Source organism: Lutzomyia longipalpis, chromosome 4 (assembly GCF_024334085.1).
Source record: "Lutzomyia longipalpis isolate SR_M1_2022 chromosome 4, ASM2433408v1".
NCBI lineage: Eukaryota > Metazoa > Arthropoda > Insecta > Diptera > Psychodidae > Lutzomyia > Lutzomyia longipalpis.
The window spans coordinates 15,582,722-15,651,035 of NC_074710.1; the positions used below are offsets into that span (position 1 = coordinate 15,582,722).

General features: G+C 35.7%; 6 protein-coding genes across 8 annotated transcripts in view; 3 read left to right on the forward strand and 3 right to left on the reverse strand.

Annotated features, from left to right (window-relative positions):
- Positions 1–878, forward strand: part of LOC129795186 (structural maintenance of chromosomes protein 5-like) — an 8,578-nt gene extending 7,700 nt beyond the window's left edge. Inside the window, exons 5-6 of the mRNA XM_055836267.1 lie at positions 280–555; positions 639–878. Of these exons, the coding sequence (XP_055692242.1) occupies positions 280–555; positions 639–764 (402 nt within the window). The 3' untranslated portion in view covers positions 765–878. The remainder of the gene's footprint in view (positions 1–279; positions 556–638) is intronic.
- Positions 879–2,944: 2,066 nt separating this feature from the next.
- LOC129794548 (trypsin II-P29-like) lies at positions 2,945–3,821 on the reverse strand. Its single transcript, XM_055835303.1, has 2 exons — positions 3,756–3,821; positions 2,945–3,688 (listed from the first exon to the last, which is right to left on the reverse strand). Exons 1-2 carry the CDS (start codon positions 3,819–3,821, stop codon positions 2,945–2,947), a joined length of 810 nt encoding a protein of 269 aa, XP_055691278.1.
- Positions 3,822–12,646: 8,825 nt separating this feature from the next.
- Positions 12,647–19,953, forward strand: LOC129795200 (MAPK regulated corepressor interacting protein 2). Its single transcript, XM_055836287.1, has 5 exons — positions 12,647–12,762; positions 13,000–13,084; positions 17,122–17,240; positions 17,822–17,881; positions 18,496–19,953. Exons 1-5 carry the CDS (start codon positions 12,711–12,713, stop codon positions 18,660–18,662), a joined length of 483 nt encoding a protein of 160 aa, XP_055692262.1. The 5' UTR covers positions 12,647–12,710; the 3' UTR covers positions 18,663–19,953.
- A 922-nt stretch (positions 19,954–20,875) lies between these two features.
- On the forward strand, positions 20,876–23,178 carry LOC129795189 (uncharacterized). The gene is made up of 3 exons (XM_055836270.1): positions 20,876–21,745; positions 21,821–22,880; positions 22,958–23,178. Exons 1-3 carry the CDS (start codon positions 20,921–20,923, stop codon positions 23,101–23,103), a joined length of 2,031 nt encoding a protein of 676 aa, XP_055692245.1. The 5' UTR covers positions 20,876–20,920; the 3' UTR covers positions 23,104–23,178.
- Positions 23,179–23,950: 772 nt separating this feature from the next.
- LOC129795199 (mpv17-like protein) lies at positions 23,951–27,535 on the reverse strand. 2 transcript variants are annotated; one of them, XM_055836285.1, is made up of 3 exons: positions 27,415–27,535; positions 24,954–25,137; positions 23,951–24,883 (listed from the first exon to the last, which is right to left on the reverse strand). In XM_055836285.1, exons 2-3 carry the CDS (start codon positions 25,080–25,082, stop codon positions 24,437–24,439), a joined length of 576 nt encoding a protein of 191 aa, XP_055692260.1. In that variant the 5' UTR covers positions 25,083–25,137; positions 27,415–27,535; the 3' UTR covers positions 23,951–24,436. The 2 variants fall into 2 exon arrangements, with proteins under 2 accessions (XP_055692260.1, XP_055692261.1); XM_055836286.1 differs by having other exon boundaries at positions 27,313–27,532.
- A 12,322-nt stretch (positions 27,536–39,857) lies between these two features.
- On the reverse strand, positions 39,858–43,046 carry LOC129795188 (uncharacterized). Of its 2 annotated transcripts, none has more exons than XM_055836268.1 (6): positions 42,977–43,046; positions 42,785–42,904; positions 41,998–42,113; positions 40,253–41,919; positions 40,129–40,186; positions 39,858–40,058 (listed from the first exon to the last, which is right to left on the reverse strand). In XM_055836268.1, exons 1-6 carry the CDS (start codon positions 43,014–43,016, stop codon positions 39,924–39,926), a joined length of 2,136 nt encoding a protein of 711 aa, XP_055692243.1. In that variant the 5' UTR covers positions 43,017–43,046; the 3' UTR covers positions 39,858–39,923. The 2 variants fall into 2 exon arrangements, with proteins under 2 accessions (XP_055692243.1, XP_055692244.1); XM_055836269.1 differs by having other exon boundaries at positions 42,785–42,901; positions 42,977–43,045.
- Between the last annotated feature and the right edge of the window lie 25,268 nt (positions 43,047–68,314).

Consider the following 68,314-nt stretch of genomic DNA (forward strand, 5'->3'; position numbering starts at 1 on the left):
TGTTATGGATAAAAATTCACAAAGATCTGAAAACTTTTGGATAATTTATCGAATATCCAAAAGTTTATGGATAAATTCACAAAGATTCAAAAGAATCTGGATAAAAATTCACAAAGCTTCGAACCAATCTGGATAAATTCCCAAAAGATCCGTAAAGTCCTGGATAAGCTCACAATAAATCTGAATATTTTGGATAAACTCACATAAATCTGGAAATTTTCTTTTTATTCCGAATATTATTTGATCTAATGATGGGAATTCTTTTGAATTATTCTTCAGCACACATACTCAAGCTATGGGATCACAATAAAGGTTGTCTATCGCAACAATGAATCCCTGCAGCAGTTGAATAGCTTCCTCCAGTCAGGTGGGGAGCGCACGGTGGCCATTGCAACGTACACGCTGGCCCTGCAGCAGCTCAGTCAGGTGCCCTTTAGGTGCGTTGATGAGATCAATCAGGGAATGGATCCGAAGAATGAACGCAAAATCTTCAATATGCTCGTTGAGGAGACTTCCCGACCAGGCATGTCGCAGTACTTCTTCATCACCCCAAAGGTTTGTTCTTCCTTCCGGAAAACGTCAAAAATTTGAATTTTTTGGCATTTTAACGGATTTTTTTCTTCGAAATTTCTCTGCAGATTATTCCGAATTTGAACAGCAACGAGCACATGGTCTTCCATTGCGTCTTCAATGGGCCCCACATTCAGAGTTCTGTTGTCTTTCTGGATGGAACTGATAGCAATAGTTTCCTCACTCAAGCCTAAAAAGAGTTTTTCAGTTTAATTGTTTTTCTTTCATTCTTTTCATTCATTTTTTTTCATTTTCTTTGTAAATATCTTTGTGAAAAAATTGTCAAATAAAATTATATGTAAGTAAAATAATTTGTTTTATTTTGAGATGAGAAAACAATCCTGGGAATGAATTATGTAAGAGTGAAAAACTCCCGTGATAAACTCCTGAAGACTTTCGCGCTTTAAAAGAAACGTAAAAACCGGGAAAATCTTACGGGAGTTTATCACGGATGCAATATTTTTCTTATAGGATCAAGCTCACGTGAAGTTTTCCTCACTTTTTTCCTTGTAAAAAGCCTTCGAGAGTTTATCACGAGAGTTTTTCACTCTAAGAGAATACAGCACCTGATGAGGATCAAGAAGTCAAATGCTTTTCAAGGGAAATATTAGTTTCAGCTGTAATGGGATTATAAGGTCAAGTTTTAAGGGTAATTTTAAGGCTTGTAAGGTCAGTTTTAGCGAGAGGTGCTGTGCAATTAAATCCTGCTGTGAGGGTTAAAAAAAAATGGCCTGAACTAATTTTAAGAATTTTATCTTCTTCGTTTGTTGAGAGAATTTTACTACGGCTGAATATTCCTTCAGGATAGGACATTATGCACGCTAAACTTTAGCTAACTAAATTAAAACCGTTTTGGATCGTTGAAAAATTCAAATTTTCTTCAAATATTCGCCTTTGTGCGCCTCTCGCTTTATGAGAATTTGTTTTCATCACACAATTTCATTGATTTTGCGTTTTCTAACAAAATTTACGGCAAAATCTATTCTTTCCACACTTTCAAAGTAATTTAAAGAGCAAAAGACAATTGTTTTGAAGGTGAAAGACATTTGAGAAGAAATTAACCAATTTTTGCAGTGAAGACAAAAAAAGTGAGGTTAGCGTCCTTTCATTGAGTGTTGTGTTGTGTACTGAGTTTTCACCAAAAAATAAAATGGAAAAGCGGGGAAATCACGATGAGAATGAATATGAAACAGATCCGCAGCAGATTAGGCGGAATTTTGACGACTACATGATAATGGTGCGGCGCAGATTGACGAATGGTTTGACCCCCACAGAACGTGCAATGCCGCGCATTTTGGGCTTGTTTGACATGTGCCATCTTGAGGGGGAATTTGCAAAAGTCTGTCCGGATTATTTGATAAAACTCTCCAGTCTCGAAGAAGATCAAACTGCGAAAACTTTTGCATTTGACATTCTCTTCAATTTGAACTTGACATCCTCGTGGGCTCCACAGAAAACCCTTCGGCTTTCCAATCGGGATCCCATAAATGGGGATAGGAAGGATAATCACATTGTTTTGTACTGTCATCGTTATGAACGTCCTCCGGGAATTACTTTGCGCCCCAAAGTCATCAATGGGACGCTTCATTTGACAATTAAACAAGCATGCCTGTTGGCACTGAAGAAGTTCGAGGAAGTCGTCGAATTGTCAGCTGCAAGGGGAGACTACCTGCTGACAAAACACGTTGCTGATGTCTTCAACGGTTCCCTGGTGGAGCTCTACAACGATCTGAGGCGTGCAGGGGTAACGTACGACATGGTGCACCTTGTGAAGCTTCTCAATGAAAGTGCCTACGATGGTGGACAGAATTTGGAGTTTAGCGATTTGCACGCTGCTGTTGTTCGCACAATTGCAGGAACAACTCATCTCAGAGATCATTCCGCTGCAAAGGATATTGTTGCTAAAAAAGTTTGGTTGTACTTGAAGGCAGGGAAGAAGGTGGACATGAAGGTGTTGGAAGTTTTTGCCAAACACGCCAGACGTGGAGTTTTGGTGATAAACCATAAGGGCAGAAATATGCTTCTTGAGTGGGTCAGCAGTCTTCCTTCATCACCTTCATTGCCCGCTGAAGGAGGAAAGGAAGAAGCAGCAGGAAGGGAACTGGTTGGGTCTGCAGTGCCAAAAAGCGCAAAAGATGGAGCAAAAGACCATCAGGAAGCTAAATCTGCCGACAGTTGTGAGGAAGCGTCTTCTTCTGACAACAGTGATGATGAGTTCATAACGGCTGATGAGAACAGCGATGAAGAAGTTTGAGAACAGCCAACTTTACCATAGTGGCAGCCATGATGAAAATGAAGTCTGTTTATTGTTGCATTAAAATGTTGAAGTTTGAAAAATAACGAAGAATTTAACGGAAATAAAAATAAAAATCTTTTATTGAGCATTTTCATTAATCCAATCAATGAATCCTTGAAGGAGGAGGAAGGCAGCAGGACCACGGGCACAGTCATTGGGTGGTGGAAGTCCATGCGTGGCCATGGCGTAGATGTAAAATTTAGGAGGCGTGTTGGTATCGTAAGAAATGAGTCCTGCTCCAAAGTCTTGTTCACAAACTGATGTTTTTGTCACATCCGTTGATGCAACGCAGACTTCATTGGATCTAACAGCTAAACCAGCATCAGTGCACTGCTTGTCACTGCGTGGGATGAAGACGCTGCATGTTGGTTCATCTGTTGGCCTATTGAGGGTTGTATAGGGATTCCTGTAGCCACAAACTGTGAGAGATTTCCCCAAGAAGGCATCTTTGCCCCAGTTAGCCTGTCCAAGAGCAACAGGAAAGAAGTTCCCATCACTTGGAAAGGGTTGTTGCACCTTCCCCAAACCAATGTTGTTGGCTGTGCTCGTTGCCGCATAGCTCGGATGCAGGATTGTCTGAATAATTGTACTCTCGTACAATTCTCCCTTTACACCCGTAATACGAACTCCAATATCACGATGATTGAGGCACGAAGCAAGGGACAGGATCCAACTCTGAGCTACAAGGCTACCAGAACACGTAACAATCTGTCCATCTTGGATGTACTGAAGGCGTGACGTAAAGCCCTGTTTCTGGGCACTGTTCAGTGGGATGAGGTAACCGCCGTAGACACGATCATTTGAAGCATTTCCACTCTCAACCTGTGCAGGAAAAATTTCACTGTGATTTAGATTTTTTAAAGAGAATTTTCACAGCAAAGACACTCACTGGTGGTTTTATAGCACCCAAGGCAGGAGCAATAAGGATTAATAAAGCACAACAACAGATCTTCATGATTCTCCTCAAACCTTCTTTGACTTCTACACACCAACTGAGCTTCTTCGTTGCTGTTGAAGCTGTTTTATACCAAAACTTAATTCCCAAGAGGCATTAAGCTGGATAGAAATTATGTTAAATATTCTGCAATGCTATAAAATGAACTGAATTTTAAAGAAAAATTTATTATAAAGAATATTAAATAAATTTTAAAAAAAATAGAATAAATGTTGGATAATTTTTTTTTGTAATGAAATATTAATTAGGTACCTATTTTAAATGGAGAGATCATTGGGCAACAATTGAGCTAGATATTTCTTATTTAATTCATTTTTTTTTAAATTTTTATTTATAAACATAAGAATTTATTTAAAGATCTTATTTGAATAAAATAAAAACATCTTGAAACTTAAATAAAAAATGATTAAGATAGTTCACCATATTTTTCAGTCAATATTTGATCAATTTTTGATTGATATTTGATAACTTTTGCTCTTAATTTATTTTTAGCAAAAATAGTGATTATCAGTGAATAAAAAAATCTATTTGAGGCGCATAAGATTGTCCATAAACTCAATTAAAATTCGTACCTTAAAACAGCTAATGTCGTATAAGATTTATGTTAGATGTATATTTTTTTTAATAAGGATTGATTCCTTATTTTCGTTTTACATATTTTAGTTTCTTGTATTTTTTTTTAAATAGGTATAGGTTCCTAAATAAAATAAACTTAATAACTAATTTTTAAATCTAGTACGATATTTGCTTATGCAAGTGACAAATTATTGCTCAATTTTGGATCAATTTTCACGCAATTGTAAATTTAAATGAAATAGAACTAGATTTTCATAATAAAAATTCAGATTAAATAGAAAATTTTTTAGCTGTGATTCTTTCTTAAAAGAAGTTAGCTGTGATTCTTTCTTAAAAGAAGCACAGCTTCTGTGTACACTCTAAAATGCAAAGTCGTCAGATCGGGCTCAAACTTGGGATCAGCACGAATTAGGGTCCCTACATTCCAAAAAACGGTGGCGCCAAAAATCTTTCCGGCCGGCCGTCCGTCCGGCCTTCCGTCCGGTCGTCCGGCCGGAATGTAACGCTATATTGCAAGAGAACGGTAATAAATAGAGACTTGCGGTCAACGGCAAAGTTCATATATTGGGTGGAAGACATCCGATTATGAGGTCAAATCCACCCCCCCACCCCCCCGTGCGCCATTTTGAATATCCCCCAAATTTTGTTTTCGCTATAAATCAGCTTATATTACAGCTAGAGATCTGAAATTTTGATATGTTGTAGGGACCATCAAGACCTTTCCAACGATACCTCATTTTCGAAAATCGGTCAAGCCGTTTGGTCAATATGGCCGTCACAATTTTTCATCGAAAATCGGCCATAACTCGAGAACGGCTTGACCGATTTTGATCAACTCGGGCTCAAATGAAAGATATTAATGAGCCCTACAACTACTCGGAACATTGCAAGTTCAAAAAATGACCGCAAGTGGCGCTAAAATCGAAAACAAAATTTTCGATGAGTTTTCGATGAATATCTCGAGCACCGCTTTATAGAATTGCTTCATATTTTGATATGTTATAGTTGGCTATAATATCTTATATCATGCTAAAAATGAAGAAAATCTATGTAGCCGTTCCGGAGATATCGCGTTTTAAAGTTAACATGTCATATCTTGAGTTTCAGTCCAACGCCCCGCGAAGCGGGGCGTTTTATATATATCCATATAAAAGTAAAGTGAAATATATAAATGCATAGATATATACATATATAAACTGTAAAGATAATAATTAAATATAGCATGGATGGAACAGTATAAAGCGAAAGAACGGTAAGTAAAACTTACGGGCTGTGATTCTTTCTTTGTCAGTGAAATGTGAAATTGACGGAAAATTGAGGATGGGCAAATTTTGAGGAAGGCTTTCTCGCACACCGAATCACAGCCAACGCCCACGATTAAGACTTTTCACAAAATATCTGCGCGTTGGCTGTGATTCGGTGTGCGAGAAAGCCTTCCTCAAAATTTGCCCATCCTCAATTTTCCGTCAATTTCACATTTCACTGACAAAGAAAGAATCACAGCCCGTAAGTTTTACTTACCGTTCTTTCGCTTTATACTGTTCCATCCATGCTATATTTAATTATTATCTTTACAGTTTTGTTTGTAAGGAATTTATGAAATAAAATTTTCTTTTTATTAATATTTTTCACGACAACTGTGTCAGGCAAGTGTCACATTCCGAAATCTTGAGCTCCTAAATAAAAAGGCAAGAAAACTAATTTCCCTTTTGCTTGAGTCCACGGACACTCGTATTTTAGGTGACTGGGACCACGGAATTGGTCAGAGCAAACTATTGGCAATTTTTATCCGTGGTTTCTGGAAACCAAAGAAAGCTATATAACCTTTCCCCAAGTCACCTATACCCTGGTGGCGTGTCGGACTGGCTTTTGGTAGTCCTGACAGCCCCAACATGGGTTCTGATGGTGAGGATGACGAAGAGATGCTTCTGGACCCTGATCCCCTGACTACTGTAGCTCCTGATGGTTCGAATCCTCCCCGAATCAATGCTTCTCCAGGCATACAACCTGGTACTCCATGCGGTCAACCTGGTTCTGAATCTTCCCCTGCTATCACGGGGGCTGAGGTGTACAAAAACTTCGTGGCGTTGAAAAGGAAAAGAAGTCCTCCGAAGAAAATTAACGAGCATTTCCAGGTGCTGAAGAAAACTCCTGCTCCAGTCTCAACAAGAAATCGCTTCGATGCTCTCGATAACCCTATTCCGGGAACATCCAATCAAAACAATGCCTCCTCAAATGTAAATACTCAGGAGAAGCCGCCTCCTATGTATGTTCGGGGTCTTGGCCACATCACCTCCCTGCGCAAACAGATGGAGAAGTACGAGATAAAAAGCTTTGATATTAAAATCCTCAAAAAGGGGCAGGAAGCGAAGCTTCAACTTACAAACGTCGCAGACTACCGGAAGGTGCAGCGTGGCTTCACGGACAGTGGCATTCCGTTTTTCACTTTCCAGCTGAAAAGCGAAAGAGCTTTTAGAGTAGCACTTAAGGGTCTCCACCCTGATACCAACCTTGATGAGATTTCTCGTGAACTTTCCGGACTCAAGTTTAACCCACGAAGAGTAATAGACCTGAAGGATCGCCATGGAAAAAAAACTGGAATTTTCCTCATTGACTTGGATAGGAGCCAAACGAGTCAGGGTCCACATCCCATATACCAACTCACGAGATTTATGCATTACGTCGTTGTCGTGGAAGAATTCCGGAAGAGCAAGGGACCAATTCGGTGCTACAATTGTCAGGAATTTGGGCACACCAAAAACCGCTGTCACCTGGCTACTATTTGTGCCATATGCTCAGAAAAACATTCCACGGATGGATGCACTAAAGACAAAAGTGATATCTCGGCGAGAAAATGCAATAATTGCGGCGGCAATCACACGACTAGCTGGAAGGGATGTGACGTGTATAGAGGTTTCCTGGAGAGAGCTAACCCACGCCAAAGACGAGATCTGCGAAGAGAGAGAAACAGTGGTAATGAGACGGAAAATGCACAGGAACCCGCCCCTGAGGCCCCTGGAGTGGTTTTAAACCCTAATATTGAAGGTTCTTACGCTGATATTGTTGCTGGCAGAAGCCAAATACAAAACAATAACACTCTTGCGGGTGGTTTTTCGAGAGCTGCTGCTCCTCCGATGGACGGGAATGAGATTATCAAACTTATGATTCTTATGCAAACAAACATAAGTGCGTTGCAGGGGAGTATTAGTGAACTTATTAGGAAACAAACCGCAATGGAAGAGAGTGTTTTAGCACTAACCAAACAAATGTCTCTTTTGCTACAAAAAAACTAAGTTATGCCTTGACCATACGGAAACGCACCAAAAATGACTGACTTAAAAATTGCTGTATGGAATTCTAATGGACTCGCTAATCACAAATATGAACTGCAAAAATTCCTCACTGACCAAAGCATCGATCTCATGGCAATATCTGAGACTCATTTTACATCTCTAAATTTTTTCACTATACGCGGCTACATTGTCTATGTCACTAATCATCCTGACGGGCGTGCTCACGGGGGCACTGCGGTCCTCGTACGTAGAGGAATAAAACACTACGAGATGGAAAAGTGGACTAGCAGGGACTTACAGGCAACAAATGTAGAGATATGCACAGATGCTGGCTCTTTCACTCTGTCAGCTGTTTATTTCCCGCCTCGATTTACTGTGAGCGAGGAAAAATTCTCGAAATTCTTCTTGTCCCTTGGCACAAATTTTATAGCGGCAGGTGATTACAATGCCAAGCACACATTTTGGGGTTCCAGAATAATTAATCCAAAGGGGCGACAACTATTGCTTTCGATCAACAAAAATAATTTTCACTGTCTCTCCACCGGGCAGCCAACTTACTGGCCTAGTGACTTGGCTAAAAGACCCGATTTGATTGATTTTGCTGTCATCAAGGGTTTCAATATGAAATGTGTCTCCGCTACTCCCCTCTATGATTTGACTTCTGACCACTCACCTTTTTTGATCACATTAGCAAGAAAACCAATAGCAATTGAAGTTCTCTGGCAACTCACCAACAGAGCAACAAATTGGAAAGCATACAGGAATGATTTAGAAAAAAAATGCAACCTAAAAGTGCCTCTGAAAACGGCAACGGAAATTGAAAGCGCTGTAGCTGCTTTTTCCCAGATGTTAGCTGATGCTGCTAAATCTTCAACCCCCACTCTAGTACCTGCGCCCAAACGTCCTGGTGTATCAAAAGAGATTGGAGACCTTTTAAGGGAGAAAAGATTATTGCGCAAAAAATACCAGGATTCGAGATCCCCCTTTGCAAAAATGGCCTATAATAGAATATGCAAAACCCTGAAGTTCGAAATCAAGAAGGAAAACCAAAGAAGTTTCCAGCACTACCTTGAAGATCTATCCCCCTTTGCTGACTCAAACTATTCTTTATGGAAAGCCGTTAAGGGCTCTAGAAAACCGAAGGAGACGCAGCCTCCACTAAGGAAACCAGACAATTCTTGGGCTAGGCGTCCCGATGAGAAGGCGAGCCTCTTTGCTGACCACCTCAGCAAAGTTTTTACTCCTTACCCTGCGAATAATCCTGTCAGTCTCTCAACTGGGCCCTCAAACGCAGATTTTTCAATTGTGAAGCCTATCAAACCCAAAGAAGTAGCAACCGTGATTAAAGCCATCAAACCAAAGAAATCTCCGGGGTGGGACATGATTAGTGGAAGGATGATCAAAGAAATGCCGAGATGCTGTATTTTACTCCTGACTTTCATTATCAACGCGGTTCTGAGGGTCGGCCATTTCCCCCAGCAATGGAAGCTTTCAGTTATCAAGATGATCCCCAAGCCTGGAAAGGATGAAAATCTAGTGGAATCTTATCGACCCATAAGTCTACTTCCCATTTTATCTAAAATCTGCGAAAAGCTTATTTTGCTGAGGTTGGCACCTGTCTTGGTCGAAAGAGGAGCCATTCCTGATCACCAATTTGGTTGCAGAAAGAGCCATGCCACAGTGGAACAAGTCCACAGAATTGTTGCTGAGGTCCAATCTGCTCTGGATAGTGGAAAATTTTGTTCAGCTGTCTTCCTAGACGTGGCACAAGCGTTTGACAAAGTGTGGCATGTGGGTTTGCTTTTCAAAATCAACCAGATAGTTCCTCTTCAATTGTACCTTGTTCTGGAGTCTTACCTGGCTGGCAGAAAATTCAAAGTCAGGTACGAATCATCTCTGTCGGATCTGCGGAATATTGAATCAGGAGTCCCTCAGGGGAGTGTGCTTGGCCCCGTGCTATACCAAATCTTCACTGCAGACTTACCCACGTCCCCATATGTTATGACGGCCACCTTTGTAGATGATACTGCGGTGTTATGCTCACACGTCAACCCTAATACTGCGTCCAGGGAGCTCCAGGAGAACATCTCTGCCATCCAGGAGTGGCTTCACACTTGGAGAATGAGGGTCAACGAGACGAAATCCTCGCATGTCTCCTTCACGCTGAAGAGGAGAAGATGCCCTCCAGTCTTCCTCAATGGCACAAAAATTCCTCAGCACGACCATGTGAAATACCTGGGAATTCACATCGATAAAAAATTGTCCTGGAAGCAGCACATTGAAGCCAAGGCCTCTCAGTTGAAGCTACGCCTTTCCAAGCTAAATTGGCTCCTTGGTAGGCATGCCAAATTGTCTCTCTACTCTAAAACTCTGATCTACAAGACGGTTATTAAACCAATATGGACGTACGGCGTTCAAATTTGGGGCTCATGCAGTAAGTCCAACCTCAGCATATTGCAGCGTTTTCAAAGTAAACTCCTTAGGAGAATTTCTGGTGCTCCCTGGTACATCAGAAATGAAGCTATTGAGAGGGATCTAGAAGTTCCTTCAGTGTACGAGGAAATCACAAATGCTAGTGTTCGTTACAAATCAAGAATCCTGACTCATCCAAACAATCTGGCCACTCGGCTGCTTACTGGGCCTAGGTACAAAAGGCTCAAAAGATTTGACCCTCTTGATCTCCCGTCTCGATGGGAGCCCGTTCCCTGAGTGTTGCCCACAGGAGTCATGTTGATTGGGGTTAGGACGCAGTGGCAGTTCTTACCAGTGTAATAGTGTTGTTTCGAAATTATTGTTGACTGTATTTATTGTCTTTACTTATGTATTAGACAGATAGTGCAAATATAAGCCCATCGGCAGTGTAAAAAAAAAAAAAAAAAAAATTAATATTTTTCAATCATCTTTTATTAAAATAAAAATATTTTGCTTTAACAGATTTTTCAGAATTAAATAAACAGATTATTGCATTTATTCGGAATATTGTACTTTTAGACATAAATTCTCTTCCAGAAATTCCCTCTTCTGACCTCAAATTCTTATAAATTCATTCCCAATTCACAAAAAAATAAATTAGACTGTTAAATCATATTTTTTTCTTGCCCACCCACACCTCAACAGTTCACTTACCTTTCTACATTATAGAACTTACCTTTAACACCAAAATCTTCTGCTTCTGTGGCTTCTGTTCTTGATTTGCGTGGGAGTTCCTTAAAAAAATTAACTGGAGCCCCAAACACTTTCAGTTTTATTAAAAATCTCAGCGAAGAAAATCAGAAAATCTTTCTTTTTTTATTAGAAAATATTCTTTTTTATTTCAAAACTTTCTTTACAATTTTGCACAAAATTTCTCATGCATTTCCAACTAAGCCCTTCTATTGCACTTAAAATCTCATAATGATGAAAAATTCACGAAAATGTTCACATCCTGATACTTTTGCGTGCTGAGGCGACTTTTTCGTCCTTTTTGGGTCCAAAATCCAAAATTTCTCCTTCACTCGTTGACTCCATCCACTCAATCTTCTCCACGAGCTTCACATCCTGTTGCTCCTGCCCGTTGATCTTCAGTGATTTGAGCTGCATTTCAATTTCTTGAGCATCCCCACTGGAGGATTTTAACGGCTTTTCCTCGTTGTCCTGCTGTAGCAAATGCTGATTCTTGATGTCCTCAAAGCTCTGGGAGAGATTCCTTCGGGCATTTGTACGTAGCCTAACGAGGGGATTCCGCGTTGGGGTCTGCTTAATGGGGCTCCACGTGGCAGAGTGGAAGGATAAATCCGAAAGAGATGAATCGTCCATCCTCAGTGCTCTCACGTCCTTTACAAACTGATCATGAACCTATTTTTTGTACCTCCCAAAGGTCCCTAAAAGGATCCACGCATGGTGCGTGCTCTCAATTCTCAACAAAGTAGAGCAGGTATAAGCTCCGAAGATGCGACAATTTTTGCAAAAGAAGTTTTTCAAAGAAAAAATTCTCACGAAAAACTCATAAAAATTAAATTCACCTTAAAGGGATTATGAAGGAGCTAAATTTTTATTGCTCCTGTAAATCATAATCAGGTCATTAAGGGATGAGATTTTACCTTAAGATGCATTTTTGGGATGTCTTTGAGAAAGATATTTCTGTTTGTTGCAAAAGCAGCAGATTTTATCAGATTTTTAGCAAAAGAAAAGCATTTTTATGCCGAAAAATCTCAAGAAGTTTCCTTATTTAACCCCAATGTGCTCAGGATTTTTTCTGTGTACAAATTAGGATTAAAAATGCTTAAAAAATAAAATCTTAAACGGATTTCTTGCAATTTCACAAAAGAAGTTCAAAAATTCGCATTCTTTAACCCTTTCGCGTCCGCATGAGACATTTGATTTTTTCATCATAATATTTTATTCTCTGGACGATTTTAGAGAATATTTCTCTCTCAGAATTTTTTCTTTGGTCTAATTTATGTAAATTCAACGCTTTAGAAAATTAATTAATTTCATTAAAATTATAGAAAATAGAATGTAGCACGTTTCGGTCAAAGAACGCGAAAGGGTTAAATTGAAACTAATATATTTTTTGTGATATAAAGTCTTCTTGAACAAGAAAATAAATAAAATTCGTCCTTTCCTAATTTAATATTTTAATTAGGCTGGTCTTTCCGACAATATATTAATTTTTCTGCAACATATGCTGCAACTATTTCATTATTCCCGCCACACTATCGTACCTATGCTTCTGCTGCACCACGAAGCACATGTTGCTGTGTAGTAAATTCCGCGAAACTCCGCCATCCCATCGTCATGCCTTCGCTGAATGAGATGGCAATCGCGGAAAATTCCCATTTAACCCTATGAGCGGGAAGAAGACAGCTTGAGTCCATTCACTTTTGTTTTCTCTCATGCTGCAACGAAATTTTTATGTGTGTTCATCGCGAGTGCCGTGAAGCAAGAATTCCTCCGTTTTCTTCTTGCTATTTGTGTGGATTTTCTTTTTTAAGGGATTTTTTTGTGTTTAAATTCTGCGTGGGTGGTGTTGTAAAGGGCAATGTATACCGTGTCAAAGGGACCAAGTAAATTGGTAGCCAAAACACGGAGAGGTGAGAACAAAATAATTCCACACGCGATCTCCGTCACTCTCTTACATAATTCCGCCAATTTATTTTGTGGGGCCCCCCTCACAAATGGGTGCCAAAGTGTTTTTCAACAACAAGAAAAGCCAACCCTTTACCCTGGGCATGACCTTTTCATGCCCCTTCCCCCCACGAATGATTTTCCCTTCAGTGTTTCATCTTTTTCTTTTGTCAACTCTCCTACAAAAAAAAAATAACTTTCAGGTATTCCGCAGAATTATGAGAAGTTTGAAACACACCGAGATATGTACAGGAAAACAACGGAAACGGATAGTTCGGAAATTATCAGGTGAGTTTGTGGGATGAATTTCGTGTATTCTTAAGTTCTAGAATTCTTTTAGTTAGAACATTCCATGTGTGGGTTGAATTGGGATGGTTCTGCAGTGCAACGTGTTTCAGGATTACGCAATCCTGAAACATATTTCACCGGCAACCGTTTGTCAACTATATGGAAAGTTTTTGCACTTTCGCGCGGAATTTACATCAACAGAAAACACGTTACACCACTTTTCTGTTAATTTTCCATTAAGTTTAATAAAGTTTTTCATTAAATTACAATGTTATTAATCTTAATAAATCAGTTAGTTTTCGTTAAAAGTCGTTATTTCAAACAATTTTAATAATTTCAAGAATATCTTAAGTTTAAAATTTTAGCGTCCTTTGAAGTTCAAGAAGGAAACAGTTTGAATTGAATTCTTAAAGTTCTTTTTTCTTCTCGGCAAAATCAGCAAAATCCCAAATAATCCAACGTCTTTTCGCGTGGTGTCATTCATAAACATTCCACTGATAAGACCACAGAGCTACTTTTTTTATTCTCTCCTCATTTTCGTCATCTCAAACCACTCAAAAATGGAATCAATTGAAAGGAGGAAGTTATTAAAGTGAATTGCATGATCTTTTGACTCTTGCGGGCTTTATTTTCATGTTTTAAATGAATTTTTGAGCTTGAAAAAAACAAATTAGTTTTGCACGAAATGGAAAATTTGTGAGAGAATTCACAAAACACCTGATGAAATAGTTTTGTTTTGTATGAAATGAAGGTAATCAAATAGGTTTCTTTTCTCTTTTTTTTGTAAATTATTATACTTAACGCTTTCGCGTTCTTTGGGTCGTTCGTAGATCAAAATGTGAAACGTTGTATTTTTCGAAATTCCGAATCATGTTTTAATGTTTCTCATGGACGCGAAAGAGTTAATTTACTTAAATAATATTATAAAAAAACTCTGAGCGCAAACTTTGTATTAAATTAAACTTAAATTTCACGTTGGATTGACTTAAAGGATTGATTATGCTCATGAGCAAAACAACATAAGTTATGTGAAGTTACAGAAAATTTTTCAAAGAATTGGATTAAAAATATTTAAATTCTGAATAATGGATCGTATTCAGCAGCCAAGAAATCCTTGAAATACACAAAATTTTAGAAGAAATTTTGTAATATTTCAAGGATTTCTTGGTCGTTGAATACGACTTAGGTACCTTCAGAAAGCTCATGAAATTCTCCTTAAACTATTGAGAAATAAGTGTAAGAGTAAAACCCAAGAAAAGATTCGAAATTTTCCCAGACCAAAAAATGAAAGTAAGTAGAGTTTTCGCAAGACCAACATGGATTAGCGAGCATTAAAAAAATACTCAAAGTTTTATTTTTCAGTTGATAAATTAAGACGCTTTGTTCTTCCGGTACCTTCAAACATTCATCAGTTCTAAAGCTGCTTTACGTTTCGTTTAACAGCTTCCGGAAGGACAAAGCGTCTTAATTCCCTCAACTTATATTCCTTTCCTGGAAAATGGTAAAACAGATTTATTTTCAGAGATAAAAAAATTAAAATGAATTTTGAATTCAATGAAAACACAAAATTTTCTTGTGCACAAAGGGGAATAAGTGATCTACCCTTTTTGAGGAAAAGAAATGTCGATAAAACTAGAATTTTTTTTATCTAATATAAACTAAAAAAAATCTAAAACAAATTTTATCTAATCTACCAGAGACGTCTCAAAAATATACAACCCAATGAAACGTTGCATTTTCTTCTTCCTAATCTCAACTAGACTTAAATTTAAAAATACGATACCTTCGCCTTATCTCTCGCCTCATCCCGCGACGTGTGTGTCAAAAAACTCCTAAAGTATCTTCTCAAATAAATTTAGAACTTTCCACGATGGAAGCGAGAAAGAAAAGAGAATGAAAATTCCTCAGCAGAGTGATAAAAAAGTAAATTTCATGGTTCAACCGTTGAGTTCAGCCGCAGAGATTTCATTGACTCGAATTAATTTGTCACGATTTATTCCTCAATTGTGCTGTATGGCACTCAATTGAGCCCAACACATGAATGGCTTCTTCTGGACAATCCGTCTGTGTGCTTTATTTATTTTTATCTCTTACCCAAAGGAGAGATAAAGAAGCAAATGTTGCGGACAATGACAAAAAACGCGACGCAACTGATCTTATTTTTTTGCTTAAGCATGTTTCGGTATTTAGTTTCGCGGGGGCTAAACTGCGCCATTTGGTTGGAAAAAAAATTAAAGATAATAATCGGTAATTGATAATCAACTTATCTTGTTTGCCTGATAATGCACTAAAACTTCCAATAAAACTTCAATAAATCTCTTAAAGTAGTTGTCCTTAAACTTACCAACAATCTTGATTAGTTCTATTGATTGGCCACTGATTTCTAGATTCTTTTCAATTACTCGAAGGTCGATTGATTTAAAGTTTTACTGATAAGCGTGAAATGTTTGAGAGAAGTTTCTTAGCTTGAAAATTTAGAAGTTTTTGAGGAATATGTTAGATCTTAAAACTCTCAAGATATTCTAGAGATTAAATGATTTTCCTGACGAGGCCACAATATTCAAATTAACTGAAATCTTGATTAGAATTTATTCTGAAATAAAGACTGATCTCTGTTGAAATTCTTTTGATCGTTTTCTTCATCTTCCATGGTTCAAAGTAAAAATTTTGCTTTCAAATTTATTTTGATTAATTGTAGATTTTGAAACTTTTTTTTTCAATTGCTCCCATTTCATTTGCAATTTAATGCCAATCATCACAATCATGGCTTTCATATCAAAATAAAACCATTTTCATTGTTGAAAGAAGATTAATTTGAATGACATATCAAGCAACATAAAACTGAATTTAATCTGACAAATCATTCTAATGCAAAATGTAGATAAAGTAAATGTGTCAATGGGTTGATTTTTAAGACATATTTATTTTTGATTGACAGTGAAGAAATTAATTAAGACAAAAAAACTGCAATTTACGAAGAGTCTATTATTTATTCCTCCTTCATCCTTTTAAATTTCGCTTCCTGCCGCCAAATAAATTCTCTACTTAAGTCATTGGAGTTCAGGTGCTCCATAATTTCCCTCTTAGCTGTTTTAATGTACGCAAAGTCTATTACTTTTTTGCTAAAAATTGTTTTACTTTGAATTTTTCTAAGTTGGTTGATATCATTGAATTTAAAATTCATCTATTTTCGATTTTTTTATCTCTATATTATTTTGAAAATACAATTATTTTATTGTGGCCTAATGATGATGATTTATGTTGAGAAAATTAAGACGCTTTGTCCTTTCGGAGCTTCAAACATTAATCGGTTTTGACGCTGCTTTGTGTCTATTTTTAGCAGCTCCTGGAAGAACAAAGCGTCTTAATTTTCTCAAATTAAAAAATAATAAACTTTAAGTATTTTTATTAAATACTCGTTAAACCATGTTGGATCTACGAAAACTCTACTTTACATTGCAGTGGTTGTTAGTCTTCTTTGGGCCTTCTACAGACCTGAGACTTAAAACTCAAAATAATATAATGATTTGAGACTTAAATCCCAGGTCTGTGGAAGGTATTAAACTAAGAAAATTAATTCTGAAAAACCTTATTTCCTTTTATCGTGATTTTCCAGATGTCTGAAGAAGAACTTTTAGAGAATTTAGATTTTTTTTGTTTTTCCTAATCTTTGAAAGATTTTTGCAAAATTTCCTTTTTTTTGGGTTATTCTTTTTATATGGTGGAATTATTCTTCCTTTAAAAATATCGGATTATCATGAATATTTTAAAATTCTATCGGCGTAAACGATTATTTATTTCTAATTTTCCTAATTTTAAGAATGAATTGTAACGTATTTCCGTTTTATCCAGATTTATCATGTGAAAGAAAATCACCTTGGATAATCCGGATAAACCGTTTAAAATCAATGCAAGGCCCTAAATATCTTCCTAGAATATTTTAAATTAAATAAATAACAAAAATATTAAGACAATTTATTTTTAAAAAATTATATTAATGAAAATTTCGTTCTTTTTGGTGAAAATTTTGTTTGCAGTGTACCTAAACCCATCTTCCAGTCCACGAAGAAATTCTCCAATCACATGAAGAATGGCCATCAAATTGAGGAGACACTCAGTCCGCAGCATGAAGAAATTGTCAAATACATCCACGAGAGTGAGTTTATCAGCCTTTTTTTTCACTTCTTTCATCATAAAGTTATATCACAAACCTCTCAAGCTCATGGGTGAAGTTCAGGGTTCTTTTCGTTTCGTTTTGTTCAGCAAAATTAATTTGTGAATTTGCTGTTTCGTTTATTGTTTTCAATTAAAATTGTGCTGAGCCGAGGCATTTCCCCTCACACACACAGCACGTGTTAAAGGAAAAGCTTCAAGAAAAGACGAGAAAATTCTTTGAGGAATATGTGTGTCTGTGTGGGGAAAAATCAGCTGAAAGTGTCACGAGTTTTTCACTCTTTGAGAGTTATTTTTGATCACATTAAAGAAAAAAAAAGAAAAAATAGAAGAAAAAGCCAAAACTTTTCATCAAGATCTGTTTAGTTCGTCACGCGATCAATTCGTCTTTTTATTTTGTTATTTATAAATAGGTACTTTAAAGATGTTTCTAATTGAAAACAATGCTTTTGAGGGTCATTTTATCATTTTCTTTTCATTCATTTTGCAAAAGAATTTCCTCGGAATTTTAATTGATTTTCCTTTGAATTTTCTTTCATAAAAAAAATTTGATGGAACTCCCAGCGTGGAATATGGTGATTGCACAGAATCCATATGATCCACCCTCATCACCGGAAAGTACAAGTGAGTTACTTTCTGCTCTATTGAATATTTTTATTAGGTTAATTTTGATTTTTTGAGAGATTTGGAGACCTTTTTTGCATAATTACACTACAATCAAAAAGTTTCCGTATGTGCAACAAAAAGAGTATTTTTTAATAGCCATATCTCCAGTTCAGGTCAACCGATTTTCAAAATCTTGACAGTTTTGGAAAGATAATTTTCTCACCTTTCTGAAACGGGTAGATTTTTAAAAATCGGTTGAGCCGTTAATATTCTAGAGCCAATTTGATAAACCTAGTCAGAAGATACTTTTTTAAATATTTCACAAATTTTTAATTCAACCTCATTTTAATTGCCCAATAGTGGACCGATTTTGATAAATGGATTATCGTTGAAAAAAGGAATAAAATTAGCTTTCTAACGATTTGCTGCAAACTCGGAAACTTTTTGAGGGTAGTGTATTTTTTAAATTCTTTTGAGTTTCTTTCCTTAATTTTTTTTTAAAATATTTTTTTATTAAATCCTTCCTTTCCTCTTCTTTCCTTTCGCTTTTAACGCTTCCTCCGATTTTTTCTTAAACTTCTAAGTGAAAGAATAATTTAAAAAAAAATCTTTTTCAATTTTCTGCCGCGTAGCTTCATCCCCGTCATCGTCATCGGTGTCCTCAACACCGCCCACCACTGCATCCCCATCGGTGTACTATACAGACGCCCCTAGCCCTGTTTTAAGGGACTTCAAGCCATTCGACCTGGAGTCATGGTGGGGTCGTCGGCTGTACTACAACATCACGAAAAGTCTGTGAGATTTCTCTCAGTGTTTAGGGGGGGTGGCAGCTCTGCGTGGGCACGCGGTATCGTTAAAAAAAGAATTAAAAAATCTACCACAAGCCTGAGTTTAGTGATATTTTGAGACAAAGTTAATTATTTTGTTACAAACAAAGAAAAAAAAAGAAGCAAAAATGGCTTAAAGAGAGGAAAAGAAATTTCTTGAAAATTGATGCAGAAATTTTCATTTTTTTACATCATTTTTACATTAAGAGAAAAATTGAAAATTTAATCTGCAACCATGAGAATTTGCCTGAAGAAAAACCAAAAAAAACTCATAAAAATTGTACAGATTCTTCCGGAGAAAATTGCATGCTAAAAAGCCTTGAGAAAGAATGTTTAAGGATTAAGAAAATGTTGCAAAAATAATTCCTTCGAAGAAATAATAAGGAATAAAATTGCTGATTTGCAGAAAAAAGAAGAGAAAAATTTTGTTATTAAAATAATGTTCTCGCCTTAAAAGTCCTTTAATTTGTAATCCTCCCACAATGATACCAAATTAATCAGCAAATGTCCCTGCAATGCTGTTGTTGTCATTGCGCGCAAAAATAAATAGAAAAATGAGCAAAATAAGCGATTCTGTGGAAAATATTTTCTTTTTTTTATAGCAGATTCAGATTCAGATTTGTTTGGGGTGGCCGCGACTGAGATCGCTTCCAATCCACTGCAGCTAAAGCAAGCTTATTGTGGGTTTTTTTTTATAGCAAGAAATGTGTCTTGGCTAATTTCGAATTTTACCTCCTTTTTTTTTTACACAAAATGCTCCTAAAATCTCATTAGAATTTCACGAATGGAAAGATAAAGGAAATATTTCTTTCACAAAATATCAAAACTTTTGCTTTTATAGGACAAATATGTGTCCTGACTATCAATGGTCTAAAATTGTACTAAATTTTATACCTACTTAAAAAAACGAACTAAAATTCACAAATTTTCAAAGAAAAGAAAAGATTTTCCACAGAATTCGCTGCAAAGTTTAACTCTTTTAGCTAATAAGGAACGACAATGCAATACTTTTAAAGCTAAAGCAAAGAAAAAAATCCTCCTTTTTGCAATTTTTTTTAGTGAGTCAATGCATTAATTTAGTCAGAAAGATAAATAGAAAAAAAGTCATAATAAGTAGGAAATATTAATGTAGTCAGTATATAGAGAGGCCGAATGTGGAGAATGAGGTAGAAATTTATTATTTGAAGCAAGACAGAGGATGAAACGTACTGAGGATGATGAGAAAACTTTGATAATAAAATAATTAGTATAAATCTAATAAAAGATTTTTTACTTTTTTGCTTTGGAATTTAAGGCTAAGGGTTAAAGGTTTCTGTCATTAAGCAAAGGATTAAGGAACTTAAAGGGTTTAAAGAACAGTCTATACTGTCCTTAAAATGAAATGATCAAGAACAAAGAAAGGAAATATCCTTCAAGAAACTTTTCTAAAGGAGTCTATTCATTTTTTTTTATTGTTTCTCGGGAAGAAATGATTTTTTAAAGAAATTTTTAGAAGCTTTCAAAATGAATCCTTTTACAACATTGTGCTTAAACTTTTCTTTTGATTGTGTAAGCAACGATCTAAATACGTTAAGGTCGCTCTAAATACGTTAAGTAGGCCCTTAATACGATAAGAATGCTCTAAATAAACTTGAGAATATTTTAAACACTCTAAGAATGCTTTGAATCAGTTTGGAACTTTCTAAATTCGTAAAGAATGTTCTAAAACGTTAAAAACGTTTCATATATGTCAAAAGCTTCCGGAATATGTTAAGAATGCTTTGAATATGTTTGGAATGCTTTAAATACGAAAAATACGTTAAGAACATCCTGAATAGACTGATTTTTCATAAACTGAACGAGTACTAAATTCAAACAAATTAAAAAGAATTTTCCTTTAAAAAAATTCCTTAATTTCTTCAAAACATCCTTGAGAATTTTACTCATTAGGAAATAAAGAATCCATCAAAGCCACACAAAAAAAAATCATAGAAAAAATATTTCTTAATTTTGAAATTGATTTTTAGTTATTTACTTTGACCCTTTGTAGCCGTATTGTGGGTTCAAGGCTATACGTGTGGGTCGCATAACAGTTGTGCAACTTTCTTCGAAACACAAATCTTTTCCAACCAATTAGACGCAATTGTCTGCAGTTCTAAGACTTCCAAAAGAATCTCAATAAAACCACCTGCTTGCGATGAATTCCGCCACAGTTTATCGAAGAATTTTACAAGAAGTGTAGAACAAAAAAATGTGGTTTGATCTTCAAAATAGGAGTAGTTGGATAAATTTTGCAAATGAAACCTTTAGTAGGGAATCCGTGAGAAATATTCAGGATCATTTCTTCAAATCAACTGCTTCGACGTTTTTTCCATCGCAAATTGGGCTTCTCTGTGGAATTCTCATTGCTGTTCTTGTGAATGTGAAGACAAATAAGCAGCTGCAGAAGCAACTTTTGAAACTGAAGAACATCAATGATTTGTCCTTGATTAGGATTTCAATTTGTGCTTTAGTGATTCTTCCACTTTTCCTCGCATACCTCGCAATCTTCCTCATTTATCGGAGTTTTGTAAGAATAATTCTTCAGATTAAATTTAGAAGTAAATTTCGGGGATTTCTCAGTGCAAATGATACAGTTTGGACGGTTGAACATCAAAAATGGAAGAGCGTTATTAATATTTTGGCTCTTCTTGAAGAAAAGCATCCAGAAAACTTTGAAAGTTCATTAAAAAGCTCCGAAGAAAATGTCAGAGAAATCCTAGAGATGATCAGGAGTAAATTTGAAGCTCTTAAAAGTTCTAAAATGAGATCAGATCGATCAGAAGCTGCTCAGAAGATTTTCTATTGCCTCCATCGTGAGCTTGGCTACAGCTTTTGGACTACAGCTGAATGTAAAATTGAGGATTATGTCAAATTCATTGATATCCCTTCGTCCTCGAGCTTTCTCACATCAACTTTGGTCAAAAAGTGGTTAGGGAAAGCTTCTAATGATTTTCTACCTAGAAATCATTCCCTTCTCTGGGAAATTCTCGTTTGCACTAAGCCTATTATTGAAAATGGATCCATTAAGTATCCTGTAAGTGTTTATTATTAATTTTTAATTCATTAAAGTTGAAGGAGAGTCCTTAGAAAAAAGTGACTGTCTTTTTAGATCATTTGTCGTGTGCATCATTCCATAGGAGATGGAGTTGCTCTCTTGAGATTTTTTTTGGAAACAATAGCAGATCAGGAGAAGAAGCCTTCAGGGGTTGTCTTGGAGGCTCTGCGGAAAAAGTACAGGAGCAATGAAACCTGTATTGGAACCCGCAGTGAAGCCTGTAATAAAGTCTGTAATGAAGCCTGCAGTGAAGCCTGTAATAAGGCCTGCAGTGAAGCCTGTAATAAAGCCTGCAGTGAAGCCTGTAATAAGGCCTGCAATAAAGCCTGTAAGAAAGTCTGCATTGAAGCCTGTAAAGTCTGTATTGAAGCCTACAGTGAAGCCTGTAATAAGGCCTGTAATAGACCTGCTTCAAAACCGTTCAAACCCAACATAAGAGGATGCATCAATAGCGCCTTAATGTGGATAAATTTGATCACATCAATCCCATTCTACGTGCTTCAGCACTTATCAAGTGAACCTGATAGAAGTTGCCTTCATGGCCTTAGTCTATCGGGAAGGAAAAGATTTTCATGGCTATACGAATCGAATGATTCCCATCTCCTACTTCAACTACGAAAACTCAAAAGGACACTACCTGCTGTTAGACTATCAGACTTGATCTTGGCTGCTCTATCGGGTAGTCTTTACAGGCACTACAAACGCATTAAAACAGTCACTCCACAGTTTATCCAAATTGTCGTTCCAGCTCGTATTGAACCTCCAACAAAAGAACTGAAACTTGAAAATAAATTCTCAGTTGCAATACAGAAGCTTCCCATCCTGCCTCCGCTCTGCAGGAACTCCAGCTTTCATGATTTATCAGAAAGGGTTAAGGTTGTGAAGGAAGAGACAGATTGGGTACGATCTAGGCCAGATTATCTCATTAACTACGCCATCATGACGATTTTTGGCTACTTGCTTCCATATCAAGTCCTTTCTCGGACCTTTGACAGTAAACTAGCAACAATGGTCTTTAGCAATCTCCCAGGACCTACGGAGGAAGCCACCATGAGGAATTTCAAAATTACAAATTTATCCTTTTCCGTTCCCCATCGGGATTCAACAGGAATAGGTTTGAAGTTTTTTTTCGAAGAATAATTCTTCAAGCTTCAATGAATGTTAGATCAATTGAAATTCCTTTTTTTGCAGGTTTAACGCTCTTGACGTACTCTGGGAGAATGCAGTTTTCCCTATATGCTGATACAGCTTTGATTCCTGCTGACGATGATGCTCAGAGGATTCTTCAAGATTTGGAAAATGAGCTCAGACTTTATGTTGAGATTTCAGGAAGTTAAAAAAATGTAAAAAGGTTTTTTTGCAAGGAAAATAAAAGAATTTAGCGAATCACCCGGCGCCCCAACTGTTCTTTATGTGATTTCTTTTAATTAATATTGGGACGCCTGGTCATTATAAGGCTGTTCTATATTTAAAAAAAACGAAAAATTCTTAACTTAAAGAAAATATAAAGAAATAAGGGGTGTTTATCCGTAGAATATTTCGATCTTTATTACCAAATCATCCAAATCTTGCTGAATTATCCGAATCTCGAGGAATAATTCGAATCTGAAAAAAAAATCTGAATTTTGACGAATATTCCAAATAATTTGAATCTTGACGAATAATTTGAATGTTGAAGGGCTTTGTGGATGTCGAAATGACGTCCGGTCCGGAAAAAAATTAAAAAGAAGGAGGATCTTGAAGACTAATCAGACTGTTGACAAATAATTCGAATCATGACAAAGATTTCGAATAGGTACTCTTAAAGAAAAATCAGTATTTTGACAAATAGTCCGAAACTTCTTATCGAATAATTCGAATCTTCTTAACAAATTATCCGAATCTTGACGAATAGTACGAATCTTTACAAATAATCCGAATTTTAACTAATAGTACGAATCTCGACGAATAATTCGAATCTTGACGAATAATTCTAATATCGACGAATAAGATGGGTCTCGACGAATAATTTGAATCTTGGCGAATAGTTCGAATCTTTTGAAAAATAGTCCGAAACTTGACGAATAATTCGAATATTCTTAACAAATTATCCGAATCTTGACGAATAATTCTAATCTCGACATATAATTCGAAGATTTTTGATCACCTATTGGAAAAAATATTCTGAAGAACAAAAAGAAAAACTTTATATCAAATTAATAACAAATATTTATTTGGCTACATTTAATATACAATTTTAAGATGTTAATTTTATTTTTTATTAAAGTTTCTTTTTGAAAATATTCAAGAGAAAAATTTCCAAATTTTTAAAGGTTTTCTAGCTTTTCCTATATTTCTTATTAAGCTCTTCTTCCTCTTAAATCTCAGGAAAATCCTTTAATTTAGCTGTTGCGTGAAGATAAAATTCATTTGAGTAGAAAATATTTAAATTTTCTGTGCATAAAATTTAATATTTTCTTTACCTACTTATTTTAAGAGAAAAATGTGCTCAAAATTGTTAACTAACGTGCTGGTTATTTTATTTTGGTAAAATTCTTAGAACTCTGTGAGATAGGCCTCTGTGTGGTAGGACTACGTCCAAAAAGCTTTAAATTTTTCTTCTAGAAGAGATTTCTTTTTTTAAGAGAATCAAAAAATTTCCCCGCATTAAAAAATCGGGGCAAAAGGCACTCAATTTGGCTCAATGGATGACATCTGTGTGGCTGGAGTGACATCTTGACGCTTCACCCAGCACAGGATGTTGACCCAGGCAAAGGCACACACCCCCATGTAGGTTATCCTAAAAGCTGGTGGGACAAAGGTGAAGTTGAGCGTCTGCACGGGCAGCCAGAAGAGGCACGAACGCACGAATGTTGGGAGGAATTTCTGACGACATTCCGCAAATTTATCCTCAGCCCCCTCCATGGCGGACATACCCGTAAAGAAGGTGGTCAGGAGGACGGGTGTGAGGACAAATTGATCCAGGAAGAGTTTTGGCGCCAAAATCCGCAATGCCGTGCCCACGTACTTCCTGTCCAGCCACTTGTACCACGCATACATTATGGGGGAGTAAATGCACGTTCCCATCACAGCATACCTGCCCAATGCTGGGGTGTCAATGGGCTCAGGAGGTTTTGTCTGTAAGAAAAGAAAATTAACACAAAATCATTAATTTTTGCTCCTTTTTTTTCCTTGTTGGGACTCTCACAAAAATCTTCCGCGTAACCCATTGCTGTGAAAATTCAGCACCAACATACAAGGACCCGTAGATGAGAGAATTGGCCAGGAGGGGTTGACGCTTAAAGAATGTCTTCAGGGTATTCCTCACAAAAGCCATGATCTTTGATTTTTCTCCTTTTCAAAAAGAAATGAAAAAATTCTTCCTCCGAACACTGCAAAGAAAATTAGTTGAAAATTTATGAGATTTTTGCGCATCATTTGACTGCATTGCTGCTAAATAGAAAGCTTCGAACTTTGGGTAATCCAGAAGCTCCCTGTGTATTGTCCAAAGTCCAAAGGGAAGATGGCGTAAATTAATAAATTCCAAGATAAATTCAAGAAAAGAAAAAGAATTCACAACACTAAAATTCCATATTTGCTCAACACAAAAAGAATTTTTGCACTGCTGTGAGAAAACTTTTAGGCAGTAGCATTGAAAGAAATCAATGCGAATCTGTGTCAAGGGGTTCATCATTGCAAAAAGTTTAATACATTTTTTAGGAATAGGGTTACCACCTCACATTATATTCTGATCAGGAAATTTTACCTATCCTCCCCCTTCCTTAAAATTTTAAATGTCCGTAATAATAAAAATTACGTCGATCTCTCGATAGGCAATGACAATTTTTTTATTTAAATTTTTTGGTGGAATTTTTTAAATTTATTTTATGTTATAAGATTGTTTAATTTAAAAAAAATTAGGTCGCTTTATTCGCGAACTTTTTCAGCATAAGGGAGTTATCACACCTAAGCTCTAAGCACTTAATGCTTAATATTTTACATGTGAAAAAACGAGAAAAAACAGCATTGTTGTCTCTCTCGTACTCACATAAACGTTATGATGCACAAGCACTTGGAGCTTAAGTCGCTTAAGTGTAATAGCCCCGTAAGGGATAGACTTGAGTTTTTTTAATCCAGGTTTTTTTTTACTTAAACCAGGCTTCAGTTTTATAAGCTGAGCTTAAGTTCTTTAATCGAGGTCTTTCTATTAAGCTAAATCTCAGTTTTTTAAAGTTAAACATTAAGTTCTTTTGAACTAGACCTATTTTTTCTAACCTGAGCTTAAGTTTCCTAAGTAATGCTGAGGTAGGGTTAAGTGCATTCTAGATCTGACCTATTTTAGTTATTAAAACCCTTAAAGCTGCATCTTTAACGATTCTAAAGTAAGGACCATTGTATAAGACCTCAAGCCTGTCAAGCCTGACTCAGGAAACAAAGCTATGCCGTTTATAAAGCCAGGCCTATTTTTCTTAAGCCGAACCTTAGTTCCTTTAGGTCAGACTTTTAAAACGCATTTAGGCTCAGTTTAGCATAATTCAATTTTGAAATCTTAAAAGCCTGACCTTAAAAAAAACTTAATTCTAGTCTACAATAAAGACCTTGCCTTAAAATCTTAGAACTGACTTTTAAAACTTAAACCTAGTTTGAAGAAGATTTTAGTCTAGCCTAGAGAAGTTTATTCTGGTTAAGAAAAACGCAAATTTGACTTTAAACGATTTTCCTTTACCTAAGAAAACCGAAACTTTCTGAATTACAGAGTCTAAAAGTATTTCAATTTCCGATTTTTTTAGTTTTCTTGTACTGCCGAAAATTAAAGCAAAAAAATGAAAATTGTGTGACACGGAGAAATTCATCCTAAACCCGCCGCCCGGAGATCATACCTCAAAACCCGAAGCCTCCGGATGAAACCCCTAGAGGTGGTAACCCTAGTTGGGAAATTTTTTAAATGGAAATAGTAGAGAAATCTTATTATACAGGAATAGAAAGATTCTTCCCTTCAAGCATTGTTATTGAAAAATATCCCTTAATTCTCAGTAATGATTAGCCCCCTCCCGGGCTTTTCTGAATTAATATTTTAATTTAATGATGAATCAATTGAACTTTTTCACCCCCACTGCTGAAGAAATTATATTCTTTGGAATTAATTTGCCACGAAAAGGCTCAGTGAGAAATTAAATGGAAAATTATTTCCTTTTGTGTAATTATCCAGCAAAGTCAGCAAAACGCGCTAATTTCCCTTTCATATCTATTTCCGGCCTTATTAGGTGTTAGTCGAAAAATTAGAGGGGATGAAATAATTAATAAATTTTTGGCCGAAAAAGAAGAGATAATAAATTGATGAATTAATAATTGCACCAGCAACCCCCCTTTGCGCCTTCAAATTAAATACTCCCACGAATTCTCTTTTTGTGGTGTGTACAAGCCCCTAATTGGGGGGAGGCCTTATCATTATTTATTGTTTAAAATGGACACAAAATGTGGGGGGCGCAGCATCGCAATTAATTAGCAAACTTTCAGCAAAAGATAAAAGTCTCGCACAACACTTCGGCGGGGCCTTTTCATCTTACATTTCTCTGCGGTGGTACACAAAGGGTTGATAATTACAGATCAGTACAGTGAATTGGGGATGGATGGGGGTGGATAAATAGAGAATTAGGAGAGATAATTACACTTTAGTACACCCACTACATTGCTCCTTGTCGGTTGGGGAGGATTTTAGGGGGGGAGGTGCGTCGACTTTTGGACGCCTTCGTGAGATGCTCACGCGTCTAGAATTGGATGACCACTGGTGGGCTGAAATCTGCTGATTTTTCCACTTGCGAGAGCAAAATTTTCACATACTATCGCTATCACGATTAGAGTGTATGCTGGAGGGGTTTACAAGTTAAAGATTTGATTGTTTTATTAGGAAAAAATAAATGGCAATTTTTTAAAGTTTTTTATTTAATTCTAAATATTCATTCACATTTTTTTTAATATTGATTCAAATAGCCAGAAATTGTATATTTATTGCAGTTAAGAACGATTTTGGAATAATTCTTAGGACTTGTAGTGCTCGATATTAACAAGTCCCGGAAAAAGACTTATTTTAACCTATAACAGATATCCTAGAAGGAATACTGATAATGTTTCTGTATATATTCTGATGATTAATGTAATGCAAAATATGATTTAATTGCAAAAATACTTAAAAACATTAATAATTTTGTTGCATTAAACTTCCGGACATCACTATGAAAACTTCCGGATCAATCAATTACACAAAAACAAGAAAATATTCTCTTTTCTGTGATTGAAAGCTAATCTTGGGTCTCTTGGGAGGAGCTTAAAAGACAAACCTGGGGCTGTATTCTCTAAGAGTGAAAAACTCTCGTGATAAACTCCCGAAGACTTTTTTTTCAGGGAAAGGTGAGCAAAACTTAACGTGAGCATGATCCTCTAAGAAAAATAATGCATCCGTGATAAACTTTCCCAGTTTTCATGTTTCTTTTAAAGTGCAAAAGCCTTCAGGACTTTATCACGGGAGTTTTTCACTCTTAGAGAATTCATGCCCTGGTCGTAAGGAAAACTCTTTTCCGGGAAAATGAAGGAAATTCAGGAAAAATATCTTTTTTTTTTGGTTAGACAACAGAGCGTCCCATATTCAGTAAATAGAAGAATTAGGCAGTAATTAGAGGCTTTCAATGACAATTTAATATTCTTCAAACTCTAATTAATTTTGATGCTAAAAAGTCTAAAAAATAGTTCTAAAAAATTTTTTCCATGCAGAATTGTACCCAACTTCATTGCGGAATTCTCAATTTCAGTCATTTTGAAAGAAGTTTTCTTTAATATTGCATTAAAATCAATTTTCAATGAATATAAAAGGCTAAGAAAGTATTGAAAATCTTCATTCAGTGCCCTAAGCACTAGTCTGCAAAGGGCAGAATAAAATTTTATTCTATTCTATTTTTCATTTTTCACTGAAAAATTTACTACATACGAATATCGCTAGAGGCGTAAAGGAAGCCTCTTTTTTGCAATGATTAACCCCTCCCATAAGGGGCAACATGTGATTCTTTTAATCGTCTCAATTTGGGAAGCTTTATCTGTTTCATGGAATTTACGATTAAACCTCCAAAAAAAAATCTTATCGTTAATTTACGTTTTTTTGTGGGTTTATTGAAACCCCCTCAACACTACAAGTCAAGTAGTATGGCCACACATTTCAACTACATACTTACTACTGCTTGAAGTATCTGTGAACAGAACGTTGAATTTTCAATTGAATGTAATTGATTTCAATTTAATCTCGCACATGGATGTTGTTTCTGTTGACAAAATGCTAACAAAAAGTACTTGTGTGAGGTTTGTGGATAAAAAACAATTCCCCCCTCACTGAGAGGCAATAGAAGATATCTCGAAACTATTTGTATTAATTAACAAAAACATGCTATTAGTGGAGATGTATTGATAGAAGAATAAAATGGTTCTAAATGGGAGAGAAGATTTTAATTAACTATAGTTATAAACATATAAATTTATTATTAATTGAATTAACAAGTTCTTTCTAAAGAATATATGATTTCAACGTGAATTCAATGAAAGACTCAAAATTAATAAACTCCTTTATTGAATCGTGTGCAGTCATAGAAATCGCGCTGATTTTTTTTTCTAAAAGATTAAAGAATAGAAATATCTAGAACTATACATAGAGTCCTTTTCCCTAACTGCCATAGCTTTTCGAAACATTTTGAGGAATTAAATAAATCTGGATTTTATTAACACTTTTCGAGCCTTTTTAGGACCATTTGTGAAGGACAATGTGCTCGGACAAATAAGCTAAATCGACTTTGGGGAAGAATTGATGCAAAAGTGATGTAGGTTTCCATCTTACTGAACGCATCCTTCCGCTCCTGTGAGCCTCCTCCTTTGCTGTTCACACAAATACTCCCTGTGGGAAGTTGCACACATGCTCCCAGATTGGGTACAAAACAACAGAACAATGATTTATCCTCCAATAAATGTTCCATTAGAGGGAATTTCTGTGATTTTTCTTTCTCAGCGAGATAAGCGCGCGAAAAGATTTAATTTAAAATATTGAAATGCTCTAAAATTGACTTCTTTTGAGGTTTTTTCTTGCATAATTTTGGCGTGAAAATTATCTGTTGGATTTTTTTCAAATGTGGCCCCATGTGTTGGGAACATATTGCAAGAGGGGGTTGTGCAATGCAGGTTGAGGAAGGGGTCTCTATCGTTCTTCCACTTGTCGAATGCGATAATTGTTAGTTGGGCAACAACACCAGACCAGATGGTCCAAAAATTATCCCCCATTTTGCACACACAGACAGGGTGTTTGTTGACAATTTTAATTGATTTCACCCACCCACACCCCTCTTGCACGAGGGGGTGTGTTTTTGTGTGTGAATTTATTGGCATTTAAATAAAATATCCCATTGAATGGGAAAAGAGGAAAATCCATTTAGAGAGTCGATGGCAAACAGTATTGAATTTTAATTAGGAGGATGGTGGAAATTCCTTATGCGGGAAGTTCCTCGTTCGCTGGACGCGTTCTCTTTGCGCACAAAGAAGCAGACAGGATCACCCCCTCTTCGTGTCAACGTCATTAATGTTAACTATATACTCTCCGTGCGCGTCTAATCATTCGCCGATAGAAACATCGGAAAACAAACATAATTACACACGGAGGTACGTAAAAGAGCGAATTTTCTCAAACAATGAGCCAATTTTGACTTCAAGGTAACATCAACGAATCATTAATTGAATTTAATTTGTATTTATAGCGATGGATGTGCCTTTTATGGGTCCTAATCTTCACTTTCCACGTGTTGTTAATTACATGTCTGTAATACATACACAACACATATAAAAAAGGTGAAAGAAAAAATTAACGAATTTTTTATGGAACATCATTGGGGATAAATGAGAGTTACGTGATATTTTTTCGTCTTGGAATGTCATGAGACGTAATTCAGATTTTTCAAAGAAGGAAAATTTCAAAGATTTTTCAACGAAAACAATGAGAAAAAAAATATATTGTCTATTTTTTTAATAAAGATAAAAGCTCTAGAAAATGAAATTTTAGGCTCGGAATGTCACGAGACCCCAAAGACAATTTTCAAATAAGTACATTTCTGCAGATTTTCAAAAGACAAAAGTTTAAAAAAAATAGGGGAGAGCGGGGTTAAAAAAGTCACTTAAGGGTTTAGAAAAAGCTCAAAATATCATATTTCCCAAACAGATAAAGCAAAATGTATAGCTCAATTCTTTAGGATATTTCTTGCCCTACAACTCTTTCTCAGATCATTTTGTTCTATCTAGCTAGGAAATATGATATTTTAAGCTTTTTCCAAACCCTTAAGTGACTTTATTAGCCCCGCCCTCCCCTATTCTTTTCTTTAATTCTTTGGTAAGAAGGGATCAAACAATAACTTTTCACAATTTTCTTGCGAACAATAGCTTCTAAAAGGTGAAACCGTATCGGAATGTCACGCGACAATATCTGATTATATTCAAAATGAAACCGTCTAGGTTTTTTTTTATTTTTCATAAAAAGAAAAGAATAATTAAAATAAAATTATTTATAAATCGTTCCAAGACTTTATCGCAAACTTATTGAAAACGAAATAGTGCCTGAAGATGAAACTCTCGTCTTGGAATGTCACGTAACCGAGAATTTTCGATAAAAAATTGATAATTTGGCTAATTTTCTATCAAAAATTTAAAGAAAAATCGTTTTTTATCATTTTTCCCGAGGAAGAAATTCTGTTGGAAAATCAAATTCCTGGCTAGGAATTCACGTAACAATGTTCTGTTATTTCAAGAAAACAAAACCAAGAAATAAACTCCCGAACTTCAATTTTTCTACAGAATACAATAAACATTTTCAAAACTTTTCAAAAATAAATAAAAATGATTTAAAAAAGAAAATCATCCAATAAAAAAAATCTTTGCAATATATTGTTGAGAAATAAAAAAAAAGTCCCGGAAAATAAATTTTCCCGCCGTGTTATTCTCCATATTGGCTTCCTCTACATCATGATGAAATTTTCTTCCTGTAATATAATGTTTTCCTTTCATCAGGAACGTTATCTTATAGCCCGGAGGTGATGTAATCACCCGGGATTATTGCAAAAATCGACAAAGAAAGCTCTTTGGATTTTATAGAGCGGAAAAAAGAAGCGCGTGGGAACGAAATGTTATAAAATTAATTATGTGTTTAGTACATTGCAACACCCCCATAGGGCTTTTTCCATTCCAATGAACGCTATATACGCTATATACAAGGAATATTGCGAAGGAAACATGGATGGTAAAAGGAAAAAAAGGAGATGAGGAAGAAAAAAAAGTAATTTTTATTGGTCCATAATATTGAACCATAAAAATTTCCTTCTTCGCGCCACCTTTCACTCCACCCTGTGGGGGCTGTGGGCATGCCATAGAGTCTCTCTCTCTGGGGCCTCATTTAAATGCACATAATTCAATTTTTAACCCTAAAATGTGCTTCCGCGGGGAAATTTGCAAATAAAATATTTCTCATAGTGTGGGGGAGTGTCATAAAATTACACAGTTCCAGCACGCAAAAGAAGCTCTCACAGTGAAGAAAAAGCCATTTAGGGGGTGTGCTGCAATGGGTGTTAAAGGAATACAAGAGAGAAGAAGAACTTCTTCTATGTGTGCAAATTTTAACCCCTTAAACACAATAAAATCTATTTATGATCATTGAGATTTATTGGCATGACTGGTGCTTCTCATGCAGCACCGGCAATTCTGGTCGAAACAAGAAGAAGAAAAAATTAACATAAACTTTGGTCATTTAGAAAATCCTCCTGCAAACTCAAATGCGGTAGATAGTTTCATGCAACTTTTTTTCTCTCTCCATTCAAAGTCATTTCATGGGAACAAACCTCGCGGGAGGAATACTAAAAAAAAAGAAGTCCGAAAAAAGGTGTTTATTCTCATTTATTCCACTCATGGTAAGGATAAGTGAGGCGCAGGAAGGTGGTTGAAATTGCAGTGAGAATTGCAAAGGAAGGCAGTACCAAAACAATACTAAAAGTTGTTCTACTGTCTTCAATAAATTCAAGGAAGTTCCCAGCAAGGAGGTAAAGCACCGTACTTGCATAGGGAATCGTCTAATTTGTTTTATTTTCTAATTTACAACACATTGCAGCCCCCAAACTCCCCCCTCAAGAAGATGCAAATGTGCAATTTTGGACTAAAGTTAAGTCTTGTCCAACAATATTTCACACCACTAATGCTTATTTTGCTCCTTCGACCGCTACTGCAAATCTTTCTTTGCTCCCTCTCTCGGGTGGGCAAAGTAATTAAGGAAACTTTTAATTATTTTCTGAATTAGTAAATATTATGATTAAATTTTATGCTATTTGAACTTGCAAATTCCTCTTTAAATAGTTTCTCTGGCTTTGATTTATTCTTTGGAGGTGTAAAAATTCATTTCTAGTGCTGAAAAGTAAAATTTTGTAGCTCAAACTTGGGATGAGCAGGAATTGACGATGATAGATTCAATGCAAAATTGGGGAAAAATGTTGAAAACGTCTTAATAAAAATACTAAATGCATTAACGAATGATTTATGCGAGTTTACTCCAAGAAATGAAAGTATTTTTTTGAATTTTTTAAGCAATTTATGCAATTTCACCTATAGAAAATGTCACATGACAATGCGTGACATGACAAGTGACAAAATTAAGTATTAACACTAATTTAGTGATTTAACGCGAAAAAAAGCATCCAATTTGTATAACATTCCCTCCCAAGGGAATACTCCCCTTTAAAAAGGACCATACTGTCCCCTACATAATAAAGTACATGGCGTGCGTTCAATGGTGTCGGTGTGGCAATTTAAAATGTCAAACTTTCGGCAGACACAAAGGGGTGGCCTTTGGTGTGGAAAATAATTGGAATGTGCAAATGATGTGCCCGCTTTGAAGTCTCTATGGGTGGGAGGGTGAGTTTGGTGAATTCCACCACCACCCTGGAAAAGGGACGCGCGCACATGGGGGTGAACTGTATACATATATATTTTTGACACAAGAACCCCATCAAAGAGCGCACCAAATTGTCCCATACGGTGGCATTTTATAAATAATCTAACTCTCCACCTCCTCTCACCCCACAGAATGGCATTCCGACGTGATTTACCGCAGAATTTGGAGTACCCAAAAGTTGGGGCATTTCCTCTAGGATGCAATAAATATTTTAAATACTCTTGCAAAGTTTTTTTTTTAATTTTTTCTAACGGTTTATAGAATGAATTAAGATTTTAAATTCTAATTTCAACATTGATCTTAAGAACATGGCTAAAATTAAATAAAAAATATCACAAAATACAGTAGAAAAAAAAACTTTTATTTATATAAAATGTCACATAACAATGCGCGGCATGCCGAGTGACAAAAAAACAAGTATTATGCATAAAATTTAATCTAATAAAATAGTTATTTTGATGGAAAGGAAAAACCTTTAAATTACTCAACGCACATCCCAATTTCATTGTACGATGTTCATGTTTCCAAACTAAAAAGATAAACTTTCGCTTCGTGCAAAGTTTTCGGGGGTTGTTTTCAAAGTTCTAAACTTACTTCTGTGATGGTAAAAGAGGCGTTTTGGTATGCTAAGGTGTGTGTCACATTTAATTATTAAAATGAACGAAACAATACGTAAATGTTGGGGGGTTGAAGGGGAAAATGGCACTGAAGCAGAACTTAATGCATGCGGTGTCGCCTCTTTGTTGTGTTGAGAAATGTTGGGAAACTTTATTAAAAGACATTGAGAGGAATTTGTGTGAAGATACTACATGTTGATACAATTTTCTTTTTTAATTATATCAATTTTAAAAGTCTGTCTGTAGTTTAATTTTCATTTTTAAAAGAATTAATTCTCATATCGGGTAATTAAAGGAGTTTATTCATTCTAAAGCTTTCACAAAGTTATTCTAAACTACTCTACACACGACCTTTCAATTAATTTCTGACTACGCCCCTGGCTTTTTGCATAGTTTTGCTTTATATGTACGTTTCAACAAGCTTTTTTAATGCAAAATTAATAGTGTTGAAGCGGAGTTTTCATGCAGTTGATTCAATATTATCCTGTGGAAAGGGGTGATGGTGGGGATGAGGTTTTGTTCAAAAGTTCCCCCAAAATTCTCCTCAAACTAACTTTCCCATTAATACTGCAATTATTTCATCCAGGTCTTTTGTACCTCTTCTCTCACCCACACTCTTCCTTTCCAACTCACACCAAAGCTTTACCTTTTGTTGAAAATAGAGAAGTTTTACCCATTTAATAGGTAGAGTAAGTGAATGGAATGCACTTTGAGTTTCTTTTTGAGGTGAAGAATTTGAGTTGCATTGAAGTTTAATATTCAGTTAAACTACCTCCCTCTTCTCGCATCTTCCACATCCGTAATTTTCTTATTATAACTAATAGTTAAGTTAAAAGTTTAATGTGACACTGCTGCTGTATAGGGAGAGAAACACGATATAATGTACCTATGTAGTAAGGTATTAATTGAGATATCTTTGGAATGCTTTCAACTTGAATTTCATTGTATGCTGCATATGCTGCATGAGAAAGGCGTGAGTTGGGGGTGGAGCTAATATACATAGCAGGTGAACGACAGATTTGAAAACTTTCGAAACAATTGAGTTAAATTTGTTTCTCTTTCCCTCCCCTCTAAGTTTGAAAAGTTTCACCAAGACGTGATTTAACATAAAATACAAATTTCATTAAGTAATGTGAGCTTTCAAAGCTCAAACGCAGCACCATATAGGTTAAAGAGTTTAACAAAAATTCATATTTTCTGTCAATTTATTTGAAAATTAGTCCAAAGAATCTATTTATAACATTTTAAAAAGAAAATTTTAAAATAAAATAATTTTTAGCCGATTTAAATACGTGTAAAAATTGAGTAATGAATGTGTTATTGGAGATCTTTCTTTTGTAAGCTGTGAATAGTTTGATATTAACTAAAATACCTACAGAATCGTAAAGGCAAAAACGGAGTAAATCCTGTCAAGATGGAACGATGAAGGTTCTGCATGGGGATGATGATGTGAGGTGGAAAATCCACACATGAAAATCACATTTCGAACCATGTTGATTCTTTTTCAACGTTTTAAAAATAAAGAAACTTTTTCAATCTACTTTTGTATTAGTCGAAAAAAACTTTTTCATGATTTTCTTCTTTTCCTCCAAAAAAAATTCGACTCACTGCACCGTGGCATTTTGCAGATGTCTCTTCTCTCAAGGCTTTTCCCTTTGCAATGCTCCTTCCTCCGTCACATAACTGACTGTAAGGAGAGAATATGAAAGACAGTTAAAGGAGAAAATAAGGGTGGAAGTTTTCCTTTTCTTTTCCTTTCTTGTGTTGCAAATTTTTATATACATACGTGATTGAAAAGTTTGTTGTGTAGAAATTTTTTTTAAAAGAAATTCTGAGAATGAAAAGAACTTTAAAATTTTCTTCAATTTAATGCAAAATATTACTCAAAAATTGTTGCAATAACTCATGTTTCAATGTGTGAAGGACATTGAAAAATTTAAATGCTTTAAACTAAATGAAATTTATAATTGAAAGAAAATAATTTAAAAAAATTTTTAAACGATTTTCTCATGTTTTCGTTTTTCTTCAGTTAACAAACTTGACCATTCCTTGCTTTAAAGAACTTTTACATTTTTTTTAGAAAGTCCCAATTTATAAATGTACTGGTAAGCTGACCAAGCTTACGAGAGCTGTGTTTCTTTCAGTGTACCAATTTTGTGAGAGCAAACTAGAACGCAAATTAGTTTAAATACGCGCAAAGTCGGGAAAAGTTGAAAAGTCATACCCTAAGAAATCTTTAGAAGGCCATATCTCGAGAACGGATCCATAGATTTTCATAAATTTTTTTTTGTTTGAAAGGTCTTGAAGTCAGCTATAACATATCGAAAAATGAGAAAAATTTATGTCGCCATTTTCGAAAAATTCGAGTTCGAAATTTTCGAAAACTTTGTTTTTGACTTTAGCGCCTCTTACGGTCATTTGTCGAAGTTGCAATGTTCTAGACATTTGTAGGGTTTCTCGAAACCTTTCATTTGCGCTTGAGTTGATCAAGATCGGACCTGTAGAACCCGAGATATGACATGCCAACTTTGGAAGGCTATATCTCAAGAATGGCTACATAGATTTTCTTCATTTTTGGCATGGAGCTAGATAATATAGTCAGCTATAACATATCAAAAAATGAAGAAAATCGATAATGGCGTTTTCGAGATATTCATCGAAAACTCATCGAAAATTTTGTTTTTGATTTTTGGCCCTCTAGCGGTCACTTTTGAAACTTCGGATGTTCTAGAGAGTTGTAGGGTTTGTTGAGATCTTTCATTTGACCCCGGGTTGATCAAAATCGGTCAAGCCGTTTTCGAGTTATGGTCGATTTTCGATGAAAAATTGTGGCGGCCATATTGACTAAACGGCTTGACCGATTTTCGAAAATGAGGCATCGTTGGAAAGCTCTTGATGGCCCCTACAACATATCAAAATTTCAGATTTTTAGCTATTACAGGGGCTGAGATATAGCGAAAACAAAATTTTGAGGTTATCCAAAATGGCGGACGCGGGGGTGGGGGGTAAAATTTGACATCATAATCGGACGTCTTCCAGTCGACTTTTAAACTTTGCCGTTTACCGCAAGTCTCTACCTATTACCGTTCTCTCGCAATTAGGCGATAGGTTCCGGCCGGACGGCCGGCCGGAAAAAAAAATTTTTTGGCGCATACGTTTTTTGGAATGTGGGGACCCTAATTCGTGCTCATCCCAAGTTTGAGCCCGATCTGACGACTTTCGATTTTGCTCGGTACACAAAAGCTGTGTCTGAAAGAAACACAGCTAAAATAATCTGTAGTTGATTGCATGTTATCTTCTGGAAAATATAAATTCTCTAGCGGAAAATACTTGAACTACTGAAGCTTGATTTTTTAATTTTAAAAATCGTGTATTAAGAGAATTTCAAAGTATTTTCCTTTATGAACAAACATTAAAGACCTTAAAGACTATAAACTAAAGAAATAGACACTTATCGGCCAATTTCTTGACATAATTTTCCACTTGAAAGGTGCTGAATTGAAAAATGGCTCAAGTGGCAATTTTTTTTGCAATATGGCGTCGTTTGGCGCCGTTTTTTCATTCGTTCAAAATTCTCAATAACAATATTTCCCAAAGCCTGAAGTGAAAATGAAGCATTTTGTGGGAAGGGGGGCAAAATTCTGTAATATAAGGGAGACAATGAGATAGAAAATTGTAATCGATTTCATTTTGTGTTCCCTCAAAATTGGGGGAGAGACGCACACACGCCACCCACCCACATTATGCACCACTAAAAGCAATTCAACGGGAAAATTGACCTCTTATCAATATAATCTCCTCGGTAAATGGTAACGCATCGCTCAAGGCATTTTAACCATCATAGAGACGACGATATTACATACAGTTTGTCAACCATCACCCCCACAATGAATTCCTGCGGGCTTTTGTTTGGAGTTGCGTCCAATGAGGATAAATTTGAAATTCTCCGGCGAAGAGTAGCGAAATTTCGCCACATTGAGGTTATGTGACGCGGCGTCCTTTGTCCAAAAATATTTAATTTTACTATTTTGTCAACCAATTTTCTCCCAGCGGCTATTTTTGCAGGAAAAAAGAAAAAAAATAAACTTTTCGAGCAAATTCACAAAATGTGGGCGCCATATGTGTGTGGGTGGGCAGGATGGGTAAACATGAGAGGGAGAGAGATTTTAACTTTAACAGCGTTGTTGTAGCAATTGGAGATAGAGAGCGAGTAATGTGACACTGCACACATGTCCTGTTCCCATGGCGGTAGGCAGATCTCCTTCCTCCGAACATATCGACAAAATCCCGCGTGCAGGATTTGCTTCATTCCACGCCAGATCACATAAAAAATCCTCTCGTTTTTATCTCCGATGAATTTTGATACATTTTCTCCTTGAAAATTTATTCCTCACCCCTCAAATGTTTTTTTTTCTTTTTTTTCTGCTGCTTCCTTCGACACCCTCTCTCTGTTGCAAGACAATCAAATTTGGAAGTGCAGAGAAATTTCATCAAAAGTTCAGTGCCATCTAATAATAAAATTTCATCCCTTATACGTGCAAATTAACCCCTCCTTGTGGCGCGCATTCTTTGAAGTTCGATCCGAGAGGGTGCGCCATGGAAGTTTTGTCACTCACCATCTTCAATCATGGTTTAGAGCCGACAAAGAGCTCGATGGGGGTGTTGAATTGCAAACTAATGTGGGTGGTTATGATGGATGATGGAATCTGCATTGAATTCATATTTTAATAGCCGATTATACTCAACACTATCGCCCTGAGTGTGGGTGTTGAAAAAAAAAATTCATAAATGTCCAATAGAATTGCTAGAGCGAGCATTTATTGATGATAAATTGGGTGAATGATTTAACAGGATAAAATTGATGAAAGAATTGACAGTTTTTTTTTAAATGCTCCAAATCGGATGAAACGATAAAAGACTATTTAAATTGGAAGAATTTTGCCTGAAGAATTATTTCAGTGTTTTAATTTTAAATTTCAGTGCTTGCAGTAAAGTTTTTGTGTCTAAAGAGAAAACAGTGCGTAAAGTTTCAGCGTGTGAAACAAAAATTTCATTTCCTCAATAAAAATTTCAGTTCTTACAGAAATATTACAATGTCTTAAGCTTAAATTTCTGCAATTATTTTTCAAAATTTTAACAAATTTATTAAAATTTCATTCAAATTAACTTTAAAATTTCAAATCCTTTTGAGACTGAATTGAAATTTTCAAAATTTCAATTTTTAAATATTGGGTAAAATTCACTAGTCTGACAATTCTAAGTTTTCTTAAGAATTCTTAAGATTTCTGGAGTTTTCCTAAGATTTTTTAATATTTCTTAAGCTTCTTCAGTTAAGAAAACTTTAAAAAAAAGTTTAAAAAAACTTAAGGTTTCTTAAGTTTTTTAAAGTAAACTTAGGATTTCTTAAGTCAGGCTGAAAACTTAAGACTGTCTGACTAGTGAATTTCACGTATTATTTTCTGAATTTCTCATTTCTACAAAACACTTCATTTGTAGACCGTTTTTATTTGTAATTTATGGGAATACTTTAAGTAACATCTTGCACACTTAACTAAACTCCTGAAACATCCCTTATAAACCTTCTCACATCTGGCTGTAGGATAAATGTAAAGACAAACGGTTGAGATCGTTCAGTGCATTCAGTTTTCCACACTGGCATGCCCAGAAGTTCAGCATTTTCATTTACCTAGAACAGAAAAGGATTAAGGATTAAGGATCATTAAGGTTTCTTTAAGAGAATCATAAAAATTCTTTACCAGAGGCCAGTTATCGTTTGAGCAGCTTGATTGTATGACATCTCCTACGCAAATCATCCTGCAAAAGAGAATATTTTTAAGGACATTTCATTGAAATTTGATTAAATTTTAGTGCAGATCTGACCTTTCGGTTGCAACTGAATTCTGAAGTTGTCTGTTACACTGATTGAGTCCTACAACAGGTGATCTAGCAGCGTCATTTGGTATTAAAACTAAACGTTCGTTAACTGGACCAATAAAACGCATATTAGTCTTTCGTCCTGACGACATAACAGGTTCAAACTTTTTTCTTAAATAATTTAATCGTTTCTTCTCTAGCGGCTCAATGTAGTCCATGCGTCTTCTGGGTTTTTCTTTTATGCCTATATTGCTCCATTCATTAAGTATCCTATCGGTAATATCCCTTCGTCTTCGAATTCTTTCACTTTCATTTGCAGGCGTGGATGTATTTTCAATAAGATCTGGCAAACTTTCTTCGTCAGACCTCATGTCTGGTCCAGGTGCCTGTTCACTAATGAATTCTTTAACTCTATCCAGCTGATGGAGAAGATGTTTAATTCTATCAGCTGTTGAAGTTGTTTCATTATTAAGGTATTGATCTCTTGGTCTTCCATCTAAATCATACCTTAGAGTGGGAGCTATATTTTGACTATTCTCAAAGCTAGTATGTGACCAATCGGGTGGCGCATTAGGCATATCTGAAGCAAATCGCCTCCAATCTTGATCGCCTTCTCTACTGTCCGCATTAAATCTCCAATCTCGATTTTCTTGCCTTGTATCAGACATTAGTCTCCAATCACGTTCATTGTCTCTTTGTTCCACATCAAGCCCCCAATCTCGATTAGATTGTTTTCTGGCCGAACTTAGTCTCCAATCTGCAGCGTTGTAAGCGGTATCGTCGCGATTCACGAAACTGCTAGTTTGCCGATTTGGTATCCTGTCATGCAAATCTTCGTTATTTCGTCTCCAATAATGGTCATCTCTATTGTCAAAATTAGTCCTCCAATCTCGAAAGTCTTCTCTTCTGTCCAAGCTAGTTCTCCAATCTCGGACATCTCCTCTGTCCAAGCTAGTTCTCCAATCCTGCTCGTCTTCCTTACCGTCTAAACTAGTCCTCCAATCTCGGACATCTTCTCCTCTGTCTAAGTTAGTTCTCCAGTCCCGCTCGTCTTCACTTCCGTCTAAACTAGTCCTCCAATCTCGGACATCTTCTCCTCTGTCTAAGCTAGTTCTCCAATCACGCTCGTCTTCCTTTCCGTCTAAACTAGCCCTCCAATCTCGGACATCTACTCTGTCTAAGCTAGTTCTCCAATCCCGCTCGTCTTCTTTACCGTCTAAACTAGTCCTCCAATCTCGGACATCTTCTCCTCTGTCTAAGCTAGCTCTCCAATCCCGATCATCTCCTTTTTCGCCTAAAATATTTCTCCAATATCGCTCATCTCCTTGATTTTCAAACTCTCCTTGTCTTCTGTAGCTATTGTCACGAAAACTCCCAAAACTCCTACGCTGCGATTCTTGATAGTTTCTTCTCCAATCTTGGCTATCATGTCTCCAATCAAACCTATCTCTATTTCTATTATCATTTCTGAACAACGTGAAAGGTAAAGCTTTGTAATCCATCCTTTCTGGTATTCTTGCTCGTCTCCCATCAGCATCCTCCAATCCACCATCAACCTTACAAATAGCAACGTCAAAATCTCGATCATATTTCCTATATTGCGGATGAACGTGACATTCTTTGGGAATAAACCTCCTATAGCCATTTCGTCCAAATCTTGCCACTAAGTTATGCTGGGTTGATTAAAGGAAAAAAAACGGGAAAATCATCTTAACTAAACATATTGGAGACATTTAGGAGGTGAAACTCACTTCTTTGTAGCCTTCAACGCAATGGGCTGCTGTGATGAAGGAAGTATCTGAGAGTACAGCAGCTGCACAGATGTCTGAATGTTGACTTGTAAGATATCCCAACCAGGGTAGGTTTCCTAAATTAAATCGACTTGATCAGGACATTACAACAGGCAGATAATACAGATACAGTCTTTTTTTTTTGTTTTTAGCAATTCTCTGTTTATTTAAAATTTAATTTTTGTACATAAAAGGAATCCTAACGATTAATTTTGAAGGAATTCATTTTCAAAACCCCTTCTTGCATTTTCCATCATTTTTTCAAAAAAATTCTGTGCTGTAACACCATCAAAGAGCTCTGAATGATCTACTAAACAGAGAATTGCTGTAACAGCTGTATCACCACACTCATACCCTACACCTGCCCTACCTTGAGCATCTACCTGACTATCGAGATTATCAATGAACCTATCGAATTCTCTATCGCGTTGGTCATTGCTAGCGTCTGTACGATAGTCTTCTCCGTCTGATCCTAAGTCCTTACCAAATTGTTCACCAATCTGTCCTAACCCTGACATGGCGCCCATTAAACTTGATGCTAAGATAGGCATTACAACTCCTTCACCGAATTTCTGTAAAGCAGCTAATCCATCACTATTCTCTACCGGATTGTAAGACTCTTCAGGATTCCCCGATCCTGAGGGGTTCAGGCGATCAGTTACAAGTCCTAGTCCTGACATTATACTCGATATCTTCATATCAGGCATAACAGCCGTATCACCCAAATTCTCAACACCAACTAACCCACCAAATTGATCCAGGAAGGTTTTTTCAGCGCCTCTCTCCAGTTTTGACAATCCTGGCACTGCTTGCTCCAACATATCTCCAAACACTGGTAAAGCTGTCCATGTTGCCTCACAAAGAACTACTGGAAAATAATTTTTTTTTGCCTTTTTATTTGAAATTAATTTAAATTTCATTTTTTAGCTCCTTTCCTTACCTGCCAATGCAACAATGCACACCAGCAGACCACAATTCATCTTGAAATTACTTCACCACAGTATGTACCTGTGCCCGTGCAAATGGTTTTCTTTTATAGAATACTCAACTGCGTTATTTGCAGCAATTAATGAAGCGTGAAATTTTGCAATTAAATAAATTGTGTATGCACAATCAATATTTTATTACATTGCAGATTTCCTAGCTTATAAGAAAATCTCATTAATGTAAAATATTTCTTTTAACAATAGGTGGATTTCAATTAACGAACGTTTTGTAAGAATTTAATTTGAATATTTTATGAAAGAATTATTAAAATTAGTTTGAAAAAAAAAAATAATCGAGATTCTGAATAGTTTGAGAATGTCTTTTAAAATTAATAAAAATATTCAGAAAAATTCTTAAGATTATTTTTCAATGTTTCTGTGAATGTTATTTTGAATTTATTTTATATAGTCCTACTATAGATAACCATGTATCTCTTGGATATAATAAACCATTATTCATTCATTCATTCATTCTTGAAAATATCCTTCAAACTTCATGGGAATGTTCTTTAGAATTCTTTAGAATATATTTATATGAGAACATTTTAATTTTTCTCTCCATATACATAAATAAATAGATTATTCTTTAAAAATGTCTTTTCTTTAAATATTTAGAAATATTCGTCAAGACAATTAAAATAGGGGAAGACATCTTAATTCTGACCCTTATTCCTCAAATCAAACTTATAATTTAATGCAGATCTCAAGCTTAGTATCGATTCTTTTATTTTTCTTAAAGAATTAAATGGCAAAAGATACTTCCTCCTTCATTTTCCGTCCAATTTATGATACTACAGAAAACAGAAAGACAACAAACAGGGAAAAAAACTCTCTTTAAGATGCTTCAAACATCCATCAAGTGATTCTTTACGACTCTCACCCTCGCACATCCCATCTCATTCAGCTGCATGACGCCTTAGCACGGGAGCTTTTGCATTTCCAAAGTCACCCCAATGCGATAATTAAATAAAACCACCTCGACAGGAGACTTCTCACCCCCCTTCCCACCCGTCAAAAGCTCAGGCGAAAAGGAAACTTTTTATTGCACAACCCCCATCCCCACTGTGGCCATAAAATGTCGCGTGAGACGTTTACTACGGATGGGGGAGTTGCTGCTGCTGAAGTACTCGGTGTTGTGTGCATCTTAATTTTATTTGTTCATCAACCATGAATTTAGGATCACTGGGAGACAAATTACTGCTGAATTACAAGATTTTCTACTCTTGGCCGCCCCTTCCTTCCTTCTTGCACAGAGCTGGTAGAGTGGGGGTGGTGGGGTATGAGGATGAAATTGGGTTGCATGCGAGGAATCATCTTCAAATGGCTTTTCACCGAGTTTCGCTTCATCGTCGTTGTACTTTCATCCAAAAAGCAAGAATATTGTGCCACAAACCAAATGCCGAGGGGTTAACAAAGAATTTACGTTGCATTGGATATCGTTGAAGGGTTAAAAATTTATTAAAATTAAATAGAATAAAATTAAAAATTAATAGGGGTTTGTTAAGTTAGTAATAATAATAATAATAATAATTTATTTCACCCTTTTACAAACTAGTGTTGTCTATGACCGCACTATATGATTTCCTGAAAACCCAATTTTCTCAAATTTACTATAAAATTAATTTTTGCATGTAAGTGTTAACTCGATGAAATCATCGAAGCCCCAACTGTCCAATCAACGCCCGCCACGGCTCCCCAGCGCCAGCTTAAATAGTGGTCGGTATCGAAACGGGACTCACTTTCTACTCAATTCTCACCTTGATATCAACTATTACGTAACTTGTACGGCTCATTTTGCCACCTTGAATTATTCTGAAATAAATTGTTAAATTATTTGAATTTATAATAAAATTTAAGTTGAGAAATAAATTAAATTTTGTGTGAAACAAGTGCCAGTGATTTATTCCTTTTTCCACAAAAATTGCCGCCAAAAAACCTTCTACAATTTCCCGCGTGAACAAATTGAACCTTTCCAAGTTCCACGTGAAATCTAAGAGAATGAAAGGAAAAATCTAAGCAATTTTCCAACAAAGTGACGTGCTGAAGAGGAAATCACATGAAAATTCTCCGACTGATCATCTACAATCGCGGTCGCTTCGACCCGGACATTGAACGTACAGTATTTCCTCAGCATTCTCATTCACCTTCATTCTCAGGTGTGTGCGTCGTGACGATACTACAAGCAGCCAACGTAGTCATCTCATTGTGTACATCATGCTCAGGTAACCATACCGCCAACAAGTGTTTTAGGGTGTTAAGTTAGTATCTAAGGGGCAGAACTGTGAAGAATATTGATCAAAGAATGACGAACATTCGTTAAATTTTGGACAGTTTGAACAGAAGGAAAGGAATATAGGTTTTGAAGAGAATTTTAAAAGTATTCATTTTATAGAATATTTAGCAAGGAGTGTTTATCTGGCGAATCTTTTCATATTTTCGGCGAATTATGCGAAGATCCGTTGCCACCTCCAGTTCATTGGAAAAATGGAAAATGTTTGATTTTTCCCAGGGGGTGAGTAACTATTGCATTCATGATGCAGGTGTTTGCATTCATTCTTACGTTCTTGCGTTCATCCATATATTTTTACGTTCACGTTTGCATTCTTTCCAGATAAAGATCGCAAATATTGCGTACTTGGTTCCCTTTAGATCATCTTAAAAATCGACTGCATTAGGAATCCTTAAGACGATGTTTTCTGTGCATAACAAAATGTCATGCATCCAAAAATTAATGTCATTCATCCAAAAATGAATGTCATTCATCCAAAAATTAATGTTTGTCAATGCTTAACATTGGTTTTTGGATGCATGACATTAATTTTTGGATGAATGACATTCATTTTTAGATGCATTTTTAGATGCATGGCATTGGTTTTTGATCACAAATCTTGCGATCTCGGTTCAACTTACTTAGACCATAGTTAATCACCTCTTGATTTTTCCCTCAAATTTTGTCCTTTCTGACCAAAACCTGTATTTCGCGTTTTCTGGTTCTTCGGTTGGTTTAAGAGCGAAAATAAAAATGTTGGCGAATCATCCGAATCTTTGGTGAATATGTAATCCGAAGATCCGAAGATTTTTATTCAGATAAACACCCCTTGATATTTAGAGAAAATATATTCGTTTTGAAGAATGTATTAGTAATGTTTATTTATTTAAAAATTTTTAAAGAAAATTCAAGAATATTTTATATATCTAGTCTACGACACTTTCTTTGAAGATTATAATGAAATCTCTTTTAAAAAAATAAAACTTTTACCATGAGTTTTTCCGCAAATCTCTGCTACACCCCTCTCTCTTTGTAATTGTCTATGAAATTAAATATTAATTCTCTCATTCATAACTTTCTCTGTGTGTGTATAACCCCTTGATGTTGCGGAATTTCTCTGTTGGGTGACCCAACCGTGTGGATAAGTATGGAGGAAAGTATGTAGCCGGAGTTACCAAAAGCGTCCATTTATTATTAAATGTTCTATAAGGAAACGGAAACTTTCTCCATGCCTCCAACATATGTTTAATTTAGTCTCCGCATGTAGTTTGCAGCTCTCTGTGTGTAACTCCATTTGCCACACCATCCTCCGCATCTCTGCAGCACCCAACGCACAAGCATAGTTCTACATGCAAGAACTTCCAAGCTATGTATGTTATATATATAGAAGGTTTTAAGTACAAATACACGGAAGCTTGCTTCGGATAATTTAATTACTACAAAGTCTGCCCACCACACTGACTCTAATAAATTTAATATCCGTCTCCGGGCATTTCAGTTCATGAGGATGGAGGGGGGTGGGTGTCCTGGTAATGGGAGCTAGAGCATAGTTCAGCCGATGATGCACATGGTCAACCCCTGTGTGGATGATGTTTCGTGATGGAAAATGTGAAGGAACATCCGGAATGTGCCGGACAACAGATTTTAATAGCCTTGGCTTGAATTTAATTTCAATTAATGAACGGTTTATGGCCTTCAGGATCAAATTACATATGTATGTAATATGCTGCTACTGCTGCCACCCTCTACCCTCAACTCCCAGCCCAGCAAGGCAGGCAAGGGTGAGAGATGAGTAGTGGTATCCATGGGAGAAATTGATGATACTCTGTGGGATAGCGAGAGATGCCATTGAGGTCATTGTATAGACAATAGAGTAGCCCCCAATGGTCCTGTTAATAAATTAAAGAAGGACTTACCGCAGCTTCTGCATTGTGGAGAATTTAATCTTTCAAAGAGCATAAAATTTTCCCCATAAAAGATGTTTTCGCTGGAAAATCATTTAAGATGAAAAACAAGTCCTTTGGACCATGATTCACCTTCTCCTTATGCACAGAGGGAAAAGGGACTTAAAGGACATGCCTTTAGTGGATAAATTAACGCCCATCTTTGACCCAATTAAACCTCAATTTTCAGTCCCCAACCCCCTTCAGAATTTCCCAATCCCCTCCTATGGAAAAGGGGTTTTGTGTGACTTTGAAAGTCCAATGTAAGCTCTTGAATATTTAACAAGGAAAAGGATCAAAATGAATATACATTTATGTACAACAACATTCCACTAACATGTCCATCGTCTTTTTCTTGTTTCTTTTTTTTTATTTCCATGAGACATCTCTTAATCGAATTTCCAACACAAGTCATCCTTTGAATAAATTATCTAATGTAAAAGCTTCTCTTCAAAGTACTCTGACCCACCACACTGCTGGCTCCCCGGTAGGAATTTTCCCTCCCCCGAAAAGCTTTGCATGTTAATCAAAAGTTTTTGCATCAAACTGAATTTATGATTAAGAAGCGAGGGAATACAAATGCAAAGGGGTGATGTAAGATTTATCTTTTAATTAGTCCACCACAAGGGGTGTTTATCTGTCGAATATTTCGACTATTTTACCGAATCACGACGATTCACTCGAATCTTAACGAATAGTCTGAATCTTGACGAAGGGTTTGATTTTCCTTAATGAATCTCGACGATAATATGAATACTCTTGACGAACAATCTGAATCTAGACGAATTTTATTCTTCATTGCGAATAATTGAAATCTTTTTAAAGAATAATCTTAATCTTAACGAATAATCTGAAACTTGACGAAAAATTTGAATTTCAACGAATAATTCGATTCTTCTTTACGAATAATCTAAGTCTTCTTGACGAACATTCCGAATTTCAACGAAAAATCCTTATTTTGAAAAAATAATTTAAATCTCCAAATCTCGAAGAATAATCTGAATCTTAACGAATAATTCGGATTCTATTTGACGAATAACCATAATCTCTTCGAAAAATCCGATTCTTGACGAATAATCCGAAGATTTTAACTCAGATAAATACCCCTTACTTTTAATTTTATTTTGTTAAAGAATTATTGAAAGAGTTGTAAGAGAAAGGAGGGTATTTATTTTGAGGTTCATGGACAATCCAATATCTATATTTTTTCATGAATTATATAGGAAAACTCTGTGAGAAAATTGCATAAAAAGTCGCGCCAAAAAGTAAGAAAATAATTAAATCAACACTAATTAAATAAAAATACATACTTATTTTAATTCTTTGCTTCATTGAAGCATTAAAATTTAAATTTTCCACATTAGAATAATTTTTTGTTCTGCATTTTCATTGGTGGAAAAAAATTAAGCTCGCCCCCGCATTAAAATGAAAATTGAGAGAGAGAGAGAAAAAAACGAATCCCAGCTGCTGCTGAGGCAGTTGACGACAAGAAAATGAGCAAATTGGAATATAAAATAATAATGCAAACCCTCGAATTTTCTCATTATATCTCTGCTCTGCTATATATAATCTAATTTTCCAACACTGCTGGATTGTTTTCCATCCATATTTGTGATTATAAAGCGAATTTTTGGTGCGCACAAGACGTGCCATGCTGCTCACGCATTTAATGCCATTCCGCAGCACGACTTTACCAGCACACAGAAATTATTAATAAATGGCACAAAAATTCACTTCCAGAGCCCCTCCGCGTGTCAAAATATGCCGCCACAACTTGCCTGGCACTAAGGGGTGGCTCAGGAGGGATTTTAGGGGGGTTGACGTTGAAAAAAGTGCGCCACAGTGCTTTTGAATACTCCCCCAGGGGGTTGGCAATTACACATTTAGAATAACGATGAATAAACAATTTTTTGCACCCCAAAATGTCTGCATTTCATCCCACCTTCACGCCACAGGATGGCAATCAGGATCGCAACATTTGCGTTCTTCAGCCACCACTTTGCGTGGATTTTGAATACTCCCGCGGGGCTGGAATTGAGCGACAAAAGCATAGTGGATATATTTTATTCCCCAAAATCGAATGTTTTTTCTTGTTTAATTTTAGGGAGAGGGTGGTAATTCCACCCCCCAACAAAGTATAAATTGGAATTATTTTTTATTTTATTTTTGTAAATCTTCACGAAGCTTCAATTCAATTTGCATCCCCCACATTGATAATTCTTTTATATAATCTACCGCTGTTATGGATATGGTGGAAGATTAAGGGACTTCCATGGTTACATAACATATACCTACCGTGCTGAAGGGAAGGGGAAGAAGGTGATTTGAATCATGAAGAACTCTGCGTTATAATTGCATAATAAGCATAAGTAGGTTCATAGAGGGGGGTAATTCTCATGTGGAAATCCAAATTTAATTTATTATTCTATTTAAAGTAACTTTGCAGTGAGGCTCTGCTTAAGATTTAATTCAATATAGACAAATAATTAGCAGATAAAGGATTAAATTCACTAGTCTGGCCAAAACTTAAACCTTTCGCGTCATTTTCGGCCTCCATTGCGTGAATTTCATTCATTTCTTACCTTGAAAAAAAAACACAATTAAAATCATAAATAGTTGGAAAAATTAAATGAAAATGAAAAAGAACGCGAAAGGGTTAGACTAGAGTTTTTTTTAAAGTTAAATCAAAGTTTCTTAAACGAGGCTTGAATTTCTTTTTCTAAGATTTTAAAGATAGGCTGAAGTTTTGTGTTAGAAAAAGTTTTTAATCCAAACTCAAATTTTTTAAAGCTTTTTCAATTTTTAAAATCAAAACTTAAGGTCCTTATTCTAGGCCTAAGTTTTTTTTAATACAGGCCTAAGTTTTTTCAAGATTTAGTTTTTTTTTTAATTAGTTCTTCAGTGTTTTAATCTAGGCTTAAGCTTTTTTTAGTCTAGGTTTAAATTCTGTTTAAGCGAATCCTAAGTTTCTTTAATATAGGCCTAAGTTTTTTCAAGATTTAACATTTTTTTAAAATTAGTTCTTCAGTTTTTTAATGTAGGCTTAAGTTTTTTTTTAATGTAGGTTTAAAATCTTTTTAAGCGAGTCCTAAGTTTCTTTAGATATGTAGGTTTAAGTTTCAAGAGCTAGATTTAGCTAGGCGAGTTTTTAAGGCTTGTCCAATTCCTTTTTTAAGAACGGGCTTAAGCCTGACTTAGGAAACGGACTAAGACGGATTTAGTTATATTTTCGTTCATTTAGTTCATAAAATTATTCGAATTTGAATTATTTCTGATTTGCTGATATAGTTTGATTAATTGAGCTTCAGTGCAAGGTTAATTTAAACAGAATAAGCCTTTTAAATGTTATTCAATAAATTCTCAATTTCAAACGAAAGGAAAAAAACGACACAAAACACCTCACAAAATCGGGGTGGGTGGGTGGAGAAGTTTAATCTCGCCCCACAAAATCCCAATCAAAGATCGACATTTCGATGGTAATCAAGGAGATACATCATGTGGATTTAAGTTGTCTCTCGTCCTCTGCCTTCCGCAACGCGTGTATGTCCCTTTTGAATTCAAATTCCTTCCTTCCTTTTCTCCTCTTTGTATAATTCACCCACACTCCATTTCACATCCAAAATAGGCTATTAATTTATCACAAGAAGAAGAAAAAAAAGCATCCAAAGAGATGGAAGAATTCCGCTCTGCCACCTTAATTGGATTATTTGCTTCCTCATTCGCGGATGTAATCCATCTTTGCAGATTCCGCGCGATTGCTTAATGGTCAGGGGTACTTAAAATGCACGAAGAGTGAGAGAAGAATTGCGGGGGAGTCTCTTAATTCATTCCTGGTGCGACTTTAATTACATCCTAAGTAGATTTTCGTCATTGAGTTCCTTTCATGGGATGCAGGGAAAGTTTTATCTTTTCTGTATTGAGCGGGGGTAGATGGGGGTGTTTAAAACTATGATTTTGTTGGAATTAAATGAGATTTTGTGGAGTTTTTTCTTCTTAATTCTTTTCCTTCTCTCTGTAAATCATCCACTTGTTTGAGAAAATATTTTTAAATGAAAGAAATTCAAAGAAGCTTTTTGTTGGGAAAGATTTTCCTGCTTTTCTGCAAAATTAAATCTTTTATGGTAGTTAAGACACACAAACCATAAAAATTCAGTACGGTATGATTCATAATTCCTAATAATGATAAAGAAATAATTTTAAAAAGTTCTTTTGTTATTTTTTGAGTTATTTCTTCTTCTTAATTTTTCTGCACTAAATTAAAAACAATATAAATATATTTTATGGCAGATAACTGTGTCTCGTCTTTTAAATACAAAGAAAAAGGAAAATATGGTAAATTATTCAAACATTTTCACGAAGAAAAGTAATCAAAAGGAAGCTATTAAAAACTCTGTATTATTCATTAAATTGAAAACTAAAGAGTTTTCCCATAAAATCGAGTTTTTAATCTTTTTATAGCACAACTATAATATTTTTTCTGTAGGAACTTGAGGAACTTGCTTATTTTAACCCTTTAACGTCCAACGTGAAACATAAAAACATTGAAACATGCGCTCTTTTAATGCGATGTTTATTCTATGAATTTTTTAGAGGACTTTTCTCACTCAGAACGTCTTCTTTGACCTCTTATGCGTGAATTTGATGCATTTGTAACATGGAAAAACAATTACATTCATAAATAATTGAATAAATAAAATGTTTCACGTTTGGGTCAGCGTATGACCCAAAAAACCTTAAAGGGTTAAAGTCTCTCATTTAGCTTCTAGACGATAAAATAAGTTTTCTAACTTGTAGATTCCATTTTTTATCCTTTGAAAAAGAAAATATTAAAAAAAAATCAAATATTTTATAGCAACAGAATGTTTCTCTGCTATAAAATTTAAAAAATTCACAAACGAATTCGTAAGGAAACAATTAGAATTTAATAAGGAACAGAACCGTTTTATTTTAACCTAATCAAAGCCAATATTGCTAATATTTTATAGCAACCAAAGTGTGTCTTTGTTTAAAAAAAAAACATTTTTTTTTCGATTTATTAGATCTTGCAATCCTGCATGCAATCCCTGTGCAGAAAATTCACAATTAAATCCTGCAATTGGCAAGAAAATTGGATGGTAGTTAATTCATGATGACTCCTGGCTGTGAGTGCAGGCGGAGTGCAGGTCAAAAATTTGGTAAATGACCCAAGAGATCACCCTCCATTAAATTGGTCAGTACAATTGCACGCCATGGCAATTAGCCACACAATCCCTCGTGTGCCTTTTCCTGGAATCTTTCCTCTATCTCTCTTTTTCTTGCCCCTGGCAATTGCAATCCTGCCAACTCGGCGAATCACGTTCAGGGAGCAAAAGGAAAAAAAAATGTATTTGAGGGAAAATGTTGCAGGAAAAATCCTCAGATGGTGCTGCATCCCTCCTAATGCAAACCACCCCATCCCTGTCATGATTCAGCGACCCGACAAATATTATTGCTGATCAAAGTGGCGATTACCGGAGGCAACGTCTCGAATTTCCAAGAAGTCCCTGCTGTGGACTCTCTCTCTTGGTATTCCTCAAGCAATTCCATCCATTGCGTGGTAATTCCGGCTCTAATTGCTGTCTAAGATTTCTTCGCAGAGGGTACCACAATCATCCCCTTTTTTCTGCTTCTTCCACCCCCCACTCTAATGATGCCTCTGGCCCACACACAGTTAGATGGAGGAGATCTTAATTGGCCGGCAGGACTTTTCTTAAGCTCTCACTTCCCTCTCGGGAATTTTCCATCGCACCCCTCGCCCCTGTGTGTGGTGGTGGGATAAAAACCATCAGCCCCCGTTTTGGTGAATCTACCATGCAGAAAATCCCTCAAATGAGAATTCTAGGAAAAGAAGCATTCAAAGAAGAAGAAAAAACCCTGGCACGTGAAAAAATATCTTGGACACTTTCCCGTAAAGAGGAAGGAAAAAGAAAATTAAAGGTTCAAATATTTCTCAAAGAGATAAATATAAAAGGGGAGAGTTTTTATTCCACGAGTACCAGAGTTGAGATTTTATGTAGATAAATTGTTCTTTTGTATAGGAAAAATTAGTGAAAAATGATTAATCTTTAGTTCTAATACAGTTGGCGAAATTTGAATAGGTCCGGTCAATTTTTGCTTGATTTTGGTTAGAGGATTAGGAAACCTGACCTAAAATCAACCAAAAAGTACAGCCTATATTCTCTTACATTAGAATATTTCCAAATGATCCACAGGATTTTGATCTTGTAGCAGTTTTAAGCAAAAATTTGACTAGAGATTTTCAATTATTGCAAACGTTTAAATGCTGAGCTTACGGAATTCACCACCACAGTCTTTCACAGAAGATGGTAGCGCTGATTGTTAATTTTATGGTAATTCAAGTAAGCCATATTTTAAATAAAATTCTTAGGAAAAGGTTCAGATCTGATCTTATTTTTTATAGAACTCTTATTTTTTTTTAAATAACGGCCACAACGGAAAATCTTAAGAATGGGTTAATTTGATCTGATTTTTTAATGGAACTTTTAAATTCTTTTAAAAAATAACGGCCTCAACGGAAGTTCTATTCAGTTTATCTTGAGAAAATCGTAATAATGATTTAAATTTGATCTTTTTTTTAATAGAACTTTTAAATTCATTTAAAAAATAACGATCTTAACGAAATTTATATTCAGTTTCTCTTATTAAGAAAATCTAAAGAGAAGATTCAGATTTTATCTGATTTTTTTATAGTGCATTTAAATCCTTTTAAAAAATAACCGTCTCAACGGAATTTTTCTCCAATTTATGTTCTATAAAGTGAATTAACTCTATTTTTTTAACCACCCTTATGGGGTAGTTATATGTGCGAGTATCTTGCACTTCCGTTAATTCACGCACCCCACTAGCGGGTTGTACTGCTGCACCCCCCACATGTGAGATTGTTATAAATATAAATTCTGGAATCACTGATGAAAATACAGAATGACATAAAATACCGAAACAGAGTCACAAATTGTCGCTATAACTGCCTGCATGTGAGGGGGTGGGTGCCCCAAACACTTTTCCCTTCTTGTGTGAGTCCCCTTCATGTTGAACTCCCGCAGCTACGATGGTGCAGTGTCACAGCTGGGGGTGTGACGGGTAGTAGACAACCACCCGCACAATCACCCACCATTTACCACCCCCCCGAAAAAAAAACAAGCGGGAGCGTCAAAAGGGAAGGAAAATCAGGAAATCGGAGCCGTGTGTAAATGCATGGCGATAAAAGTGAATTACTTTTTCAGATGGAAGATTTGCCACCGATAATAAAAGTTCCTTCTATGTATGTGTCCCTGTGTGTGTCTTTTTTTCCACCCTCTATCTGCAAATGCGACACCCCCATCCAGTGTGACCAAATTCACTGACAAAATGAGGAAATTGCGGGTCACAGATGTGGGTTGTTTGTGTGCGAGGGGGTGGAATTTTTCTGTAGAAAAATCATTTTCTCTCTTTTAGTGTGTTTGCTGGTGACTTGTACTAATTTTCCCCGCGTGCAGAGATTCCGCAAGAAAACACCTCCAATGATTTCTTTTTCATTCATTCAACACCCCCATAATGTTGGTTTTCCTTTCGCCAAAGATGGGTGATGTGGGAGTTCAGGAGAGGGTGTAGCACTCATTTTTGATGGCAAAATAAATTTCCATTCAACATAAATAAAGCAATATATGAGTTGCGGTCTGTAATTACCACAAAGGCAATGAATGGCATTTTGATAAGAAGGTTTGAGGACTTTATTCAAGAAAAGAGATTGCTTTTCATGTTAAAGAATTCATTTATAAAAGAATAATTTGTATTTTGATAGTATGGAATATTTTTGCACGATGTAATTTAAGATTAAAGGCATTATTTAATTAATTAATTTTATAAGTAACTTTTAGTGAATTTTATTAAAACAAGTTGATTACTTTTGGAGATTTCTCATTTTTCTTTTAAAGATTTTTGTCGTGTCCTCTGATAGTTTCCTCGAATGAGGGATTTTTCCATACAAAATTGAGTAAACTCCTTTACAAAACAAATGTAATAAATTACAATCAAGCTGAAGAATAACCCGAAAAAATGAGAAAATTTTATTTCAACGTTGAATTTAAAGCTCAACCCTCGTAGTGAGCATAAAGCAATAAATCTAAGATTAATAAGCAAAATTTTAAACACACAAAAAACACTTAATCATAAAGCTAAACATATGAGCCTATAGATAGGAAAAAAATCACTGCATTTTGAAAGAGCGTTGCGGTTGTTTTCTCCCCTCAAATCATCTTCTATGCACGCATAGCAATATTTAATATTATCTAAATATTTAATATCGCCGCCGTGGCATTTGTAGGCAATGCCAAAAAAATGAGGGATGCCTTCCATTGTGGATTTGCTGAATGCGAAAGAACACAACATACATGAGCATAGCGAGGGTGTAGGAGAAGATGGAAGAAAAAAAACATTTATGATATTGCATGGTGTATTCTTCTTTCACATGTTACAGAATTTTATTCATGAAATGCCCCAAGAATACGAGAAAGCTGGCAAAATTGCACATATTTCGATGGGCTGAGCATCCATATGAGAGTTGGGGGTGGGTGGTACACACACATAAATTTTCTTCCAAATGCAATAAATGGTATAATTTAAAACTCCCGCACTCACTAAATTACTCACACAGAGTGTGGCCAAAATGAAGGGGGTGAAGAAGGGGTGTGTGTGGTGAAGGGTGAAGGAAGAAAAAAAAAATGGAAAATAACTTTAAAGGGGTTAGCGCAGCAATTTCAAATGTACGCCTGGGAATTGGTTTTGAGGTGCAGTGCCTCTGCTATGTGGGTGGGAGATGAAGTCTGACGCTGAAAGAGGTAAAAGAGAGGGAGATGCTCTACTAGAGAACTCAATAGGAGACAATAATTTTAAAATTGGCTGCAGATGTTGCAATGTAAAGAGAGACATGGTGGGATGGCATAACAACCCCTTTTTCTCTCAATTTCAAAACGCACCAAAATCACACTAAATCAGTCACTTCGCGGTGAAAAGGAGTGTTGTAGGAGGGAGAGAATTTCACGAAATGTGAGACATTTTCCCTCCTTAAATGTACCTAAATATGAAGCTATCTTAATAAATCAAAAAATAACTGAAGGAGGTGAGAAGGATTTTATCCTCCTCTCGTCCAATAATTTTTTTAGAGAAAATCCTGCCGCAATGTCAAGAAATTTTCTTTTTAAGAGTTTTTTGACCTTTTTTTGTGAGTTCTCGTCAGGGGCGTAGTCAGAAAATAATATGAAATGAATGTTTTCGATTGTTTTTTTTTCTTCAAATTATAAAGATGGTTTAACCTTCTCGCGTTGTCGAATGCTCTCAAATGACAATTCAGAGTCAAAACATTTTTTTTAGCATTTTCTACATAGTTTTTTTTACGTACTTGTAACTTGAAAACATAATTAAGTTCATTTAACTCTTTCGCGTCCACGTGAAACATTGAAACATGAGCTCTTTTTATCACGATATTTACGTTAAGAACGTCTTATTTGGTCACTTTTGCGTGAATTTGATGCATTTGTAACTTGGAAACACAATTAACAAGGATCAAGGTTACTCACTACACATAGATGTTGAATTTAACACGAAATGTTTAATAGATTTTAATTTTGAGACCATTTAAAAAGTCAAATTGGCCACTTTGGCCAGCAAAATCCTCCAGGGTTAAATTCATAAATATTTGAAAAATGAAATGTATCACGTTTGGGTCAGCGAATGACTCAAAGAACGAAAAGGGGTTAAATTCAAGTAAATAAAATGTTTCAGGATATTTCATTGCAAACTTTTGACATTTCTCTTTTAATGTTTGACATTTATTTTCATTGTTTGACATTTATTTTTAACGTCTGACGTTTATTTTTTGTTTAATGATTCTTTTCTTAAAAGTTGACGTTTCTTTTCTAATATTAGACATAGGTACGTTTAAATGTCTGTTTTTTAACGTTTCAATTAAAAACAAAACGTTTAATTTCTGAGAGTTTGACGTTTCTTTTCATAAAAATTCAATGAATCTTTTCCTAACCTTTTACGTTTTTTTTTAAATTTAAATTTTCATTTTAACATTTGACATTTTTAAAGTTTGACATTTAATTTACAACTCTAGAGGTTTTTATTCTAACGTTTCAAAAAATGTTTGTTGCTTTTCAAAAATTTAAAATCATTTTTTTCTTTACAATTTAATATTTTTTTATAACATTTAAAAATTTTTTTAATGTGTTTTTTTTTCAAACGAAAATAACTCTATTTGACCTCTAAAGAAAGGCCTGAATTTTCTGAATTATTACTGAAAAGAATTCAGATACTTAAACATCCCCTCTGGCTACACCCCTGGCTCTTGTGGACAATTTTGCAGAATAAAAGAAATTTGTGAAATACCTTTAATCTTCACTGAGCTTCTTCCCTCGTTTTTTGAGCAAAAAATCTCAATTTTTTATATCTTTGCAAATTAATCTTTTCTCAATTAAAAATTTCATTCATTAAAGTCTCTCAACCTTAGATCCTTGAATAAATGAGTTTTACCTCCAATTTTTTTGAAGATGAAATTGGAACTTATTGTAATGAGATTTATCAGCACCAACAATGCGATGCTCTTTCATCTTCATTAACCATCATTGTCAGCATGACTCAACAAAGGTATAATCAGTACAAATAATCAGCATGTTGGATTGTTTATTCAAAATATGGGAATTGCCAATAATGAAGGGACCAACACACGCAGACAGAACTGATCTTTGGGAATTGATTTGCTCTGAATGAGTGACTCCGATGGCAATCTTGGGCACACACACTGCATTGAAAAGCCATCAGTTTAATTGACCTCTGTGCGACACAATCCAAAAACGAATTTTCCCTCTCATACGCCAAAATATGGAGGCTCACGCTCCGCAATCTTTCAAATCTCTCAATTCCATCCGGCGGAAAGGAGCGCGTGCCCATTGATGGGAGGAAGGGTGCAGACTTTTCAGGGAAATGCGTTCTGTTCCGCATTGAAAGGAAAAGTTTTTTTTTCGGGTGAGTACAGTCAATTCCCTCAAGTGGTTTTGCCAGTCTTTTATTTATACCAGACATGATGGAAAATACATTCAATTCAATGTCCATTTTCACGGAATAAAAGAAAATATAATGAAAACCCCTTTTATAGAAAAAAAAACTTTGCATGATGAATAAAGGATAAATAATCCTTTTGACCTTTCGCAGGGAGATGGAACAACACATAAAATGCTTTTTTGGTGGAGTAGCCGGAGTAGCATTTAAGCAAATAGGCAATTAGTCTCACAAGAAGGGTGGAAAATCAAGGAAGAGTTCAGCGTTAGATTTTAATTTACAATACGGATGCATTTCATTGGAATTAAGTGAAGTTTTCCAAACTTTTTCGATGGGGGCGGGTAATAATATAAAATTCTTATATTATTGTTATGCTCAATTCAAGACTTAAATAATAGATTTCACGATGTTCTACAACTTACTAGAACACATAAAAATTCTTTTCTATTCTTTAAAATTTAAGAACGTCATAAAATCTTTTTAAAAAAATAACCCAGTAAACAAATGATTGATCATTAATTAGTAAATTGATTAATCAATCGTTGGTCAATAAATGATCAATCTCAGGTCAATTCTGATTCCTCAATAATTGATCATGCAGACCTACATTGATTCAATATTGAGCTCAATAATTGATCAATTATTGGCAAAATTTATTTACTGGGAAATATTTTTAAAAAAATAGCTATTTTTGATGTTTTTAGCAAATTCTTTCCAATCCAATTAATTCAAGATTCCTGGTTGTAAGAATTCCCCTATATTGCGGCAATCTCAATAACCAATTATGGTTACTTCTAGCCCCTCTTGAGGATTCTTCTTGTTTTAATTCCAATGCATTGCTGGGGGTGGCTCTGTCTCTCTTGCCAAATGGACCCCTTATGTGGGATCTTTTGCACAAAATGACATCTTAATCTGACAGGCTGAAGGAAAATGGCATCGTTGTGTGGTCAGGACATAGAATGGGGGAGTATCATATCACATAACTTAATACCTCCTCCCTCCCCTGCAACAAAAGGGAGAATGAAGGGAGTTAATGAAGAAATATTTAAAGATTCTTCCTGTAGAGAAGATTGAAGAAAAGCCGATTATTTTGGTTGATTTGCAGGAGCGAGGAGGAGAGAGGAGAAATGGAAAGTCGGAAGTTATGTGTAGTTTGTTTACCCATTGGCTATATACATTTGAGAAAACCCCCACAGATTTGCGGTATTTCCGGTTAAAATCCGCGAATTCGAAGCATATCATTATAGGGACTTTGTGATTATCACTGTGGTTCCTTTAAGCACCCACGCAATGACGGAAGATTCACAGTAGCAGCGACAAAGCCGAAGGGTGTTGTAGATTAATGGCTAATTTCAATTTGAGGGCAAATTTGGGCAAATTACAGAGGGATTTTCGCGCGCGAGTCAATTTATTCCCCGGAGTTGTGACACAGCCTCTGCCACAGGATTGTCAGTTTGAATTTGAATTTTCTGTAGCTCCCAAACCCATGTCCTGCCACCCCCCGCGCATTGGGATCTTCATTACATTTTGAGTGGGAGTGCGGAGCCACTTAAAATGTAGATTGGCTTCTCGAATTTTATTAAATTTTCCCATTTCACCTCTCGCACAAGCAATATCCCGCAATGAGTATTGTTGTGGATGTCATTGTAATGGAAGGGCGTGCAGGAAGTACTCACACCGCCCACCCTCCTTGTCGGGATAAGGGTTGAAGAAGAAGCTCCTCATCATTCTGTACTGTGAGGCTGAATTTACATTCAAAATAAGTAATTGTCTCCATTTTACAATTATTCGCCCCGTCGAATCGCATATTTTGCGGATTCTTTATTGTCGCTTCTGCCTCTTTCTCCATCGCTGCCGCACGACTACACCCCCACACAATGCCAAAAACAACCCCAGAACTCACCCCCCGAAGAATTCACTGAAACACATTGTCTGTGACGCAGAACATGAAAGGCAGGACGCCTCAGAATTTTGAATTTCTCAAATTGTCGAGCTACGATAGAGAGGAAAATAAGTCATGGGAAAAGCGGTGTGGAGTTATTTTTTTCTTTAGAATTTTCTTTCAATTAAGACGTTTGAATAATAAAGTTAATAAAATATGTTGAAATTTTACTAAATATTTGATTAAAAGCTTAATTTTCTATTTTCTCGCAAATGTATGCAAGTTGATCAAATATGGAGCAAATATGGGCCAAATGTTGCTTTTAATTTGCACAACAATAGTTAATATATTGAGCTCAATTTATGGTCAAATTATGGTCAATTTATTTAATCTCCAACTAGACGAAGGAGCTAAATTAAGAACAAAATAAAAATTTAGACTTTGCAAGAAATTAATTTTAAATATTTAATATTTAGTATGAAGTTAGTACATATACTTATCTACATAAATACATACATATTAGTTACTGAAGGTATATAATATTGCACAGTAGGAGACGGCCATTTTGAGAATCTGGAAAATAAATTTAAAAAAATATATAAATATAAAAATAGGAATACATATTTTTATTCTTTCATTCTAAAGGATGAAAGCGTTAAGTTCACTTCAAAATTAAGTCGGTGTCTGGTTATTAAGGCTCCAACAGATGGACGAGAAATTTCTCGTGCGGTACGGTGTGGCGAGGTTTTCGGCCAATCAGAAGCGAGAGATGGCACACACATTCTCACCGCACCGTGTGAGAACGTTTTTCGGCCAATCCGAAGCATCGAAGGGCCACGAAATCCTCGCCGCACCGCACCGCACGAGGAATTTCTTGTCCATCTGTTGGAGCCTTTCGGCTATTCTAGTGTTTTCAGCCCTGATTAAGTTTGACGAAGACTTAAAACTTTACAGTACTGTGTAAAATCTCGAAGCAATCAGACGTATTTTTGCACAGAGCTTATTTTTGGTTTACATTTATCGAAAAGTTTTCTTTCTTTTTAAGAAAAGTATTTATACAAAGTTTGATTTTTATAGTTCTTAAGTGATGAGTGAAAAATCGGGGGGCCCAGGCCCCCCTGAGACATTTAATATTTATAATGTGCTCCACCGCGGTGAAATGCCAGCCTTGAATGAGATGCCTAAAAAGAAGTCATATAAAGCCCTAAAAACAGCATTTTTTCCCCCCCCCTTCGGACACAGAAAAATACTTCGTCCTAGGTGGTGACACCATTCGAAATCTGGACATTTTTGATATTCATGAAGGACTCGAACATATCAGTAAGGAAGGCTTTAAAAATTGCACGGTTCTCAAAAGTGGTGATGTGCTTATTCAAACTCAAAATGCGCAACAAATTGAGACACTAAAGACATTGAAATCATTTGGAGCTGATAAGCTGCCGGTTTGTGTTTCCGAGAATGGTGTGCTGAACCAATCGTTGGCACTAATACGTTGCACTCACATTATGAAAGTGAAGATCGAACGAATTATTGAGAAATTGGCGGATCAACATGTGATCAACGTACAACGACTAAAGAGAAAAGAAGGCAACAATTGGGTTGACACTCCGACTCACTTACTCACATTCAACACACCAGTGTGCCCAGCAGAAGTTAGGGTTGGTTTTATCCACCTGAAAACTGAACTTTATATCCCAGCCCCATTCAGGTGTGTCATCTGCCAGAAAATTGGACACACAAAAAAACGATGCAAGTCCTCATCCAATAAGCCCGTTTGTGGTTTCTGCGCCCAAGATTTCCATGGAACTGATCAATGCACTTTTCCGGCAAAATGCGTAAATTGCAATGGGAACCATCCCAGTTTTAGCAAAACGTGTCCCACCTATATGGAAGAGCGAGAAATAAACGCAATTCGTGTCACCATGCGCATTCCTTACAATTTGGCTCGACAAGAGTACAGAAGACGCAATAAGGCCATTCCAGCACACCTCCCAAATTCTCTAAAGGATATGGGAAAAGCATCTTTTTCACACGTTGTGAAAAACTCGATGAATTCATCTACTTCTTCTTCTATTCCCTCAACTACACGGTCACTCAAGAGCCAAATTCCAGAGAAGAATTCATCTGCGTCTTCAGGGAACGCAGCCGAGTCAACGATGGATACCACTCCGCCTAAGGATATGCCATGTACATCAGTAACGGCCGCAACCTCTACAACAAAAGAGCGATCATCTTTCTCAAATATTAACACCAAAAATGACAATGAAAAATCTGTAAGCCTTTCTCCGAAAAAAGAATCTCGCAAAATGACATTCAAACAAGCCAAACGCTTAAATAATAAGACGAATCAGCTTAAATCACTTAGAAAATCAAAAGGTATAAATCACAATCCTCCAAAGGCTCTTGATGGCCAAAGTAATTATTCACAAAAAAATTCGATAATTCAAACGACAACACAAACTCATTCACAAACATCCACAACAATGATGCCTTTTGGCACATCAATTGGTCTTCCTCCTTCCCTTCCCTTATCATCCCCTTCTGTCCCCCTTATCCCATCCATTCCTCCTGCTCCTGACCCGATCCTCCGTCCTGAACCCCCCGATCCCCCCGACGATGAAATAAACACTTCTGCGATCTCAGACTCTGATGAAAATTATGATTCACCCGAAGCCGGGTATTGTTAAAACTTTTTTTATGAATTCAATATTTCTCTTATGAGCTGAAACGGCTTTCTTAAAAGTAAGCCGATTTTCATGCTCCTGAAAAAAACTTAAAATAACTTTTCAAATAATTTCCAGTATCCTCTTTATATACTGGAAATGTATTAAAATATTTTTTGTATAAAAACTTTCGGAAAAGGCAAAAATTGTAACTTGAAATTGTAATTATATGTAATGAATTATTACTATACAAATTATACGGTGCTATATTCAGAAACGCACCTAATTTTTTGTTTCAAATAAATAATAAATAATAAAAACTTTAAAAGTCAGATCCAATAAAAAACCGTTAATCTGACCTCTTTCGGCCAATTTTTTCAAACTGAATTTTGACTTAAAAATCTAAGCCTGCCTTAAGAACCTAAAGTTTTCATAAAAACCTTAAGCCTGTTAAAAAAAATCTAAAACTCTGTCTATCTTAAGGCTGGTTTAAGAAAATATAAGTCTGTTGACTTATTAGTGAATTTCATCGTAAGTATCAAATAAATTAAGGCCTTAACATTTCCCAACGAACAAAATAAGTTCTATAGTATTCTCATTGAATACTTCAAGTAAAATTTATAAAACCATGAATATCCTAGAGAACGCTTGTAGATAGCTCATATATGTCTCTCAGACAATTATGAGCCAATCTGGCGCACTAATAAGGGCCTACAAGAGTTCTCTAGGATTATCCTATAACAGTGTTATAACTGTCTATGAAAGAAATTTTGATTGCTTATTAGTGCGTCTTATAATATACTATGAGAAACTTATAGCACTGCTTATAAGAAGATTATAGAACTTACGAAAAAATTTGTAAAATTTAAAAAAAAATATTAATTATTATTTTTTCAATTTTATATTATTTTGAATTTTTTTTTGATATTTCGTATTTATTAAATTCTTTTGTGATTATATTATATGATTAATTCATATGTATAATTGATGAACATATGTCTTGGATAACTTCCTCTGCATCCCGGGAACATATCTGAAAGAGTTAAGAATACACACATATCTTGCCAGGCAAATGTGTGAATTTCGTATTTAACAAAACTCCTCAGAATTTATTTCTACCGAAGTATACGGGATATTTGGTACACTTTTATACTCGAAGAACATTATGAGAGCTCTTAAGAACCTTCTAAGAATTGAATTCTTATAACGATTGTAGCGCCCGACTCACTATCCAGCGAATATTAACCTGCTCATAGAGTGAGTACCCTTAGATTGGCGGTAACTGTAACGGCTGCCCTTCCCTCGGCAACGGCTTCTGCCTCTAGGTTACAAACCCTCAAATAGGCTAGAGAGAATAAGAGAATCCACAAGAGAATGTAGGAGAGCACTGAGAGAATATTAGATGGGAGAACGGCAAAGAGTGCTGAGTAGTGTAGAACGGAAAAGAGTGCTGATGTGTGTAGAGCTGTAGAGAGAGTTAGTCTAAGCTCAGCCTTGCGCGGGAATGGCTGTGCGTGTAAAGTGCTCTATAGTTTAGCTTGAGGACTACGAGGGTTGAGGTTACTAGAGGAGTCAACCAAGCCCTGTGGCGCCCCCCTATTCAGGGCGCCACACGATCTAGTTAGCTTCTCAAAAATGTTCTAACAAAATTTCGCATCTACCTTGAGAAAGTATTGTACGTACGTAATAAATTTACTTTTTCATGTGAAATATTGCCTTTCTGAGCTACCATACTTTTGCATGGTAGAGGCGATATGTCAATGCAAATTAAATACGAGAAAAAATACTTTCTTTTTTTTCTTTGAAAAATCAACTAGGTACGTAAAGAATTGTTGCGCATTTTAGATCTCAAAAAATAACTTATATTCAGCAATAAAAATAAAACTTTAATAATAATTTTTCATTAAGGGAGAAAGAGGTTTCATAAAAATCTTATAAGCAGTTCTATAAAATTCTTATTGAATGCTATAAGCTTTCTTTTAAGAATTTTTAACTTATAATACCCCATTATGAAACATATTTTCTTGTAGATGATTGATCCTATATGGATGGGTTGTAGGCTTTTATAAGAAGAGACTATTGGAATTATTTTCCTGAGAACAAATGACTCATATCGAAGTCCTATAGAGAACTACAATCATGGCTTATAAGAGCAAAATTCTAGTAGAATATATAGCCTATTTAATCCCTTTATAAGACAAAAAGTTCTGTGTTACACCATTATAACACCTTTTTAGAACTTTTAGTCTTTTAAGCCAAATAAAATGTTTGTTGGGTTGTCCTAGATTATGACAAACTTCTATCAAAAGCTCAAAGAAGACTTCAAAAAAATCCCTTTCCCAATTTAAAGAAAACTTACTTGAAGGAACGAATAGACGTTAATATTGTACATTCCAGCAGCCTTGAGGCAGTACTCCCGTTGAGCCATTCCCAGGATAATCAGGAATATTTTCTGATCCTTCAAACTCAGTTCGTACCACTTGGTGAGGTACAGTGCTGTTGAAAGACGCTCCGTTTTGATCCTTATAAATTCCCCAAAGAGACAAAGGGCTATAATTTGAATGAGTCCACAGAAGCACAGCACATAGGCTGCGAATTGATTTTGCTCCTTGCGCACAAAGAGGAACATGAGAAGAAGGATGAAGGTGCTGCAGAGAAATTGAGCCAGAGACATCTCCTTAACAGTCTTGTTGAGCCAATGAATGTTCTGAATGACGTCGCAATGGCGTTTGAGGATGGTTTGTAGGTAGTCTGGGTACTTCTTTGTCATCCCATCGAGTATCCTGATGTAGTCATTGAGGATACTGAGAGCAGCCATAATTTGGAGTCCCAGAAAAATTATGCTCAAGTCAATGAGGATTATATAGGCGGAGGTTGTAAGCATGAAGATCAGCTGCAACAGGTAGGCTAGTTCCTTCTGCAACCCATGATTCGATGGTAAATACGGGATGTTCATGGTAATGCCTAACTTTGGATCTAGCCGCATTTTGACGCAGATTACAATGGCGGCTGAAGCGAGGGAAATAATACCGCACCTGTGTAAGCAGGAATCAGGTATGAAAGTCTCCTTTAAAAGACGAGCTTCAACTAAATAAAAAATCATTCGCCTTACCGAAGAAGTAGTTTCCAGACATTGAGAGAATACACGAGATGTTTCTCAAGAATTAAGACCAGATCTGCATCAACTTCTTGCTCCTTGTAGAGCAGCTCAATCCACGCAAAGAGCTTGACAAAGTACCTCCTCTTGAGCAGAGCACAGAAAACTTTAAGAATAATCTGTACATAGCCGAAGGAGAAGAGAACTGTGAGTAGGAGATTTAAATCCAATCCATTCTTAAGGACTTCTTGGAGGTGTCGAACCAGGAAGACAGGTACAATGAAAGCCTGTGCTCCGAGGATAACAATGAGGATTCTATTGCGCCATGAACCCGAAGTTACGCGAAAGGTTGTGGCCGATAGTTCAAAATCAATAAATCCCTTCTCCTGATTGAACATTCGCAACTGTTTTGACTCTTTCATCCCTTCACACGGTGCTCTTTTCCACTTGGAGTCTTTCACTCAACTAGTTGTGCGTAAAAAAATATTTAATTGAGAACATTCTTTATGGTCTATTCTTATGGGCATTTTATGAATAATTTAAACATTTGAATAGTAGAAAGTTTGCCCTTTAATTAATGCTCTGTCTTTAGCATAAAACTCAACATAGACCCAGTGAAGATTTACGTCGTATCAAGGATTGTAAGGGGGTGTTTATCTGGCGAATATTTAGGTAATTTTAGCGAATAATCCGAATTTCTCTGAAAATATGAATATTTTTCTTAAAATAAATGTTTTGCTGAAAATCTAACAACTGAAAACAGGAAAAAATCCAAAAACGTATTTTGGAATTTTTGGTTTGAATTTACTACTTTCCGATTTGAATTTAGTCCTCTTTTAAGACTCTAAATAATCTTATTTTCATAAAGTTTTATTCCTCAATTTTTGGTGTTTTAGGACTGAAAACTAAACATTTTTCAGCTTGAATTTAGTCTTTTTTTTTAGGGGAGAATTTACTACTTTTCGGTTTGAATTTAGAACTCTTCGGCTTGAATTTACTACTTTTCGGCTTGATTTAAGTCTTTTTTTCTGCTTGAATTAAACATTTTTAAGCTAAGACCCTAAGGCTAATATTTATTTTTCCTTAGAGAATTATCTATTAGCGAAGATGGCGAAGATTTGAATAATTTCGTTCAGATAAATCCCCCTTGCGTACAACTTTTCCCGAAAGGAGTGTCGGCACGAATGAAATAAAAATATTGACTTTAGAAAGTTCCTTCAAATAGTTTTCAAAGGAAACATTTTTTTTGAGCTTGATGAAAATATTCCATCAGAGATTTCCTTTTGTCCTTTTTATTGAATTTTTCTTTACTTAACAAAATAAATCAATAAAACATTCAACACGTGCAATTTTCTAGACATTCTCCCACACAATGTCCCCCGCTTTGTACCTCCATTTCACACTGATTAATTATTTATTAAATAATAATATAATCAGCAGGTGTTTTGGCACGAAACCGTCAATAAATCTGCATAAGAATTGATAGGGGTGTCAACGCTCACGCCCTTTATTTGCGTGGGAAAGTTAAATTGCAAATAAAAAAATCCCTTCAGTCACACACAGAACATTCTAAAAGAAAGTTTTAAGTTTTTGCCTTAAAAGAGAGTAAGAGCAAAATGCCCAATAAGTGGGAAGTTTTTGGTAAAATGAAACCTTGGATTACCTACGGAGAATCCTTGATAACCTTTGACATCTTCAGACGACCCCCAAAGATGGGAATTTGTATTTTTCTCACACTTTTTGTGACCGTTATTGGATGCATCTTGTGCCTGAATTTCATTTTCAACAATTTCAATGGAGAATTAACGCCAACAATTGTCTTTTCCGCCACAGTGTGTATTGCAATGTTAGACATTCCAATTAAGGTCATTTTGGGGCATCTACACCGTAAGGAATTGCATCAACTTTCCACGTGGATTAATGGTTTTCACGAGGAAGGAATTGAAAATTACGAATTAAATTTGATTGCCGTGAAAATGATTAATAAATTTGATAAATTGTGGTTCATTTGCTTCAAGTAAGTAATGAGGATTAGTTAACCCTCTGTAGGCCATGTAAGAAACATGTGTTTTAGAAGAAGGGGGTACGTGATGGCTGAAAAGACTTTTTTTTGCAAATAAAGCAAAATTGAGAATCTTTTCTAGGGACTTTCCTTTAAGTCCTTTTCAGGAAGTCATGACTTCTCAAGGATGTCAAGAAGAGCAAGTTAATAAAGAGAAATAAATACAATCTTTTCCAAAGCTTTCGACGTATCACAGAGCAGTGAAAGGGAATTTATTCAAAGAATTCTTGAAAAAAAAAACTTTTTGTCAATAAAAAGAAAAGTTAAAATCAGAAAAAAATATTTATTTTACAAGAAACT

Excerpts from the sequence above, each read along its gene's own strand:
- LOC129794548 (XM_055835303.1), bottom strand. The coding sequence starts at position 3,821 with ATGAAGATCTGTTGTTGTGCTTTATTAATCCTTATTGCTCCTGCCTTG. Across the intron at positions 3,689-3,755 it reads TGGGTGCTATAAAACCACCA|GTTGAGAGTGGAAATGCTTC; the intron begins GTGAGTGTCTTT and ends TTTCCTGCACAG.
- LOC129795200 (XM_055836287.1), top strand. The coding sequence starts at position 12,711 with ATGTATACCGTGTCAAAGGGACCAAGTAAATTGGTAGCCAAAACACGG. Across the intron at positions 17,241-17,821 it reads TGTCAAATACATCCACGAGA|CGTGGAATATGGTGATTGCA; the intron begins GTGAGTTTATCA and ends TGGAACTCCCAG. Across the intron at positions 17,882-18,495 it reads CTCATCACCGGAAAGTACAA|CTTCATCCCCGTCATCGTCA; the intron begins GTGAGTTACTTT and ends TCTGCCGCGTAG.
- LOC129795189 (XM_055836270.1), top strand. The coding sequence starts at position 20,921 with ATGTGGTTTGATCTTCAAAATAGGAGTAGTTGGATAAATTTTGCAAAT. Across the intron at positions 21,746-21,820 it reads ATGGATCCATTAAGTATCCT|ATCATTTGTCGTGTGCATCA; the intron begins GTAAGTGTTTAT and ends CTGTCTTTTTAG. Across the intron at positions 22,881-22,957 it reads TCGGGATTCAACAGGAATAG|GTTTAACGCTCTTGACGTAC; the intron begins GTTTGAAGTTTT and ends CTTTTTTTGCAG.
- LOC129795199 (XM_055836285.1), bottom strand. The coding sequence starts at position 25,082 with ATGGCTTTTGTGAGGAATACCCTGAAGACATTCTTTAAGCGTCAACCC. Across the intron at positions 24,884-24,953 it reads GGGTTACGCGGAAGATTTTT|ACAAAACCTCCTGAGCCCAT; the intron begins GTGAGAGTCCCA and ends CTTTTCTTACAG.
- LOC129795188 (XM_055836268.1), bottom strand. The coding sequence starts at position 43,016 with ATGAATTGTGGTCTGCTGGTGTGCATTGTTGCATTGGCAG. Across the intron at positions 41,920-41,997 it reads GCGTTGAAGGCTACAAAGAA|CATAACTTAGTGGCAAGATT; the intron begins GTGAGTTTCACC and ends TAATCAACCCAG. Across the intron at positions 40,187-40,252 it reads AATTCAGTTGCAACCGAAAG|GATGATTTGCGTAGGAGATG; the intron begins GTCAGATCTGCA and ends TCTCTTTTGCAG.